Source organism: Bubalus bubalis, chromosome 5 (assembly GCF_019923935.1).
Source record: "Bubalus bubalis isolate 160015118507 breed Murrah chromosome 5, NDDB_SH_1, whole genome shotgun sequence".
Classification (NCBI taxonomy): Eukaryota; Metazoa; Chordata; class Mammalia; order Artiodactyla; family Bovidae; genus Bubalus; species Bubalus bubalis.
Window position 1 is genome coordinate 82,369,234 of NC_059161.1, and position 72,089 is coordinate 82,441,322.

At 39.4% G+C, this 72,089-nt stretch overlaps 1 protein-coding gene across 2 annotated transcripts; it reads left to right on the top strand.

The window, feature by feature from the left end:
- The first annotated feature begins 2,198 nt into the window (after nt 1-2,198).
- SLC36A4 (solute carrier family 36 member 4) lies at nt 2,199-40,608 on the top strand. 2 transcript variants are annotated; one of them, XM_025286173.3, is made up of 11 exons: nt 2,199-2,356; nt 8,142-8,265; nt 9,729-9,819; nt 11,089-11,177; nt 12,159-12,254; nt 14,618-14,702; nt 19,482-19,709; nt 22,250-22,348; nt 26,741-26,910; nt 33,876-34,045; nt 39,566-40,608. In XM_025286173.3, exons 1-11 carry the CDS (start codon nt 2,305-2,307, stop codon nt 39,871-39,873), a joined length of 1,512 nt encoding a protein of 503 aa, XP_025141958.2. In that variant the 5' UTR covers nt 2,199-2,304; the 3' UTR covers nt 39,874-40,608. The 2 variants fall into 2 exon arrangements, with proteins under 2 accessions (XP_025141958.2, XP_025141959.2); XM_025286174.3 differs by lacking the exons at nt 2,199-2,356; nt 8,142-8,265 and having other exon boundaries at nt 9,738-9,819; nt 11,089-11,148.
- The last annotated feature ends 31,481 nt before the right edge of the window (nt 40,609-72,089 follow it).

Consider the following 72,089-nt stretch of genomic DNA (forward strand, 5'->3'; position numbering starts at 1 on the left):
TTTCTTGGGGATGGTCTTGATCACTGCCTCCTGTACAATGTCAGGAACTTCCGTCCATAGTTCTTCAGGCACTCTGTCTATCAGATCTAGTCTCTTCAATCTATTTGTCACTTCCACTATATAGCCGTAAGGAATTTAATTTAGGTCATACCTGACTTTTCTTCAATTTAAATCTGAATTTGGCAATAAGGAGTTCACAATCTGAGCCACAGTCAGCGCCCAGTCATTTTTGCTGCCTGTATAGAGCTTCTCCATTTTTAGTTGCAAAGAATATAATCAATCTGATTTCAGTGTTGACCATCTGGTGATGTCCATGTGTATCATCTTCTCTTGTGTTGTTGGAAGAGGGTGTTTGCTATGACCAGTGCATTCTCTTGGCAAAACTGTTAGCCTTTGCCCTGCTTCATTCTGTATTCCAAGGCCAAGTTTAGTGCTTTTAGTACTTTTCTGTGTAAGGGAGGGCGGAGCCTGGTGGTTGGACATGACTGAAGCAACTTAGCAGCAGCAGCAGCTGTGTAAGGGAAGATGCAAGAGTCTGGGCTCACTAAAATCATTCCTTTGATATGCCTGTTACAAAGCCGAGTGGGGGGAGCAGTTTCCTTTGCTTTCTCATCCTGAGTGTCCTCCCCCAGGGCTCAGGGTAGGCAGTGGCTGATGGTTGCTAGATAGCAGGTATTGTTCTCCTTTCTGAGTGCCCTTAGAGCTCACTGACTCAGTGATCCTAAAAATTACACACTGCCGCCTCCCCACCCCCACCCCCAACCCCCAACCAAAACAACAACAACAAATCAATTTGCCTCAGAAGACCCTAGGGAAATAGAATGGACAAAAAGAAAAAAAAAACCACGCAAAAAACCATGCAAAAAAAAAAAAAAAAAAAACCACAAAAACAAAAACAAAGAGAATAACTTCAAAATTATTTTTATTTAATCCAAAAACCTTACTCATCCAGTGATGTAGTCGCGAGAGAGACCAGCTTTGCATACTGGAAGCCCTGGCTCTAGCTGCAGTTAGAAGTCCATATTTGCCATTTACTACATTACTATCCTTGGACAAGTGTTACTTAGCTCTGTGTGCTTAGTTCCTGCATGAAAATGGACAAACACATTAGAATTATTGCAGAGGCTTATCATCTGAATAAAAGAAGACAATCCATGTACAGTGCTTAAGAATATTTGACACTGCATCGTATTAGTCTTAACCTTACTTTCCTTTCAGCACTGTGGTAAGGGTAAGCATCTGTGAAGGGCACTGAGAAAAAGTCCTTAAAGTGAGACTGACTAAATGAAGTGCTTCTTGAAGGGACACTAAAGCTCTAAATAGACGCACAGAGAGATCAACAGCCAAGGAGTGGTCAGAACTTCAACACGGATGGGGCAAATGCCCTCTTACTTCGCATTCTTCAAGGGCCTTATAGAATGATTGTTTGCGTTCTTGCTCAGTCCTGTCCTGTCCAATTCTCTGCGACCCTATGGGCTTTAGCCTATCAGGCTCTTCTGTCCATGGGATTTTCGTGGCAAGAATATGGAGTTGGTTGCCATTTCCTCCTCCAGTGGATCTTCCCTATGCAGGAATCAAACCTGTCTTGGCAGGCGGATTGTTTACCATTGAGCCACAGAATTCAGAATGCTGTGTGTGTGTTAGTCGCTCAGTCGTGTCCGACTCTTTGCGATCCCGTCCATGGACTGTAGTCCGTCCGCCAGGCTCTTCTGTCCATGGAATTTTCCAGACAAGAATTCAGAATGCTAAAGCCTTGCAAATACATGGGCTCCTCAAATTTAAACTCGTGGTTATATTTAAGGGCACCCTCCCCGCCCCCGCATGGTGGCCCAGTTGGTAAAGAATCCGTCTGCAGTGCGGGAGACGTGGGTTCGATCCCTGGGTTGGGAAGATCCCCTGGAGAAGGGAAGGTCTTCCCACTCCAGTATTGTGGCCTGGATAGTTCCATGTCCTGTACAGTGCACTGGGTCGCAGAGTCGGACAGGACTGAGCGCCTCTTCCTTCCTCGCCCTCGCCCGTAAGGCCCGAGTCTCCGCTCGGTCTGAGCTGTCCCCAGTTGTCTCCGAAGCGCCTCCGTCCCGGTTCCCCGGCAGGTCCTCAGCTCAGGCTGCCGGACCCCGGGCTCCTGGCCCCGGGCGCTCGGGGCGGGCTCGGCCGGCCCACCCGCGTAGTGCGCATGCTCGGCGGCCGGGAGGCGGGAGGCGGGAGGCGGGCTTGCTCCGCCGGCGCCCTCGGTCTGCAGGCGGCCACGCAGCGGCGGGAGCGCGCGCCCCGGGGCGGCGTCGTCCTGGAGACCCCCGAGCGATGGAAGCGGCGGCGCCGGCGGCGGCCGAGGCGGCTGGGCGCGAGGAGCTCGGTGGGTGCGGCGCGGGCGCGGGGGCCCGGGGCTCGCCGTCGGCCTCGGCCCGGGGGTGCGGGCGCCCCGCCGCCCTTGCCCGCGGCTCGGGGTGCGCGGTGCTCGAGCAGGCGGGGTTGTCAGTGGGCTTCTTGCGGGGCGTGGGTCTGGCGTGGGTCTGGCGTGGTTCGAACGTGAGTGGAGCCAAGTCCCAGGACACTGGGGCGGACCGAGGCCGCGGAGGGGACTGACCTCGGGGTGCGCACCTGCGCAGGAGAGCGCGGTCAGGCGGGGAGCCAGGCCTGCAGAGGGTGTCAGAATGTGTGTGTGTGTGACAGAGTCAGTGTGTGACAGTGTGTGAGAGTGTGTGTCACAATGTGAGAGTGTGTGTGACAGTACGAGTGTGTGAGAGTGTGTGTGTCTGAGACTGTGTGAGTGTGACTGTGAGAGTGTGAGAGAGGGTGTGTGTGTGTGTGTGTGAGACTGTGTGTGTGCGTGTGTGTGAATGTGACAGTGTGATAGTGTGATTGTGTGTGTGTGACTGTGTGTGTGAGTGTGTGTGTGAGAGTGAGTGTGTATGTGAGATCGGGTGGCGTGCCCTGAGTGTACGTGTCAAAGGCAAACCACAGCCTGCGCTGTGACTCGCACTGTTTTTTTCCAGCCATGCTTTAAGGAAGTTGTCACAGTTGGGCTTTTCGGAGGAGGCACCCGGATCAGGAAAGCTGGTGAATCCTTAGCTTACTCTCCGCCCCCCGGGCGTGGCCATCGCTCTCTGATCAGACGATGCTGTTGACTCCCTTGGCACTTTTGTTTTCCTCCTTTCCTTTGGGGTCTTATCTTGGCGACGGGGAATACACAACATTGTTTATGGTTTCCCGCTGTCAAAAGGAAAACAAAAGTAGAGATCGGAGTGGTAATAATATTGTTCCTCCCAGTTAAAAGCATCGTATTAGGAATATTTGTAATTCGTTGTTAAATCATTAAATGATTAAAAAAGAAGTTGAGGGAATTCCCTGGAGGTTGAGTGGTTAGGGTTCCTCCCTTCCATTGCAGAGGGCATGGGTTCCAACCCTGGGTCCGGCAGCTAAAATCCTGCTTGCGTCTTTAAGGAAATACTTTATTATAGTAACAAGGAGACGTCCTGTAATACTGTGCACTTTGCAGTTGATTTCTTTCAAGTCCCAGTAATGGTAGAAATAAACATAGCGGTATTGAATGTTTGCTGAGTGTCAAGTAGTGTAAGTGCTTTTCCTACGTTTTGTCTCCTTTAATTCTCACAGTGATGAGTGAAGTAGGTGTAATTATTATCCCTGTTTTATAGATACAGTAATTTTAAGCTTATTAATGGTAGTACCCAGATAGGAACCCAGGTTTATCTGTTGTAAATTTGTTAATAACCCAGCCCAGTGAGGATGTCGGGAGATGTGTATTCTCATGCATTACTGGTAAAAGCAGGGTAACATATTTATCCTTAAAAATGCACATATTGTTTGACCCAGCATTTCTACTTCTAGAAATATTTCCCAAGGAAATAAGTCATGAAACATATCAACAGATGTTCATTACATAATTTATAAAAGAGAAGAGCTGGTGACTATTTAAATGTTCAGTTAAAGGAAATTGTTTAGATAAATTGTGATATAGCTATATGGTCATATGCTGAATAGCCATTTAAAGTTACATGGGAAGATATTTGCCAGATATATTTTTACTAACTGAAAAAGTTTTCTAAATTATTTTTTTAAGTTGTGTCTGCTCATTAATTCAACATGTATTTGTTGAGCTTCTCCCATGCACTAGGCACTGCTTTAGGCATTTGGGATACATCTGTGAGCAACACAGATGAGATCAAGATTCTTGCTCTCATGGAACTTATATTTCTAGTAAGAGGAAGCAGACAGTAAATAGTAAGACTAGTATCAGTTAATGTATATGTGTGTGCTCAGTTGCTCAGTCGTGTCGGACTCTTTGCGAATCCATGGACTTTAGCCCACTAGGCTTCTCTGTCCATGAAATTCTCCAGGCAAGAATCCTGGAGTGGGTTGCCAGTGTCCAGGGGGATCTTCCCAACACGGGGATCGAACCTGAGTCTCTTGCGTCTCCAGCATTGGCAGGCAGATTCTTTACCACTGCGCCACAATGATTACATTAGGCTAAAAGTGCTATGGAGAAAAAGAACAGAGTAAGGGAAATCGGGAATGAGAGGCAGGCTCGGCAGTTTATAGTATTTTATAAGGTGGTCTAAATGGACTTTATTGAAACAGTGAGATTTGAACAAAGACTTGAAAGACGTTAGGAGATTAGTCAAGTGGATATCTGAAGATAGACTATTACAGGCAGAAAGAACAGCTGGAGTAATGACAGAAATAGCAAGAAGGGCCAGGAAGCTGAAGCAGAATGGTCAAGGTGGTGATAAAGCCAGATTATGTAGTGGTGTGGACGTCCATATAAAGCCTTTGGCTTTTACTCTGAGAGAACAGGGAGCCAACGCAAGGTTCAAGGGGAGGAGAGACATGATGTGACTTTAATTCTAAAGGATCACTCTGGCTGCTGTGTGAAGAACAGACTTAAGGGGGCAAAAGTAGAAGCAGGTTATTTCAGCAAATCAGCAAACAGATGGACTTGTCCTTCACAGCAGTGTGGTAGCAGCGTGGAGAATGGAGAGAAATGGTCAGACTCTGGATATATAAAGCAGAACCAGAATGATTTCCTGACAGGTTAGATGTGGAGTGATGGTGCAACAGAGTAGACAAGGATAACTCCAGGGACCTGCATGTCTGGAAGAATGAAACTGCCATCATCTGACATGTGGTGGTGGTTTTATAGTATGTCTGCAAATTCTTTGATGTTTCTCTCTTCTAGAGGAGGAACTTAATTCCCTTCCCTTTGAATGTGGGCTGTATTTACTGACTTGTTTCTAGTGAATAGATATGTTGGAAATGGTGATGGAATCGTGGAAATGGTGGCAGTGACCCCAAAGCTGGGTCCTGAAAGGCCCTGTGCCGTGCTCTGTCTTTTGGATCGGTTCCTTGCAGGGAAGCCAGCTGCCGTGCTGTGAGGATACTCAAGCAGCCATAAGGAAGAGCCCATGTGTCATGGAACCAAGGCCTCCTGATGCAGACAGCAAGTTCCCATGGTTAAAGCTGGGTGGAGAAGCCTTAGTGGTGAAGATCAGGAGTTTAGTTTGAGGCTTGCTAAGTTTGAGATGTCTGTTAGACATGAAAGTGCAGATGTTGAGTAGGCAATGGGATTTATGTCTAGAGTTAGAGAGAAGCCCAGTCTGGAGATAAATATTTGGAAGTCATCAACATGTAGATAGCATTTAAAGCCGTAGGCCTGACTGAAAATAAACTGAAGTGAATTAACATGTTTGCATATACTCTAAAATGTTGCCCATGGTAGTTTCTAGGTAACAAGGTCATTTTAATTAAAATTGCTTATCTTTATATTTTCTAATTTTCTACAATGACCAAATATTATTTGATTTAAAAAAGAATTTAAAAAATTGGCTGTCTATGTGAAAAGCACTAGTAGAGTTGTTAAGATACAGGTTTCCTTGAGCTTAAGGTCCACACTTTATTTCAGAGCGAATAGGAACCTCTGGAAGGTTTCCTGCTGTACATATGCTCTCTGCCTCAGAAATGGATAAAATAGTTACTGTTTCTATCTTATATATGGTAGTATATAGATTTAGGTGGCAACATTATGTTATTTTTTAAAAATGAAGCTTTCTACTTTATTTTAGTTTATCCATTGTCAAAATATAAGTGGTTTCTTTTGCTATTATAAAAGTAAGGCAAGTTTATTACTTTCTTTTATTTTTTACATTTTCCAGAGAAAGAAAAAGGTACTCATGCTTTCGTTGTCTGTATCTATCCTTGTTAACTTATTCACATTTTGTATTATTTTCTTTAAAAAAATTTTTTTTAACTTTTAAAACATCATTGCACTCATGCTGTGATTATCTAGCTTTTTCTTCCTCAGGAGCTGGTATATTATCTCTGTTTTGTTCAGACTTTGAAAGCCATAATTTAATGTCAGTGTCATAGTTTACAAACTGGATGTCCTCTAGTGAATTGATCAATTTCCTGATAGTTACACATTTAGGTTGTTTCCAAATTTTCAGCAAAAATTTTGTTTTGATTAACATCTTTGTGCAGAAATCCTTTTCTTCATAAACTACATTTGCAGATGTGGGATTACTCAGTGAAAAGGATAAATATTTTAAAGATTTCAATTCATATTGCTGAATGAATGTGATTGTTCTTTATTCTGATGATAATTGGAAATTTCAGGTTGATTTTAGGTTAGGAAATTGAGATTGAAAAGAGCATAAAAACAAAGCTAAAGAATGTTCCAGTATCTTAAAGCATAGCTTTACTGTTATGAAGACCTGTTGTACTGAGTTCCAGTTAGCACTAGGATAGTGGTAGCTGCCTAAATCTTATCTCTCCACATATCCTCACCTGAAACCTGTTAATTCAACAAGATCACAAGAAAACACATTTATGAAATTATTCTTTTAGTATAGGAGACCAAGGATACCACAAACTTCAGATAATCTGTGCTGCTGCTGCTAAGTCGCTTCAGTCATGTCCGACTCTGTGTGACCCCAGAGACGGCAGCCCACCAGGCTCCCCTATCCCTGGGATTCTCCAGGCAAGAACACTGGAGTGGGTTGCCATTTCCTTCTCCAGTGCATGAAAGTGAAAAGTGAAAGTGAAGTCGCTCAGTCATGTCCGACTCCTAGCGACCCCATGGACTGCAGCCTACCAGGCTCCTCCATCCATGGGATTTGTCAGGCAAGAGTACTGGAGTGGGGTGTCATTGCCTTCTCCGAGATAATCTGTAGATAAAAAAATAAACAGAAAATTTTCAGCAGAGATCCTTTTGCTGCTACAAACATGGAGAGTGGAGGGGTCTCTGTGGAAAATAGGAGAGGGAGCAGGAGGCTGGGAAGAAGCGCAGTGAAAATCTCCTTCAGAAAGGGAAAGTGTAGAGTGTGGTATATATTTATAATGGAGTACTACTCAGCCATAAAAAAGAATGAAATCCTGCCATTTGAAATAACATGTATGGACTTGGAGGACATTATGCTAAGTGAAATAAGTCAGACAAATACTGTATGATATAACTTATACATGGAATCTAAAAAATATACCAAACTAGTGAATATAACATAAAGGCTGACTCATAGAGGACAAAATAGTAGATACCAGTTGGGAAAGGGAAGCAGGGAGGGGCAATATAGGGTCAGAAGATTAAGAGGTACAAATTATTAGATATAAAAGCTGCATGCAACATGGGGAATATAGCCAATATTTTATAGTAACTATAAATGGAGTACAACCTCTAAAAATTGTGAACCACTGTATGTATACCTGTAACTTATGTAATATTGTACAACAATATTAAAAAGCTTTTTAATTAAAAGATAAAAAGATGATTGCCATTTATGTACTCAGTATAATTTGATGCTAACAAGAGATAAAAGTTCATTGGATTTTTTCTTCACATTTTCCATAACATAAGTCTACCATCATTTACTGTAAACCTCATGGAGGCAAAGTAGAAGATGTGTTACAGTGAGCACTTACGCTTTTCACCTTGCACTGCTTAGTCCAAACAAAACATCCAGCAGTTAGGTCTAGTTGTTTCTTTCTAAATATGGTAAAACTCAGAAGTATTAATGTGCATTAACTTAGGGTGGGAATAGTAAAGATGAGTAAAATTGCATGGCCTTCATTTACACCAGCTTTAACTCAATTTTTAAAATGATGGTGAAGCACTTTTTTTTCTTTTTAAGATATGGATGTAATGAGGCCCTTAATAAATGAGCAGAATTTTGATGGGACATCGGATGAAGAACAGGAGCAGGAGCTTCTGCCTGTTCAGAAGCATCACCAGCTTGATGATCAAGAGGGTATTTCGTGAGTAATTAGGGTTTAAATGTCTTTTTCTCTTTTTATTCACTGTGTATTTTGTAATCATCTTCTACAGACTGGCACTGGATACTGCAGAAGTCACAAAGATGAGTAAGACATAGTCCCCACCCTCAAGACATTCATAGTCTATTTTGGAAAGAATAAAAACATCTAAATTACAGAGCAGTATATAGGAATCACTACATGATGAAAGTGAAAGTCACTCAGTTGTGTCTGGCTCTTCGCAACCACATGGACTGTATAGTCCATGGAATTCTCCAGGCCAGAATACTGGAATGGTTAGCCTTTCCCTTCTCCAGGGGATCTTCCCAACCCAGGAATGAAACCCAAGTCTCCCGCATAGCAGGTGGATTCTTTACCAGCTGAGCCACAAGGGAAGCCTAAGAATACTGGAGTGGGTAGCCTATCTCTTCTCCAGGGGATCTTCCAGACCCAGGAATCAAACCGGGGTCCCCTGCATTGCAGGCAAATTCTTTACCAGCTGAGCTACCAGGGAAGCCCCCTCATTACATGATAATACATATCAAACGCTATGAATCTTGAAACTAGGGGGATTCGATTGAGAGGAATAGAATTTTCAGAGAAGGGGCTTCTGCAATGTTTAGGAAGTAGGCCGTAAACAATTCTTTATGTTGAGTGAATGGTGTGAAACAGTCATGGTCTCAGGAAAGCAGTAAATATTTTAAAAATCTTTTTTGTTATTTTGTCATCATTAATAGATTTGAGTAAGTTATTATTCTAATGATAATTTGACAGTTAAGCAAAGTAACATTTTTATTGACCAAAGAAGAAGAATATAAACTAATAAAAATTTTAGATAAGCATTTTTTTTTTCAAAATTAAAAATTTGTGCCCTTCTTCCTAGTTTAATTTGTGTTTTCTTGGCCAAGAGACTCTCCAAATGCCTCTTGGAATGCTTTCTTAGATGAAATCCCTTGGGAGTTCATGATTGTAAAAGCTGATTAGTATTTATCTTACTTGATAATATACACAGTTTTAGAAATTGTATATTTTTTCTTTTAATTAACTTCCTCTGAGGTTGATAATCATAGATGAACTATGTTTAATGTCATGATTGCATAGTGCAGTAAATTGCTGTCTTACCAGCTTAGCTGTATATAATATTCAGCATTGTTCTGAATATCATAGCAGCAAAGAATCTTATGAGAAAATTGCCTTTCCTTTATTACTTTAATATGTACAAAAATACTTTCATTTAACTCATTTAATCTCCATAATAACCCTCTGTATTCTGCTTTTAAAGCGCAAAGGTAGGACTTGAGCCAGATATAACTTCTGGCTCCTTTAGCTTCTGGTCGCATGGAAATGTTAGTTTGATTCCTTGCCTAGATAAATTTTTAGTTCCCTTCTGATGCTAAAACCATGGTCATGTAATGTTAATAGCTTTTGTTCTAAAATGTTTAATTCTTACAACTTCTACTTTTCAGGTTTGTACAAACTCTTATTCATCTTCTTAAAGGAAACATTGGAACTGGTCTTTTAGGACTTCCACTAGCAATAAAAAATGCAGGCATAGTGGTAAGACTCATCTTTGTAATCTCTAGTTAAAATACAGTCACCAGTCTTAATTTACAGCAAAAATTAGAGCAAGTTAACATCTAGCCTACTCAAATATAACCTGGTCAAGTGACAACTAGGTAGTCGTTTAGCTATTGTTGTTAAAATTATATGAACTATGATAATATCTAACTAAAAATGAAAATTAATTACTCTTTTCATTTCTACCTAATTACTTGTTTACAATATTTAACAGATCCTAAATCAGTATCTGATTTTTCCAGATATAGTTAGATCTTATTAGCCTTTTGGATTTGGATTTCCAGATATAGTTAGATCTTATTAGCCTTTTGGATTTTCAGGAATTTTAAGTGATACATTCATAGCAACAGATATATTTATAGAGTATTAGTATTGGTGAAATTTTATAGTTTTTTAGATTCCAAATAAAATACATAGTTTTCAGGTTTTAAGAATAATAGTTAAAAAAAAGAATAACAATATCTTTTGAAAACAAATATTCAAAGAGTTTGTTAGAACCAATTATTGTAATTATAGAGAATCCTGATAGGGGAGTTGAATACTCCTATATCAGTTATGAACTAATGAAATTGTATTTAACATTTTTTAACTGATGAATTGTCTTAAGAGTTTTAACTATCATTTTGGACTCTGTCCATCCTAATTTAGAGAAACTGAAAAATTTCTGATTATAAAAATAACTTTGGCAATATTTTGTCTGTCAATAATCTACGCATCACTTTAATTTTTGTAAATGAATACTTGAAATTTTTATGTACCACTTTTTCAAATAATTATTTTCTAGGCACAGTTTCTCAGGTGTGATTCTCAACAAGCGATATACAGAAGAAGTAGATTGCCTACAATCTCAGATGATACAGTGCTTTTTAGTAACTTAGATAATGTTTTATGGTTGCATATACTTTTAATGGTGGGATACCAGTTGTCACAGACTTGCCATCTGATGTTAAATATCACGCTGTATTCTATTCTATTGTGTTGCATATCTATATTCTACATTCATAGGTTTGGATAGTCAAGTTGATAAGAGGTCATCATATGTGGTTGTCTTAAATATTACTAAATTCTTTCTGTATCAAGTCCATTAATTTCTATTATGCAAATGTTTCTTTAATCATTTTGTCTAACAAATATTTATTTGTTACTGAAAATTTGTCAGTGACAATTAATAGTCTGTTATTTCATTGTTTATAAGATAATTTAATTTTTATTAAACTTAAATATTTCAAACTTATGTTTTTCCCACAGCTTGGACCAATCAGCCTTGTGTTTATAGGAATTATTTCTGTTCACTGTATGCACATTTTGGTACGTTGCAGTCACTTTCTATGTCAGAGGTAAATGTGGATTTGTTAAGTCTATTTAATTTATTTTAAAGCTATATAGTTTTTAAAGGATAAAATAGTCTTACATTTCTACTGTGCTTTGCAACTAGACATTGTATTGCTTATAATCTGTTACATAGACAATTATGGAAAAAGGTAGCATTTTATATGATTGAAATCTGGTCAGCATGAATATACTTCTTTTAAAAGTAGTGAAATCAAATTTTTTTAATATAGTGTAAATGAAAAATATCAGGGAAGATATATGGGGAAAAGGAGGCAGCAGGGCTACTTTTAGTTAAAAAATAATGGTCATTTTGTTACTAATTTCATTTTGAGTATAAGACCTTTTATGCTCTTTGCTGATATGTGGGTTGGTAGATAGTAAAATAATATTTGTTTTATTTTTGTATCAAACTGTTTCTATTGGATAGTGAACCAACTTTTAAACAAACATTGTCTATTCTGGCAAACTAATATTCTAACTTTAACTCACTCTTGTTGTTGCTAAATGTGCGTAAAACTTTAGGCAGGTCATTTATGATCTTTAAATAACACTGTGTACTTGAAAAAATAGAAGAGAGAATGTGGCTATTAGATTATTAAATAGGGTAATTTATGTGACAATATATTATAAAGCCTTGTATGGGTTTTAAAAAATAATGCTGTTATAAGAATGGAATAATTTAGGCATGAACAGTGTAGTTGGTGTTTTTAGATAATTGAAATATTTAAATCAGTGAAACACAAATATTATATGAATTTAACAATTATATAAACTTTAACAGTGGATTAAAAACTAATATATTGGTTAAAAAGATATATAAAAACTTTAAATTTCATGAGATGTCTTTAGAAATATGCAAGTCTCCAAATTTCAAAAACTCCTCTGTCAGTATATAGTCCATTTATTGATGTTCTTTTCAAGAAATGGATTTATGGAACAGTTTAAAATTTTTCTTTTTCATATGCATGTATGTCATTAAATTTCAGGTTTAAAAAGTCAACATTAGGGTATAGTGACACTGTGAGTTTTGCTATGGAAGTAAGTCCTTGGAGTTGTCTGCAGAAGCAAACAGCATGGGGGCGGTAAGTACTTGCTATGTTATTAATATATAGTTATCAATATAAGTATGTTAATCTGATAAAGTACATTAATAGAAGTATAATAAAATTGGGGGGAGACATAAGTTTTAGAGTTAAATGGACTTGGGTTCAAATTTCAGCTCTGTCATTTTACAAATTTATGATCTGGGTCAAAGAATTTTTATTTTATTTGAGTTTTTCCACTATCAAGTGAGTTTACAATAATACTTCACAGAATTATAATGATAGTTGAAATAAAATGATATTTATAAAGCGCCTAGCTAGCCTATGACATAATCATGTTCGATAACTTTTAAGTAAAGGAAAAAAAGCAAGAAAAATGTTGCAATCTCTATTTCAAATAAAATTGTAGTGTTTAGCCCATACTCATAAGACATCTGAAGTATGTATTTTAATATAATGTTGTTTTTATCATTGTATACTTTAAATGTAACTTTATTGTTGGCAGACATGGCTAATCAAAATCAGGTGAACAGAAGACTGGAAAATAAGCATAGGCAGTTTACAGCATGCTAACCAAGCTACAAATAATGTGTGTGGTGGAAGTTAAAAGAAGGAAAAGGATGGTATTAGTAGAGTGGTTTATGGTTTGATTTTCAGGAAGTTAGATGTGTCTGTGAGCTGCTCAGAGTTTCCGGCCTGATAGACTGTGCGGGAGAAGGAAGGAAGCAGAGCCCAGTGCCCTGGGGAGTGCCTCCAGGACCCTGTCTTCCTCCTCCTCCTGCCAGTCTAAAGGCAGCTTTGTCTGCTTTTCCGGTCTAAAAGAATGGCTTTCAGACAGAAGTGACTGGGATGATTGCTGGTAAAGGGTACTAAAATTAAAGGTGAGTAAAGAGATCTTAAAGAAATACTTAAATGTAATTCATCAGAGAGAAGAAATTTGGATACATTTCAAGGTACCAAGATTATTTACACATGAGATCCCTGAAGAACCATGAAGAAAGAGAGTTATGGCAAGAATGAAAATAAGCAAGGGCCCTTCCAGCGTCACATGGGAGGAGGAGGGTTTGTTGACTTTTAGACTAGACTGCTTGATAGCTTGACATTAATGGTCAAACAGGAGACTATAATGAATTAATAAGTGCAAGCTCACTGTTCCCAGAACAATAGGCAGAGGTGCAGACTGTGTACTAATAATATGTAGGCAGACTTTTAACTTGATCATAATCATACCCAAATAATGCTAATTTGGCCAGTGATTTCCCTTCCCCACTTCCATACCCGCTGTGTTATGTGGCTGGAATTGTTTAGAGTATCTGAAAAACTGTGCACAGAGCTAAGCGCCTGGAGAGGTCTCTGGTAGAATGATAAGGGCCATGCCCCCAGTCCTTTCCCATTTCATATTATTAGTGATTTGGATGGTAGGGAATATGCTCATCCTATTTGCTGGGAAATACACTAGGTTGATCTGAAAAAGATCTTGAGAAACAGGAGAGATGGGCTTAATGTAATTGATGAGATGTTTTCAGGAAATCACTTTATAGATAGATACCCTTATGATCTGTTGAATTTCAGAAGTAAGTAATGGGAAAATTGGGAACTTTTAAGTATTGTAACATTTTTTGCTCAATAATATGTCAAGTGATATGCAGATCATAAATATGTGCTCTTTGTAGAAAATAAATATTTTAAGCAAATAGAAAAAAGTGGAAGCAGTGACAGATTTTATTTTCTTGCGCTCCAAAATCACTGCAGATGGTGACTGCAGCCATGAAATTGAAAGATACTTGTTCCTTGGAAGAAAAGCTATGACAAATCTAGACAGCATATTAAAATGCAGAGATATCACTGCTGACAAGGTCCATGTAGTCAAAGCTATGGTTTTTCTAGTAGTTGTGTCTGGATGTGAGAGTTGGATCATAAAGAAGGCTGAGCACCAAAGAATTGATGCTTTTGAATTGTGGTGTTGGAGAAGACTCTTGGACTTGGACTGCAGGGATATCAAACCAGTCAATCCTAAAGGAAATCAGTCCTGAATGTTCATTGGAAGGACTGATGCTGAAGCTCCAATACTTTGACCACCTGATGTGAAGAGCCGATTCTTTGGGAAAAAACCCTGATACTGGGAAAGATTGAAGGCAAAAGGAGAAGGGGGCGGGGCAGAGGATGAGATGGTTAGATAGCATCACTGACTCAGTGGACATGAATTTGAGCAAACTCAGGAAGATAGTGAAGGTCAGGGGAGCCTACTGTGCTGCAGTCCATGGGGTTGCAAAGCATTGGATGTGACTTAGCGATTGAACAACAACAACATTATGAAATGTTTTAAAATAGTTAAAAGGGAAAAAATATATTGGCATTTCTTCAGCTCTTACTAATACTTATTTGTGGGTATCCCTTTTTAGGAATGTGGTTGACTTTTTTCTGGTGATAACACAGCTGGGATTCTGTAGTGTGTATATTGTCTTCTTAGCTGAAAATGTGAAACAAGTAAGTGTTTTTCTCCAGTTTTTAAAATCATTTTCTTCTGATGCCACAGTTATGGCATCATATTTAGATATGACATCAAACAAAGATGGTTTGCAGTCTTGGTAGAGACTGTCAGTTTAAACAAACATGCAAAGCACTGAAATAAAAAAAAGCTCTCCTTTTAGCACAATGCCACAGTACATTTCTTTATGTGCTTTAACTGATAGTTGGCCTGTATTATTCTTACTTTACCATCCGTTTTTATTTAGATATTTTAATCAATAACTTTTTATTAATTATCCACATGTGCATGGTACAATAGTAGGCATTACTCAGTAATCTAGAGTACTTCTGTAGGTATTTTAATGCAAAATCATGTGAATATGTGTACTAAAGAATCTATATACCTAGTATATATTTGGGCTTCCCTTGTGGCTCAGCTGGTAAAGAATCCGCCTGCAATGCAGGAGACCTGGGTTTGATCCCTGGGTTGGGAAGATCCCCTGGAGAAGGGAAAGGCTACCCACTCCAGTATTCTGGCCTGGAGAATTCCATGGACTGTATAGTCCATGGGGTCGCAAAGAGTCAGACATGACTGAGCAACTTTCACTTTCAAGTATTTATTTGACTCAATTTTCTAAGTATAAGATAACTTCATTTTATATTTAGACCAAGATTTGGCAACCACTTTTTGTAAAGGGCTAGATAGTAAGTATTTTCAGTTTTGCAGGCCATATGATCTCTGTCTCAACTCAGCTGTAGACAATAATCCATTATATATGGCTGTATGCCTATAAAATTTTATTTGCAAAAATAAATGGTAGGTTTTGGTCTGGGGACCATAGTTTGATAAAGCCCTCCTCTTAGATTTTTAATGGTGGAAAGGGTCACTGAGTCATTCTTTTATAAATAAGAGAGTTGATGCTTTTATCAGCATGATTCATCATTGATGATGCTTTTGATTTTACAAGTATTTAATTCTTCAAGTCATATAGTTTTAGGATTACTGACCCAGTTAAGAGGCTATTTAATGTCAAGATAAGATATCCCATTTTGGCAGTCATTTACATAGACTGTAATGGAAATGGTGCCTTTCTAGGATTGTGCAACATGGTAGTAGTGAATGTTTTCTATCATCCCCTAAGAGAGCTGCCAACAAGCTTGACTTAAAGTTATAGAGAATGCTCATAATGCTTTATGATCCTATATTTATAAACTGTGATACATATCCTTTAATTTTTGCAACTGCACTGTGATATAAGTATTATGCTCATTTTATGAATGAGGATACAGAGTCTCAAAGAGCATGAGCAATGTGCCCCAGGTCATGTGAATTAGGCAGAAACCTAAATGCCTCCTACAGCTGCCACACTACTGTTCTTCCTAGGGCAGGGCATTGTCTGACTTTAGTTGTGAGTATGTGTATCACACAGACTACTATATAAGTACATAAAATAAATATATGTAAGCTCAGGATTGGTGACTTTCTTCTATGAAATGTTATCAGTTGCCTCCAAAGTTGAATGGAAGAATTTTACTCATTTGCACATATCATAAGACCAGATAGAAAAAGTGACTCTCTGGAAGGTAAGGAGAAGCTTGCAGTTGATAGAAAGATGAAAGTTCTTTTGCAGCCCAAAGAGCAATATGGAAAAAGACATTGAGGCAGACGTGAGAAAAGTTGAAAGAAATGCTAAGCACCTCACCTTAGAGAGCAGACAGATGATCACTGAAACAGCATCATCAGAGATTGCCCCTCCCTGCAGAAGCGTCCTCACATTTGAGAGCAGTCTCCAATAAAAGGCACACAGGTTGATTAAACTGTACTAATTGCTACTACTTTTACAGTTAAAACCTGTAAGGTTGTTACCACCTTGATCTGCCTAAAACTGAAGGTTCAGTATTACATCGAACCAAAGAATTAAGAGTTTAGTTCCCATATGGAGTCGTGCGTCTCTTGCTCTGTAGCTGCTGCATGGCTGTTCTTGGTCCCGTTAAGCCACTGTGGACAGTTGGCAGGGGTGAGGTACTGTGGCGCTTCCAGCGATGCTCGTCCATCGTGGTTATAGTAGCTTCTTGCTGCTCTTACGTAAAAATGCTCAAGAAAAGGTCAGATAGACAAAATAGTGTATGGGTATGAAGAATAGGGAAAGGCTATTACATTCAGAGAAAAAAAATGTGATACCAAAGACCATGGACATCTGAATTCAGGTGCATGCTCTCAGTTTTAACTTACACTTTGGGTAAGACCCCTCATTCCTGGTCAAGCCTCGATTTCCTTATTTGTAAAATAGGAACAATAGCAAAGTCTCCCCATATTCCTCATAGCCTTATTGTGAGGCTCAGCTGATGAAAGGTTTGTGAAAGGCTTTATACAATGCATTATGCATTTTATATGCAGTATGCAAATGTAACATATTATAGCTTTAATTCTGCATTTTAGCTTTGCTGAAGAACATCATCTGCCTTTGGAATTTTAACCATTAAATCACTGAATTGAAAAGTTAATAAATTGTAGAATTTAGTAAATTTGAGCTCTACTGGAAGCAACTGAATTTAGTAATTTTATCTTATAATATTTATTTCAGTGTTTTGCATTTTGGTAAACATGTGAGAGCGTAGGAAGTCCTATTAGATAGCCAATCTCTGTCTCTAGAGGGCACCGAAGGACTCAAATGTTTACCTGAATCTTGCTCTGGGTATGTATCGATATTTTTATTTTACTTTATTTTTCAATCTTGAGAATTTCTTATAACCGTCTTTCTGCCAAAGAATACTAAACTATTATGAGAGGTTTGTGATAGAATTAATGTGAAATTCCCAAGCACCTAACGACTCAAACAACCCTTTTTAAAATTGGTTATATGACTACTTTTCTTTTGGCAGGAATCCTTGATAGAGCTTAACTCTATCATTACCTCATCTTGATTATGGGAGGTACTTCTTTGAATACCTGTACTTCAAAAGTATTTGGCTGTAAAGAATTTGATGACAGAGAAAATTGGGTCAACAAATAAAATATCTTCTTAAAAGCCAAGTGATGTAAATAATCAATTTTGCTTCTATTTCAAATTATAGAAGATAAAATAGAAAGTTTTAATGGCCAATTATAAGATAAATGAGAGCTGTGCATTTCTTAAATGGTACATGGCATAACCTGAGAGTCTGCTAGTCCAGTATGAGTTATAAGTTGCCAACATAACTTAAAACTAGTAGGTATAGTCCCTGCAATTTAAGATGATAATGTACATTTGTAGTGACAAAAACGTTACTTATTGTGGGTGAGGGTAAAATTAGCCCCCTGAATTATTAATCACGTCAGAATTTTGCTCTGTACTTCTGACTTGTTGGCCTCCTAGTCCCGTATTTCGGGGGAGAGAGATGTCACGGAGGGGACCAGGGCTCCTTGGGCAGGCCCCTCGTTAAGGCTTGCAGCGTTTTGATCAGGTGAATGTGTACCTGTCCCACGCCAGATTCTTGGGTCTCAGAGCTGGGTTTGAATCCTAGAACCACCACTTACTGGCTTGATATCATATACATTTTTCTTTTTTACTTTCTGTAAACCTTAGTTTCCTCAACCATAAAATGGAAATTAATATTACCACCCACCTCTAGAGAGTTGTTTTGAGGATTAAATGAGATGTTGCATATCAAGTATTGAGTTCAGTACTTGACACAGTGTATATAAATCATAATTTTCTTTATAGTTCTCCTTCATGAGTATAAGTTGGTGGAAGTTTTTCCCTCCCCTCTTCCTTAGTCTCCTGGTAATCCTGTATAGGTTCATGAAGGGTTCCTGGAGAGTAAAGTTCAGTACCTGACACATACAAAATACTCAGAAATACTTACTGTTACTACTATAAGTTTTGGTTCTTAATTTATATATCCAGAGACGTGATAATGTCATTATGTTCAAAGGAGGGTACAGTGTTTGGGGCAAATAGATTTTCACTGATATTTTTATTTTAGTATGATCTGCCTCTTCTGTGAGTTTTTAAGATTATTTTTAAAGTCCTCTATAATTTAATTTCTATTTTTGTAAGTTGGACTATTTGATTAATTGAATCAGGGACAATTTTTAATATATGGAGCCTATAAATTATGAAATCTCTTTTGGAAGCTAAATATTGGTTTATAGAAATAGCTGAATAAATTTTGAGGTAAAGTTGGTTTATCTTATAGAAGCTTTTTGCTCTGACAAAAATTTATTGTCTAGCACACAGAAGATAACTGATTTTTAATAAACATTTATTGACAGTGACACTAATTCATCAGCAGTTGCTTTATAGAATACCTTTAAAATTGGGCTCTGATTTCTGAGTTTCATTTTGATTACATTTCTAAAAGGCACTTGGAGATTGCTTTCTGCTTTGAACAAACTATGTTAATAGACTACCCAATGGCCATTCTAGACAAGCATACTTCTACTTTTGATGATCTCAGAAGCAGATTGAGCCTTTGCAGACATCACGAGCATCAGTCACAAAGCTTCAAAATGCATTAGCAAGTCTGTGCTCAGGAGTTTCTAGTGAACTTTGTTTTCACAGTATGATAAAGTTATTTTGCAAAGAAGACTATTCTAATTATCCTTAAATTTTATATATATATATATATATATATATATATATATGTATTTCTAGGTTGCTAGATTGTCTTGAAACTGTGTGTTTTATTTATTGCAAAGGAATTTATCATAGAGTGTATATAGATCATAGTTTTCTTTATATTTCTCCTTCATGCTTATAAGTAATGGAAGTTTTTGTCTTCCCTCTTCCTTATTCTCCTGGTAATCCTGTATAGGTTCATGAAGGGTTCCTGGAGAGTAAAGTGTTTGTTTTGAATAGTACCAATTCATCAAGTCCATGTGAGAGAAGAAGTATTGACCTAAGGATATACATGCTTTGCTTTCTTCCATTTTTAATTCTTTTGGTCTTCATTCGTGAGCTCAAGAATCTGTTTGTGCTTTCATTCCTTGCCAACATATCCATGGCTGTCAGTCTTGTGATAATTTATCAGTACGTTGTTAGGGTAAGTATAACATGTTTTTAACTGTGTCCTATGTTTTTTAACAAGTAAACTTTTTTTTTTTTTTTTTTTTTTTACTTTAGAGGTAAAAGTGATGATAAGTAAAGATCCTACTTCCTATGTGTCACCTAGGAGATAATCAGGTTTTCTTTTGGGGGATACTGCTTAGCTGAAGAAGTATATGGCATAGAGGATGAAAGCATAGGCTTTGTAGTCAGATCTGGTTTTGAATCTTGGTCAGTATGCTTCTGAGCTGTATGGCATTGCCTCAGAAGGTAGTAATGCCTGCCCTACTAGAGTTGTGAGATGCAGGACCCTGCCTTAGTACACTGCCTAACATGAAATAAAGAACTCATCAGTGTTTTGTTTATTCCTTTAAGACTTAAACCAGTCTTAGGAGATGGAAGTCTAGCTGTGATGTTATGATTTTCTTTCACGCCTGAAGCTTTACTTGCTGCCACCGCTTCAGCTCACTGCCGCTACCCTGGCTGTAATCTCTTTCTGCAGTAACCGCAACTGAGTTCATCGTCAGTAGTCTGGAGATACTTACTTAACTCAGTTTCCTTAAAATAGTCTGTTGAGGGGATCCAGGGGATCTGCAGATCCCTTAAAATTATTTATAAGATTTAGTGTTTCTGTATGTATATGTGCATTTTCCACTGGGCAGCTGTATAGCTTTCATCTCTCACTGGGGCCAGTGACTCAAAAAAGGTAGAGAATCCTTGTTTTATTCTTTTCTGATGAAATTAGACATTTTATACATTGCTGCTAAAGTAGTTGTTCTAAAATCTCCATTAGCAGTCCATGATGAATTCTCTTATGATGAGTCTCTGTTTCTTTTTTGCCCTGTCTGAATTCCAAAGCCTGTGGACTTGTTGTTATAGCACATGTGAGTGGAAGAGGAGAAGCAGGAGGACCTCATAAGATTTTCTAAAATTCCTGACCCCTTAGTTGAACATCTAGGAGTTAGTGGAGCAGAAACTTATGTTCCTTAGGTAGAGGGAAACTTGTGAGCCTTGAAGGACAGTTTAGTATTATCCAGCAGTCCAAACATTTTAATTTTCCATTTTGATCCTAACATGTTTTTAGTCATGTATCACCATCATGTCACACAGTTCTACTTGTGCTTCAGGTTTTCTCAGTTCAGTAGCTCAGTCGTGTCCGACTCTTTGCGACCCCATGGACCGCAGCACGCCAGGCTTCCCTGTCCATCACCACTTCCCGGAGCTTGCTCAAACTCATGTCCATCTAGTTGGTGATGCCATCCAACCATCTCATCCTGTGTCATCCCCTTCTCCTCCTGCCCTCAATCTTTCCCTGCTTCAGGGTCTTTTCCAGTAAGTCAGTTCTTCGGATGAGGTGGCCAAAGTATTGGAGTTTCAGCTTCAACATCTGTCCTTCCAATGAATATATATTTGGGACTGATTTCCTTTAGGATTGACTGGTTGGATCTCCTTGCAGTCCAAGGGACTCTCAGGAGTCTTCTCCAACACCACAGTGTTGGAAAAGCATCAGTTCTTCTGTGCTCATATTTCTTTATGGTCCAACTCTCACATCTGCACATGACTACCGGAAAAACCATAGCTTTGACTAGGTGGGGGACCTTTGTCAGCAAAGTAATGTCTCTGCTTTGTAATATGCTGTCTAGGTTGGTCATAACTTTGCTTCCAAGGAGCAAGTCTTTTAATCTCATGGCTGCAGTCACCATCTGCAGTGATTTTGGAGCCCAGAAAATACAGGTTTTCTAGGCCTCTCATTTCCCCAGTTATCCCTGTGCTGTCGCACTTCAGTGTCTTTGTTCATGCTTTTCATCAGCCTCGAATTCCGCTTCCTGTCTGGTAAGGCAGAGAACACAGGGTGGTGAGGAGACTTGGGGTAGCTGGAGGAAGTAGCCACTTTGGACCCAGACATCTTGAACAAGATGTGCAGATTGTAAGTTTCCAGATAGTGAGGGTTGGAACAAGGCTGTATGAGTCAGCACCCACATCGAAGCCAGAGTCAAGGCTTCTGCACAAATAATAAGGGTGATGGCAGTCGTCAGGTCAAAGAGTAAAACACCGAGACCTGGAGCTCGGGAGCCACGCAGGGTTATGAGGTAGAAAGCCAGAGTTGGGCAGTCTTAGAAACCAAAAGAGCAGTGAAAGTAGAGTGGGAATGAGTTTCCCTGGACACTGGCAGCAGTGGTTGATAACTGATTGTATGGCCTCAGCTCAGCTGTTGAATATGCTTGCGTGTTTCCTGCTGGGGCAGGAGCCATGCCCAGTGAGAACAGCCTGGGCCTTACAGGTGGAAGCAGGTAATCAGGAGCGTTTAGCTCAGCTGGAACGTGTCGGCTCGAGGGAGACAATTGCTTCTGGCAGTAAAATCCTAAACAGCTTGGCTACCTTTAACATAGGATACTTAAACTTTTTATTGAAAGAATTATTCACATTTATAATCCACATTTGCTAGCGTGAAGCTCATAAGTATATGATTTCACTCTTCTCCTCTAAATTGTTTCAAACAAGTAAGTAACTTATGTTATTTTTTCTTTCTTTCTCCAGAATATGCCAGATCTCCACAACCTTCCAATAGTGGCTGGTTGGAAAAAATACCCCCTCTTTTTTGGTACTGCTGTATTTGCTTTTGAAGGCATAGGAGTGGTAAGGATTTAGTCTTTATTATTATTTTTTAAAATCTTAAGTCAACACAGAGACTTACTTACATTTAAAAATAAATGGTTTTCTTTCCTGTTTCTGGGGTTTTTTTTTGGTTGTTGTTGTTATTTCTATTTTTTATTCCTAGAAAATGATTTGCATTTTGGTATGATAATCTTGAATTACAGTTTAGCTCCTCTACTAACCAGGAGTTCATCCATGTTTTATCTTGGATAATTTTCTTAATAAGTAAAATGAGAGCGTTAGAATAGATTATTTTTAATATTTTGTTGTGAAAATTTTCAAACCTATATAGTGTGATGAACTCCTCTGTAAGCATCACCAAGCTTCAAAAACCATTAACTCATGGTTAATTTTATCTGATCTATATTCACTTTACTCTGTCAAGTCTGGGTTATATTTAGACAGATCCCAAACATCATATCTTATAGATTAGATTATTAGAAATGAATTGAAATTGTTATAAAGTTTACTATTACATAAGAAGAGTCAAACTTGTTAGATTTATGCATATCATATTTGTTTTGTGAAATGATGTTATCATGAAGCTAATACCAAGAGATACAAACATCGTGAGGATTCTGAGATCCTAAATATTTCCATTCAAGATGCTTCCAGTTCAGGGACACCTTTGTGGCCTAGTGGTTAAGACACCGAACTTCCAGTTCAGGGGGTGCAGATTCGGTTCCTGGTTGGGGAGATAAGATGCCAAATGCCATGCGGTGTGGCCAAAAAATTAAAAAAGATGCTTCCCACTCATTGAAAGCTTGGAATGTATAGATTTGGGCAAAATAGGATATTGCTATTTGTGTGCGCAGTCAGTCGGTCATGTCCAACTCTGTGACCCCATGGACTGTAAGCTGCCGGGCTCCTCTGTCCATGGAAGTTTTCAGGCAAGAATACTGGACTGGGTTGCCATTTCCTACTTAAGGCAATCTTCTCAACCCAGAGATCAAACCTGCATCTCTTGTGTTTGGCAGGTGGATTCTTTGACACTGCCACCTGGGAAGCCCCCATACTACATTTGATCTTGGTCAAAAGACCATGTCTTTTTGTCTTTTCATACTGTTCATGGGGTTCCCAGGGCAAGAACACTGAAGTGGTTTGCCATCCCCTTCTCCCTGGACCACTGGGTCCTTCTCCAGTGGCCCAGACCCTGATGCTGGGAAAGGTTGAGGGCAGGAGGAGAGGGGAGCAACAGAGGACGAGATGGTTGGATGGCATCACTGACTCAATGGATGTGAGTTTGAGCAAACTCAGGGAGATAGTGAAGGACAGAGAAGCCTGGTATGCTACGTTCTGTGGGGTCGCAGAGTCAGACATGACTTAGCAACTAAACAGTGAAAGGCTGTAGCTTATGTTTCATAGACTGATGTTTGGTGTGAGAGCAGAACCACTGATAAACATCTGTTTGTATGAACCACAGACAAAATAGAACTGAGACAATTTTATGTGATTTTAGTTGGGTTTCTACTCTCTCTGAATTCTCCTTTACAGAATTCGTACTAATTCTTGGAAGCTCCATTTATCCCTGTTAGAGACATAATTGTGGATTTTCATTTCTGCTTTAACTAGTAAGCTGTAGTTAAGCTATTGGACATTTCCAGTTAAGTGTTGTTCCTCTGACATCTCAGATTCAACAACTCTGAAGTCTGACACATACTTTTTATTTTTTATATAAAATCAGTTTTACTTTCTCATTTCTCTATTTCTTTTAGTTTCCTTTTGGTTGCTCAAACTTGAAACACTGGAGTATTTCTTTTCACTGTGTCCCTGGTTTCCCCATTCCAGCCAGTCGTTAAGACGTATTGAGTTTTCTTTTTGTATTTCTCCAAATCAGCTCCATAAATGAGGTTATGTGTGAAACAGGGGGCGCTGCTTCGTGCAGATGGAGCCTTCGTAGTGTCCGTTTCCTTCCCTTCCTGCTTTCCTGGCTGCATGGGCGCCACCCCTGACTTGAGCTTCTCCTTTCAGTCTGGGTTTCCTCTGAGCACAGGACTCGTGCACTCTTCTGTTTTCTGTTAATCACTCACAGTTTTCATATGGACTGACCTAACTCACCTGAAGAGCGGAGATAACATCAGTTATTATCTCATGAGGTTATTGTGAGGACTATGTGAGATCCTACATGCAAAGCTTTTAGAAAAATACCTGGCACATTGTAAGCACTCAGTAAATACTTATTATAACTTAGTGTCTTTTACTGTGTGGTCAAATTTGTATGCCCAAAACCTCCAAAGATTTGCTTACAAATTAAACTTTTAAATTAGCCCTTTTTTTTTTTTTAAGGTTTTTTTTCCCCCCATATTATTCATCTCATTGGGGCTTCCCTGGTGGCTCAGACGGTAAGGAATCCACCTGCAATGTGGGAGATCTGGGTTCGATTCCTGGGTTGGGAAGATCCCCTGGAGAAGAGAAAGGCTATCCACTCCAGTATTCTGGCCTGGAGTATTCAATGGACAGAGGAGTCCACGGGGTCGCAAAGAGTCAAACACGACTGAGTGACTTTCACACTTCACACACTCATCTCATTAAATTGACAGACGACAGATACAGTTGGATAGAGAACCAGTTGTAGACGTGTGTACTTGGGTCAGTATGCGTGCATGTACCTACTAACTCTGTCTGCTGAGAGAGCAGAAAGCAGTGGTACCCAGGAGCACTGAGCCCGCTTAGTGCCCAGATCTTGAGTTCTAAATCTGATTTTCCAGCAAAGGAAACAAAGTTCTTTGGAGAAATGGCTGCTTACAGGATGGAAGCAAGGAAATTCAAGGTGTATCTGGAGCATATTGTGGTGCCAGAGAGTATGTTTGTGTGTGTGTGTTAGCTGCACAGCTGTGTCTGACTCAAACCCCATGGACTGTAGCCTGCCAGATTCATGTCCATGGAGTTTTCCAGGCAAGAATATTGGAGTGGGTTGCCATTTCCTTCTCCAGGGGACCTTTCTGACCCAGGGATTGAACTCTCATCTCTTACATGTCCTGCATTGGCAGGCAGGTTCTTTACCCACTAGTGCCAGCTGGGAAGCCCTGCCAGAAAGTATGGAAGTGCTCAAAAAACAAAAGAAGAGATGCACATCAAAAGGACAAAGGACCTCACCTGATAGAATTCATGATGAGCGAAGCTGGAATGATAGTAGTAACAAAATGCTGCTAAGTCGCTTCAGTCGTGTCCGACTCTGTGCGACCCCATAGACAGCAGCCCAACCAGGCTTCCCCATCCCTGGGATTCTCCAGGCAAGAACACTGGAGTGGGCTGCCATTTCCTTCTCCAATGCGTGAAAGTGAAAAGTGAAAGTGAAGTCGCTCAGTCATGTCCGACTGTTAGCGACCCCATGCACTGTAGCCCACCAGGCTCCTCCATCCATGGGATTTTCCAGGCAAGAGTACTGGAGTGGGGTGCCATTGCCTTCAGCAGTAGTAAACTATAAAACAAATATATATGAATCCCTATGAATGCAAATATGTGATTAAATAAATAAGCACATAGGGCAGATTTCCAAGTAGCTTATGTAGATACTATCCTCGAGGAGTTGTAACCTAATCCCCCCAGTCCCTGGAGTGTGGGCTGCCTGTAGTGATTTACTTCCAATGAATAGAGTATGAGGAGGAGGAAGGAAAGAACTTTATAAGCAGAACTTTACTGGCAAACACTGCCTTAACCAGGGGATCAAAATGAACTTCACCAGCGATAAATCATGTTGACAGCATGTGTGATAGGAAGGGCTTTGCACTTCCATGGTGTACTTTTATGAAACCTATAATCCCAATCTAGCCATGAGGAAGACATCAGACAATTAATAGAGGGGCAGTGTGCCAAATACATACCATGCTCCTCAAAACTGTCAAGGTAATCAACAGTAAGGAAGGATCAACAAACCGCCCCAGACCCGAGGAGACAGAGGACGTGTGATGGCAAAATGCAAGGCGCTGTCCTGGCCAGGACCCTGGGGCAGAAAAAGGACATTTGTGGGAAAACTGGGGAAATCCAAATACATTTTGGAGTTTAACTGTAATGTCCCAATATTGGTTCTTAGTTGTAACACATGTACTTCAGTTGTGTAAAATGTTAATAAAAGGAGAAATTGGTCAGGAGTATATGGGAGTCTTCTGTTTATCTCTGTATCTTTTCTGTGAATCTGAAATTATTCTGAAGTAGAAAGTTTATTTGTTAAAAAAAGCTGACAGTTTTATGTATTAAGAGCTGATTTCAAATCTTTTTATTTTAGGAATTTAAAAAATCTGTAGTCTGAAAAAATATGTAATATTTAGAAAAATACATCAACAATTACGTGTTGTATATACTATAGAAAGATTAATTTGGGCACCTGTCAGGCAGATGCTATACTGTTTTCATTTACTTGCATTCTCTCCTTAGGTCCTTCCACTGGAAAATCAAATGAAAGAATCGAAACGCTTCCCCCAGGCATTGAGTATCGGCATGGGGATTGTCACAGCGCTGTATGTGTCATTAGCTACTTTAGGATATATGTGTTTCCACGATGATATCAAAGGCAGCATAACTTTAAATCTTCCCCAGGATGTGTGGTAGGTAGACAAGAGTTTATTAACCTAATTTGTATATTTTATAAATATAATTTACTAGTGTTTTATGATAAAGGTGTATTTTTAGTTTTATGATTTAAAGATTTAAAATCCTTACTGTGGTCTCTTTATTTGTGTAATCTAAATTTTTCATAATCTTCAGAGGAGATGATCTGATTTTACAGATGTTTGTGGCATATTTGTAAAAGATTAAAAATTACAGGTTGTTCCAAATTTGGATAACAGGTGAAACATGAACTCTTTTAATATGGACTCACTTTAATAAAAAATTTAATACTTATCCTTGCTGCCAAAAATCTAACATTCTGGGTTTCTGATAAAATCATCTAACCTGTCACTTGTGGCCCTCAAGGTTTTCATGGTCAGCTTTCATACCGTGTGTGCCTCAGTCCTTTCTGAGCACAGGACACGTTACGCAGGTGACCCTCGAACAACAGGGGTTTGAACTGCATGGGTCCACTTATATGGATTTTTTTCAATTAACATGTTAGAAAAATTTTTGAGATTCATGACACTTTGAAAAAACTCAGAAACTGCATAGCTTAGAAATATAAAAAAGGTATGTCATGAATCTATAAAATATATGTAGCTGTACCTGTAACATACAAGATATGAGTTAATTGACTGTCAGTAAGGCTTCTAGTCAGTAGTAGGCCATTAGTAGCTAAGTGTGGGGGGAATCAGAAGTTATATGCAGGGTCAGACCCCAACCCCTGCATTGATCAAGGGTCAGCTGTAAATAGTGTGGTGCATCTTAATATTCTCTTTAATATTAGAACCATATTCTGCTAAATGAAGCAATATATAGAGTCTTTATCTTCTTCCAGAGATTGATCTTTGGAGATTTAATAAAGATACTGGTGGTGATTATGATGTAGACTTGCTTCCTTATTTATGAAATGGAAAGTAACGCCTTAGTTTTGATAAATGCAAAGAATAAATGTTGACCTAATATCATGCTGCTCCTTTAGCTGTTTGGATGGAAGTCTGTGAAACCTTAAATTTAAATATTTTGACTGGCTTCCTGATGAGAGTTTGATTGCTATTCAGTAGTCATTTGAATCCTGGGTCCTCATTGGAGTCCAGGATGTTGTTAGAACAAGTGTGTGTAGGGAACCATTTATGATAGGGGGAAAGTACCTAGAGTATTTTCCAGGTTGCACAAGTCTCACATATGCAGTGTGTTTATCTTTTGTTTTTAAATTACAGTTTTACTTTAGCTGTGATATATTTAGGAAGGCATTCTGAGATGGAACCGTTTCAGTGTTATACATTTGCTTCAAGCTGGAGACATGACTACAAACAAGACGTGATTGTTTGGCATTTTTCATTAACCTGTTTTATAGTTGATAATATAATTTTTTTTCCTTCAAAAGTGCTCCTTTTTTTCTTTTTTGTAATAGTTTAGTATGGAGTGTAGAGAAATAGCTTAATATAAGAGGATCAAGGCTAAGAATTATGGTAGTTTAGTTTCTCTTTCAAAGATAGTACAGTGTCTAGAAAACAGAATGATAAATTTCTCCACTTGAAGTAATGTTTAGACTAAATCCTAAAAGCAAATTTATAAGTAAATTTGACAAGTACTATAAGATGTAGGCGGGGAAACAATCTCAGAATTCTCCCCTACCCTTATTCATGAACATATCTAAAGAAAGTCTTAAGGCGGAAGATACTGAGGTGGGAGTGCCTGTGTGTCAGGTTGAGACGCTCCTCTCCCCAGGGAGCTAGGAACCTGGCGAAGCAGCAGTGGACACGGAGGTGGAGGGCATGCTTTTGGTTTTCACAGCTAAACCTCAAGGGAGTGGTACTGTCCCTGCAGTAGCTCTAATGAATCCTTCCCTTTTTCTGCATCCGCTTCCCACCTTTGCCTTTTTCCCTAATTGCTATGGCTCCCCAGTTAGAAAGGAACTCATTATAAGCCTTAATTAAAAACAGACTATCAAATAAAACAACTCTCCACTTTCAGGTTGTGACTATTTTTTTAGTCGACATGATCATAGTTTCTATTCAGGAAAGCCTGGTTAGACACCTGCTTTTTATTTAGAAGAGGGGAGTCTTGTATCCTTGGAAACAAAAATCTGTACAAAACAGGAAAGCAAGTCAAGGTACTCCCCTTTAGAGAACTGATGTTGAGTAACACCTTCTTGTGGAGACATGCCTTTTCTGGCTTACAGTCTATTTCTTTATGGTCTGCAACTGTGCATGCATGCTCAGTTGCTTCAGTCATGTCTGACTCTTAGCAACCCCATGGGCTGTAGCCCACCAGGCTTCTCTGTCTGTGGAAAGAATACTGGAGTGTCTTGTCATACCCTTCTCTAGGGGATCTTTCCAACCTAGTGATCAAACCCAAACCACCTGCCCCGCCCCCCCGTCTCTTACCTCTCCTGCATCGAGAAGTGAGTTCTCTGCCACTAGGACAGTTGAAACACTAGCCATGGTTGAGGGATACTGGAGAGAAGGCGGTTGTCTTTTATAATGATAATCTTCCAAAATAATAAGTTTGGACTAGGATAATCATAGGGTTATCTCAGAGATTCCTATCTTGAATTGCTATGTATGAGTCCCTTCTTCCCTCCCCTTCCTGTGCTTCAGGCAATAGGCTGAGCAGTTTAGGGAATGTGTAATGCACTCTTTATTGGCTGGGTACTGATCTTGGAGAGGCAGCAGTGAGCAGTGATGTGAAGCGAGATCTTAGTTCCCTGCCTAGAAATTGAACCTGGGTAGCCTGGATGAAGCACCCTACTCCAGTACTCTTGCCTGGAGGATCCCACGGACGGAGGAGCCTGGTAGACTGCAGTCCATGGGGTCGCTAAGAGTCGGACACGACTGAGCGACTTCACTTTCACTTTTCACTTTCATGCATTGGAGAAGGAAGTGGCAACCCACTCCAGTGTTCTTGCCTGGAGAATCCCAGGGACAGGAAAGCCTGGTGGGCTGCCATCTATGGTGTCGCACAGAGTCGGACACGACTGAAGCGACTTAGCAGCAGCAGCAGCAGCCTGGATGAAACTAGCCACTAGATCAGCAAGGGTTAGAGGCTAGAAGCTCTTGCCCCCATTGAAGTGCATTTCTCATGGAGGCAAAAACTGTGAAAAGAGATACAAAGTTTATTATTAGACACATAACACAATCACAAGTGCGAGGGCCCAATGGAGAAACTTTGTGTAGCTGAGATAGATGTGAGGCAGAGATGCACACCTGGAGGGAAGGGGTGGGGTGTCCCCCTTAGCAACAGGGAGCACTGCAAAGAGGCAGTTAAGGCATTCATATAGGGCAGTTCTTCTGGGTCTTTGTTTACTTTGGGCCAATTATCTGGTTTCTTTTGCCACGCCTGACTTACCCCAGGACCCTTCCCCATAGGCATGTGCAACACCATGGACTGTAGCCTGCCAATCCTGGGCTGGAATCCATTTTCCAGTGGATGCCAGGCAGCCTTGGCATTACATACTAAGGGGGGGTGCCCTCTCCTTTGACCCTGAGGAGCTTTTGTGCACATGTTCAGTGTCTCCCTTGCCCCAAGGATGGGAAATATATGACCTCTTGATCCTTTACGCAAACAGGGTTTAGCCCCTCTCTGTTTCTGCCGTGACTGTTACCTTAAGGTGTCCACAGAAGACATAGCCTGGCTATTTTCCCTGTTTCTGTTGTTATTTCTATTTCAAAGTGCAAAGAGGAGGCTGGTTGCAAATACATAATCTGGAGTCCCCCCTATCTCCTGTCCCAGGAAATGCAAACAGGAGGCTAGCTGTAGAGTGTCCAGCCTGAAGCCCATGTTTTTTTTTTGGTCCCAAGAAATGTAAGCAGGAGCCCACCTAATTCCTGCCTCAGATATGAAAGCCAATGACTGTCACAGGAGCTTAGGTAACCCAGCTACCAGCCATGAGAAGCTGTAAAGGGCTTTTGATGCCACGTTGACTTAAAGTCTCAAAGTTCATGTGGGGTATTCCTACAAGAAAAGGTTGAATTAGAGAGCAGCCCCAGAATAAAGCAAGTATGGATTAGAGAGACTCCACGTCATTAATTACTTATTACCTTCAATCTTAGTGAAGCATCATCTTTTAAAACTAGTTATGAGTCATATTGTTTAATGTAGTGCATTTAGCTTTTGAAGTAAAGGGTATATTTTAAAGATTATAATAAAATAAATTGGGCTTCCCCGAGGGCTCAGGGGTTAAAGGACCTCCTGCAATGCAGAAGACACAGGAGACACGGGTTCGAACCTTGGGTCGGGAAGATCCTTTGGAGGAGAAAACGGCAACCGACTCAAGTGTTCTTGGAGCCTGGCAGGCTACAGTCCATGGAGCCCCACAGAGTCAGACATGACTGAACGACTAAACAATCAAGTCAATTCACAGTTCTGAGCTAGAAATCAGCACCTTGAGGCAGAAACCCTGCATCTCTGGGTTTGTAATGCATCTCCATAAAATAGCACATTACTCAGCACTTAGTAAATGTTCATTAAATAGTATTCTAGGTATAAAAGCATTTCCCTTGTAACTGCTAGTCTTAATTGAATGATGTTTCGGCAGTGTTTTTCTAGGATTTCCACTTGAGTAACCCAAATAGCAGACATTCTTCTCCTAAGAGATATCAAGGGTATATTAAGTTTTCAGATAAACAGACCTTGAGAAGCAGTAAAGTGACTTCTTCCGTCTCACACATGGAATCCTTTTGAAGCACACATTGGATTGGAAAATTCAAACAGGAGAGAAGCATGTAAGAACAGGGAAGACGTGGGGTAGATATTTTAATCTATTTAGATAAGTGAACTGGGACTTCACATTCCCCACAAAACAGAAAAACATCTTAAGTCTGAGTTCCTGTTTGTAGCATACACGAACTAGGAGGTTGAATATTCTGGGAAATATAGCTGACAAATAGTGGCAGATAATCAAGCTGTCTTAATTGATCCTACCAGGAAATCTGGGAGTTGACCTCTGAGGAATTTGTTACCTAAGATGAAAATGTTTAGGCAAGAATGGAATCACCAAGAGGCACAGTAAATAAAGATGTAGAGAAATATAAGGAAACAGGATAAAGAAGATTTGTATATTCTGAACTATTTCTTCCATTCTCGCCCTCAGAAATTCTTAATGATACTCTTCCAATATTAAAGTTGCCTAAATCTAGGAATCCTGGCTGAAATGACCTCTGCCTTTCCTTTCCTCTGTCTGTCTGCTTTTTTCATCACAGTAAATAGTATTAAATTTCTGAAACTATTAGTATATATGGCCAAGATTAGTACATATGGACAATTACCACAGATACATGCTTAAAACCAAAATGAGAACAAAGGTTGATAAACATGTAGGAAAGTTGAGTATAGAAAAACAGAGTGCTTGAAATTATAGATACGAAACATAGAAATTAGGGGGTTCTTAAAACAAAAATAAAAACAGAATAGTTGATTTTAAAAGACTGTAATGCTTCTCTTTAACACTGATTTCTGTATTACTCTCTGATGGATCCTTAACAAATATACCAGCTTCTAAAAAGATACTGACCATTTTATTTCCCATTTTTACTCTGGGTAATAGCCAATGATAGTAATTACATATAATTAATATTACTGAGTGGTGTTAATAATAACCAGATTCTTAACCTATATAATTTGTTTTATACCAATAGAAGTTATTCTACCTATATGTGTAATGATATATTTTTAGATATATTGTTAATTATATTTTTAAAACATGTAAGTTAAAAGATAATTAGAAAAAACGACTGTACTAATAAACTGATAAGAATATTCAATTCTCCAAAATTATGTATCAAAGCATATGAAGCAGGAGTCTTTTGGTTATTTTGTACATTTCAGTAGCTTGACCATTTATGTTTAAACTTTAAAACATCAAGGTGAGAAATATAACTTGAGGTCTTTTTAATAGTAAGTTTGTACTGTTCGTAGCCTTAAGGCCTTCCTTCTTTCCTTAATTTTGCTGTTTGTAGTGTTTTCAAATCTTTCCACTCAGCTTTCTTCTTCCTCATTCACTACTAGGATGGATACATTATAGAAGGAGACTTAATCGAATTCCTTCTTGTTTGGCAGCTGTTTAGGAAAACTGTTTGTAATCTTGACATATTCGTGATATCATGCAGTGTTTGTCTTTTTCTACCTGGCTTATTCACTTAGCATAGTGCCCACTGGGTTCATGCATGTTGTCTTGTTTTTGCCCATGCACGTTGTCTTAATATGAATCTAACTTTCTTTTTATTTTGGTTATATCCATTTTATTTCTTTTATTTTTATTATGACTTAGATAAACAGAGAATAGACTGGTGTTTGCCAGGAGCTGGTAGATGGGGGAAAAGAGAAGAGTTTGGTAAAACAATACAAGCTTTTGGTTAAAAGATGAATAAGGTCTGAGTATCTAATGTATAATGTGGTGACTATGGTTGATATTGGAGAAGGCAATGGCACCCCAGTCCAGTACTCTTGCCTGGAAAATCCCATGGATGGAGGTTCATCCCTGGTAGGCTGCAGTCCATGGGATCGCTAAGAGTGGGGCCTGACTGAGCAACTTCACTTTCACTTTTCACTTTCATGCATTGGAGAAGGAAATGGCAACCCACTCCAGTGTTCTTGCCTGGAGAATCCCAGGGACAGGAAAGCCTGGTGGGCTGCCATCTATGGGGTCGCACAGAGTCGGACACGACTGAAGCAACTTAGCAGTGAACCACTGAAGCAGCAGTGGTTGATATTACTGTATTGTATGATTGAAATGTGCTGAGAGTAGAATCGGTGTTCCCACCAAAACATAAAAAAATAGGCAAATACATGAGGTGATGGATGTGTTTGTTAATTAATTCTGTTTGTGGGAATTCTTTCACAATGTGTATTAAATCATCATGTTGTAGATTTTAAATGTCTTATAATTTCATTGGTTAGTTAAATGTCGGTAAAGCTGGAAATAAAAGAATGACTAAATTTTGAAAATTTTTAACAGGTTATATCAATCAGTGAAAATTCTGTATTCCTTCGGCATCTTTGTGACATATTCAATTCAGTTCTATGTTCCAGCAGAGATAATTATCCCTGTGATCACATCCAGATTTCATGCTAAATGGAAGCAAATCTATGAATTTGCAATAAGGTCCTTCTTGGTTACTATTACTTGTAAGTATCACTGCATCCTTATATCATAATGATTTTTATTGTTGAATTTCTTCTAATGAAGCTACTTAAAGTGTATTTTTTATATTTTTGAAATAATTTTGTTCACCTAACTAGATACATTTTGGTTTAAAATTCTGTTATTCTACTAATATAGAAGAAAATCATAAATCAGATCCTATCACATGTAAAACAAATAACTGAATTATTATTTTCAAAATAATATCACTCATGATTGAAATATATATTTAAATCAGATGTAAAGCGACTCTATATGGTTGATAACATTTTGCTTTGGCTTTCTAGTTTTCCTGAGGTTTTTTATATCTGCTAACTTTTGTGTATTTAACAGTTCAGCTCTCCATGACTCCCTATACAAATGGGTTTTGTTCTGTTTTGGTCTTTAACAGTTTTAGTGGCTTATTTTACTTACTATTTGAAGGAGTGTGTATAATCTCTTATTATAGTTTCATATTATAAAATGCCCCACAAGGTAGAATTAATCATGGAGACTCGTGGAGAGGGGCCTTTAGATTGGTGTAGCACTCTCAGTGACGTGACGGTTCAAAACTCAGGCCTCCCACTTCCTTGCTGGGTCTTTAGTTAAGTTACAAACCATCTTTGAGCCCTTTTTTCCTCAACTATGAAATGAAGATGAGACATTTAAAAATATGAACACAGTGGTTAGAAGTTGCCGTTAATACTATCTTTATTGTCACCACTTTTATTATAATTGCAAAGAGAAAGATGATTGCCACACCAACCTATCTGATGGGATTGCCTAGGATGATACCAAGGACGAGATGACTGGTGACTGGGGGATAAGCAGCTTTGGAAATTCTCGAGAAGATTTGAGTAACTGTCTTGGCCCATTCGAGGTTAGAGAATGGTAGAACTAGAAATTCTGGGTAACTCCGTAAATTGCATTGAGCACCTTGGGGTGCGGCTTATGCCTAGATTTAAAGAATTGGGTGTATTATATTTTGTTCAAGGAAACAGCAAAGCTGGGCAAAGTAGATAAAATAGATAAGACATACTTTTCGAAGCAGTTATTTAAATGAAATATGTCAACTAATAAGGGAAATCACATTGAGAAATGAAGTCAGTAAACCCATACTCCATTGTCTAATGAAACACCCAGGTGGAAAAATTATTTTAAAATGTTTTAGAATATTCTTTACACATTACTTTTATTGACATTTTGACAGCTGTACTAAATAAAAAGATGTATTTCAGGCAAAGTCCTTTTATCAGGAGATGTAAGGCAGTTCTATTCTGAATGCATGTCTCCTTTTAAGGTTAGCTACTGAATTTTAATAATTTTACCCACTTCTGCACATTGGCTGCTGTTATGTTGAGCTCCCTGTCTGCTGTGGTCCAGACCAGATTGCACCTCTGCCTCCAGGAGTTTATTCCCACAAGCCAGGGCTTTTCCTCAAGGGCTGAGTACATAGCACCAAGAGTTGCAGCCTGTTCTTTGTTGCTGCTTTCTTTTAGTTAAAAATAGAGAAGCCTGTTTAACCATATGTGAGGGCTATATTTACAGCATGCTTTGGACACAGAGAACACAGACCATGTCATATGCCCTTCTACTTCATTGAGACACATGGTTGGACACTGACCTTCATTTAAATCTTTGGCAGGTCCTTCCAAGTTAAAGTCAACCGATGTTCATGACAGACCTGTTTTGTATCCGTTATCCAAAGCACTTGAGAATGTCCTGGGGAGGACTCTTTACTGACGGGTGTGTGGAGAGCTGGCGGGACCTTCTCCTGTCTGTAGAGCAGGCTGTGCAGCACCAGCAGGGGGAGTGGAGATCCAGCTGGGTTTGCGCCTTTCAGGTCCCACAGTCCTTTCCAGGTGCTCGGTCCACATCTGCAGGGCAGATCTGCAAACTATGGGGCTCATCAGCTTGGGTTATATGTTATGTCTAGGTCTCCATTTAGTATTGAATCGCCCTTTCACAGCATCGTCTTCATGGAATCAAAAGCTTGAAAGGATGGGTCAGGCTCTTCCTGCATGTTCCCTGTAGACCCTTACCTGCTAGGTAGGCATTACACAGGTAAGAGAGAAGAGTGACTAGCAACTGGCCAGAGGCCACCGTGGACTGCAATAAATGCCTTTTATTTTAAAGGCAAACCTGTAGAAAAAACTGCGAAATTTTGATTTCAAACCAGTATTTTGATCCCCTATTTGAATTGAACCTACAGAATATGTTAAATACTACTTATTTCTGTTATTGTCCAATTCATTGATCCTTTTACTGTTTTTAATTTGAAAAGCCCTTGGATTTGAGAGTATGCTTTCTTCTTTTAGTAAACTATGACTACATAAAGCATAAATCTTTGGTAGTTTGTAGAATACTAAGAAGACGTACCAGAACCATTTAAGCTCGTTGTCACAATAGCTGAAAATAAATACCATGCTGTGCCCTAGTATTCTGTCTTAGAGTCAGTAGGTGTATGGAGAGGATCATTCACTGTTTGTGCGATTTAAATTTGTGTGCTGCAACTAGAGAAAGCCTGCGTGCAGCACTGAAGACCCAGTGCAACCAAAACTAAAAATAAATAAGTTTTAAAACAGATTTATGAGCTAGAGTGTTGTTGATGCTATAGTAGCAAGCGTTTGTTTTTTCTCTGATATGTCTGCTTTTACCATTAAGATGCAAGAAAATGGACCTTTTTTGCCATTGCTTTTTTTTCCATGTCAGAGACAACTTTGTACCTTAAGGATACATTCTTTTCCTCTATAATACAATTTTTGGAAATACTGAATAAGATTAATTAGTACTTACTAGATATATTCATAATAACTATCTGTAAATGACAAAGGGCAGCATATTTATAGTAATCCTGTAGTGAATATTTGTAATTTGTGATGAATAAATTATCCTTATCCAAGTTATCCTTTGACTACTATTTTGTGATTTTTGAGTTCTTCTATGTCAGATTTGCCTAAAGTATATATATTTCACTTTCTTCTCTACTAACATTATCAAATAACATTTCAAGCCATTTTTACTAGCAAATATATATTGGTTATATAACATTTAAAGAATGACTTTGTCTAATTGATAAATTTCATGATTTAAAAGCATTTGGTAAATGAAATTTTAGTCTGAATAAATAAATTCTAAAATACTATAGTGTTTCTCCAGATGCTTTTCCAAAATATTTTACTCATAACAACTTGGCCTATTGGAAAACATTAATAACAAAAAATAGACTCCAAAATGAAAGGCTCTTTAGATGACAAGGTGGTAGTTGTGTTGGTCTGGTTGTCCTTTTAAATACTACCATCTACTATAAGTATTTTTTCACAAAATGGATAAAAGCCAATGGGTTTTGAAATGTTCTGTTGTGATTGAGAGTCATGCTTTATACTTCCTTTGAGAGAAATGTTAAAATGGTATAGCACACATCCATTAAACAAGGATTCACTTTAAAGTATTTCTAGTTTAGAGTTCCAACTTCACATTATTTTACTTAGGAAGATTTATTGTCCTTTGGTCTTGTAGAAGTGCAGCTATGTTTATGATTTCAAAATAACTTTTTTAGGATTTTAGCTTTCATAATAATGTATATAAAAAGTGTGTGGTTCTAAGAAATGTGGTGGTTCCAAATTAATGCCACATCCTCCTGGAAAAATATCGAGGGCCACAAAGAAAATACGGGGAGGGAGAAACCATAAACTAACAGTTAAGAAGTAAAGAAACCAGTAGACCAGAATCCCGAAACTTAATTACAAAGAGCATGAGTTAAATTACACACACACACACACACACCCCACAGAAAGTTCAGTAAGAGACAAACGTGCAGGAAAAAGAAAAGCAAAGGAAAGTAACCTTAGAAATAGAAGGATGACAAAGCATAGTGAGAAAACTGATAGCTTTTGAAGACAAGGAGAGGAACACCAACACATACGTGATCGGAGTCCTCACAGCTGAACTGTGGTTGCACAGTCATCTCTGGTGGGCGGTGTTGATCAAGTGGTCACAGCTTGCGTGCCAGCGAACTTAGCTACTATTTCTGGTGGCAACTCCAACCCTTCACAAATCATTCAATGATTTAGGGACAATTCAGAGAAAGAATATGTCTCGATTTTTGCAAACCTTCTGTTGATACCTTTTGGTAAGATAAGATAAAAAAAGTGCTGGATCAGAACTTGCAGAAAACTTGTCAATAGCTTGGCATAAAATCCTGCTGACAATAATGGTGCATAATTTTTTTTATCTTTTCATTTTTAAACAGCTTAGAAAAGCTGTCCAAGAAAGTAGAATTACCATAAACCCTTTACTCTGTTTCCTCTAACGTTAGCAGCTTACAATACCACGATACAACTGTTAAAGCCAGGAAATTAACATCGATAAAATGCTGCTAACTCATCTGTAGACGTCATTTTCTTTCACCGGTTTTCCCTTTTTCTGATCCAGGAACCAGTTCAAGGTCCCACTTGAATTTAGTTGTCAAGTCTACTAGTCTCCCCCAGTCTTGACAGTTATCTTTTTTTGTCTTCATTTAACCCTGACATCTTTGAAGTGTCAGTAATTCTGTAGAATTTCCTTCAGTGTAGACTTGTGTGATGCTTTCTTATGATTAGGTTGAAGTTAAGCATCTGTAACAAGAATTCCACAGGTGATGCTTTGCACTTCTCAGTACATCATATTATGGTTTATGACTGCTGATGTTAACTTTGATCACTTGGTTAAGGTGGTATCTGTCAGGTGTCTCCACAGTAAAGGTACTCTTTTTTTCCCCTTATAATTAATGAGTTTTTAATAGGGGTATTTCCTGTTGTTATACAGTTAGTGTTTAAAAAAAAAAAGTGTAAAGTGTTAGTCGCTCAGTTGTGTCCAACTCTTTGCAACTCCATGGACTGTAGCCTGCCAGGCTCCTCCATCCATTGGATTTTCCAGGCAAGAATACTGCAGTGAGTTGCCATTTCCTTCTCCAGGGGATTTTCTGACCCAGCTATCCAACCCAGGTCTCCTGCATTGCAGGCAAATTCTTTGTTGTCTGAGCCTTTTGCCCATTAATTTTAGGATCCTTCATTGACTTTTCCTGCAACAGTTATTATTGTAGTGCTTACTTAATAATGATTTTCTGTTTCCATGGTTTCTTCTATTTTGGCTAATTGGAATTCTAATGTAAGAAATAGTTATCTCTTCTCTTTGATTTAACCATTTGTTTATACCATACCAGCCCAGATTTTGTGTTTTATAGAATGAGCTTAATGGCAGAATATGCATTCTTTACCCAAAACCTCATAGCAAAAATTAAAAGTTGTTTATGTAAGAAGCCCCATTGATAAGTCAAAGTCTGAGAAACATCACTCAGTGTTTTGGTTTCTTTCTTTATTTTCATTTTTAGCTCAGAATAAAACGTGACAGATGCTTCCGCAAGCAATAGTCTCATAGTGCCTACTTGCATCAGTTAATTTTAATGTGTTGAAAGTATCTGCAGTTAGTGTTTATGTAGGTATTAGATATTTACATAAGGAAAATTTGTATTTTCAATTTTCTAGGTGCCGGCGCAATCCTCATTCCTCGTTTAGACATTGTGATCGCGTTCGTCGGAGCTGTGAGCAGCAGCACGCTGGCCCTGATCCTGCCGCCCCTGGTTGAAATTCTCACGTTCTCTAAGGAGCACTACAGTATATGGATGGTCCTGAAGAACGTGTCCATCGTGTTCACTGGGGTTGTTGGTTTCTTATTAGGGACATATGTAACTGTTGAAGAAATTATTTATCCTACTCCCAGAGCTATCACTAGCACTCCACACGGCCCCTCTTTAAATTTGAATTCAACATGCTTTACATCGGGTTTGAAATAGTAGGAGCAGAGATATGAGTCTCCGGTTTCAAAATGATTTAAGAACCACTGGGACACGTTGGCAGTACTGATAAGCTACAACATATTTCTTGGTTTTAAGTATTAGCAGCAATTTCAAAAATTTTAGTTTTGAAAATTGAAAAGATTAAAATGTTAAATAATTAAAGAAATACTCTATTACTTGTCTTTCAGTCAGAGATGATTCAACCAGGATTCTGTCTTTTACCTCCATGCTATTCTTTTGTCACCTGGTTGAGGAGAGAACAGGGTTTCAGCATTAAAAGAATTAAAGAAGAAGGTATAGGTAGCTGAAATCTGACCACCCTAATGAATTTCAAATATCCTTCATGTTAGTATAGAAATATCTCAGTTGTGTTTTTATTAGAGAGCCAGATACTTACGTTTACCCTTTGGAAGTTTAGAAAACCCTCATTAGCCATGATGTAAGCATCAGAAAATCCCCCAATCAAGAGGGCCTGTGCAAGAGTCTGACTTAGTGTTTCAACCAGATTTGAAAGAGACTTTAAAAGTTGTGGAATACAAATCCCCCCCCTTTTTTTTTTCACCTGTGGAAATAGATACCCAGGATGGTTAAAGTTAACTTGATTGAGACCACTCAGCTTGAGATCAAGAGAACATGATCTTTGGATTCCTGGTCCAGGATTTTTTTTTTTTCCCAGGATTTTTTATCTTTCATGTCACATCCTAGAAAAAGAATAAATTATGTTCAGTTCAACTTTAGTGTTAAGTCGGTTTAATATGATGTTTGCCAAGTGCATGTGACCTGAGAAGACAGTCAGGGAGCTCTGAAAAGCCTGCAGCGCAGCCGTGGGGCAGAAGCAGTGCTTTAATGAACCAGTAGAAACACCTTGCTGGTTCAGCTTCTGGCAGGTGGACGGTGCCCGGCTGTCCTTACTTTCTTCCTTTCTAGGTTTGTGGGTGGAGAAGGCAGTGGCACCCCACTCCAGTACCCTTGCCTGGAGAATCCCAGGGACGGGGAGCCTGGTGGGCTGCTGTCCATGGGGTCGCTAAGAGTCCGACACGACTGAGTTACTTCACTTTCACTTTTCACTTTCATTCATTGGAGAAGGCAATGGCACCCCACTCCAGTACCCTTGCCTGGAGAATCCCAGGGACGGGGAGCCTGGCAGGCTGCCGTCTGTGGGGTCGCACAGAGTCGGACACGACTGAAGCGACTCAGCAGCAGCGGGTTTGTAGGTGCCATCTTTCCTAGTGACAAAAGAGTAGGTACCTGGCATGATACAGGGCCTGTGCCCTCTTTCTGGCCTTGTGGCCTTCCTCATCAGAGCCTTCTGTTGCTCCGCATGGGCAAATAAGAGAAAGATTCAAGCCAAGGGAAAACTGAGACAATAATAAACTGTTAAATACCGAGAGCTCCAGGCTTCTTCCAGAGAAATGCATTCTATTCTATTCCTCCATATTTTTCAAGCCCAGTTATTAACCAAAACAAAGAATCTCAGTAGACATGAAAGATGAAAATGGTTAAATTTAAAATTGAGAATCTTAATTTTTTTTTAAATCATAATTTAAAACTCATTGAATTTTTTAGTCAGGTTGGTGAAAGATATCACCAAGATCACTGCAGTGTATATAGTCTCTATTTTTGTATGTAAATGTCCATTCAAGTATTTTTTTCTTACATCATAGAGTTGAGCATAATCCTAAAGGTATATCAGAAACTTTGTTTTGGTACAAATTCATCAGCATTAAACTTTTAAAAAAACATTTGTGTCAAGAATCACCAATAATTATTTATGACACTTTTATGTCAAATCTGTTGTGATGAACCTTTAGTCATGTTGGGAAAATGTGGAACAAATTTTAGGACAAGTAATTGCCATTGAAGCTAATGTTATATAATCTTGACTATAAGAGTAAATTAGTTATTTTTTTTAAGATATGTAACTTGGTATAAAGTGACTTGAAAACTATTATTTAATACAAAGCACTATTAGAGTTTTTGTCAGCTGTCTCTCATAATATTTCTAGTCTGTGTGAAATTTTATTTTTATAGTTTTGCCTTTGTTTATTTTCTTTATGAAATTTATCAACTTTAGTGAAATATCAAATGGTTAATCATAGCAATATATAAATTTTAATTTATATATTGTGAACAAATGTTGAGTATATTTTCAGAGTCAAGTTGAAATGCAGAAAGGAAGAGGTGGAGAATAGTTTTAGTTCCTAACAAGAAACATTATGTAGATGCAAATGCACTCTATGTAAGGATTTTGATGATTTATTTTATTTTCAAAAAAATCAAGCAATATTTTTCCTTTGAAAATTGTTTTTAATGAGTCATAACATTTTCTGAATGTTACTAGAGAAGATACTTTGATCAAACCAGCTATTGATTTTATTTGGGGACCTGAAAAAATGAGAGTGATTGCACCTGTCCAGTTTTTTATCCAGTATCTTTGGTCCATTGCATTCTGGCTAAAATGACTTCAGCATTTCATCTGCCACCACAGTAAAACACCTTTGGAAAGCCAACCAGGTGTCTTATGAACTTTACTACTGGAATGGGGAAGGTAAAGGAAAACATTATTCACCCCTGAAAACCTCAGAGATAAGCCAGTCACCTCTGTTCCTTTCCAGCCAAAAGGGTTTCTCCAGTTTCAGACTCTGCTTATCAAAACACTGGCTCTCAGACCTTTCTATTTTATCAAAGGATCTGCTTTTCCCTGAATGGCATGGTTTCTCCACAAGTGAAGAAATAAGACCTAGTTTTTCTTAAAGACCAGTTTGTATAGTCTTACCAAATGAAAAACATACTATGTTAGCAAATGCCACATTATGTTTTAATCCTGCCCTCTGGATTCTCCTCTGTTGAAATGATTTCTGCCTCTTGTCTGTATGATGCACTTAACATTTTTGTAAGTGTTTTATGCAATATGCATAAAATGATGCATGTTGTAAATGTCCTGACGGCCTAATTTCATTCAGTATTTTTGTAGTAGTTGTAGAAAAGCTAACTGTAAAATGCTATACAGATATTAATTGGGATATTAATTGAAGTTCTATATCAGTGACATGTCCAGCTGTGGGCATGCTTTACTCTAGCTTACCTGTGACATCTCCTCTGGGGCTGACATGCCAGAGAGGTCAGAACAGCAGCTGAGAAGTGCATTTGTTTACTGATAATATGTATCCCCTCATTTCTTCATGTGCAAGGGAGAAGATACATAACAGAGCTAATAGAAGTAATAAATAAAATTATTTAACTGATACCAGTGGCTCAGTGAATATTTTCTGTTGAGAAAATAACTTGGTAAAAACAAAGGCAATGCTATAAAATGAGTTTTTCTAAATGAGTATTTTTATCTTTTTGCCTGAGTTAGCTCCCCTTCATAAAACAATTTGAGAGACTTTGATCTAAAAGGTATAACAACATACTTCCTAACATTAAACGGATGACTGAAATAACTAACAATTTGGCAGTATGGTTAACCATAGTCTTATTCATGCCACGGGTGCTCACTAGGCTAAACACCATTCTCAAAGTTGTTGGTTCTGACCTAGGAGATAAGAAAACATGCTTTAGAAATGTTATTTATTGCCCTATGATAAAATGAAATGACAAATCACTCTCATTCTTAAAATTATATGTCAAGGTTACCTAGCCCTGATGTATCCACATATATACATTCCAGTACTCTGTGTTATATACTAATATAATTTCCCATTTAAATTGGATCCAGACAGATGTGTGTTGAAAGATCACCCTGAAAATGATTCCTTTAGAGTTTTCTTGATAACAAATAGGAAAACACACGCTTGTACCATGAATAAATTAAGCTGTGGAGTTTTGTTTCTTGAAATGATGTTGTTTGTTTGAGTGAAAACTATATATCAGTGCACTTGAGTCAATTATATTTCTTTTAACTTATTTTTCTTTATAATATGAAAAAAAAGTCTTTAAAAGTACTGTAACTTCTGAATTTTCAATAAAATATTATTTTGCTTGCAAATGCCTTTTTAAATAAATTTGTCTTTTAGAAGGTTAAGTGACACAAATGTCATAAGCTGCAAAGGGCACTGGTATATTCTACTGTAACATTTTAACCAGTCTTGAGGTTGGTTCCTTGGCATGTGACCTTCTACATTGGAAGCTGCTGTTATGCACCACTGAGATATAAGAACGGAAGTTGACTGAAAATGAAAGGTCATACTCAAAACATGACCTGAACTTCCTGCAGAGTAAATGCTGGGAGGGCATTCTGCCTGTGCCACAGCCATGCCATCATTTACCGTTCTCTTAGGGTCAAGACCTACCAGTCACACTAATACGTTTTGCTTGCAGTATGCCAACCCCGAATCAAAGACCATAAAGGTATTTATACCTTGACAGCAATAATTCTGCTCTTGTGAACTTAAGAAAAGGGCATTCCATAGTTCGTCAGAGGAGAAAGACTCTATACCTAAAGGTGCATCGGCAGCCTCATGTGTAATAGTGAACAGCTGAAAGCAACCTAAATATTCAACACTAAGGAAATCATAAATTGTGATATTTTAGCCTACAGTACAATTTTAGCCTCCAGAGCCTACAGTACAATAGTGGTATTTTAGCCTAGAGATTACATTATTCTACTAATGTTGTACTGAAGATTAGTAATTTGGTAAAGAATAAATACAAAGAGTTAATTTTTTAACTGCAGCTCTATAAAAATACGCTTTTGGACCAAGACAGGAAGATAAGCAGGAAGTAAACCATGGTGCTGAGAGAAACAGATGGGTTTTACGTTTTACTGCTTAGTTAAAAGACGGCGTTGAGCTGTAGGAATTGCTTGTATAGTCATACAGATGGCTAACAAACACATGAAAGGATGCTCAACATCACTCATTATCAGAGAAATGCAAATCAAAACCACTATGAGGTACCATTTCACACCAGTCAGAATGGCTGCGATCCAAAAGTCTACAAGTAATAAATGCTGGAGAGGGTGTGGAGAAAAGGGAACCCTCTTACATTGTTGGTGGGAATGCAAACTAGTACAGCCACTATGGAGAACAGTGTGGAGATTCCTTAAAAAACTGGAAATAGACCTGCCTTATGATCCAGCAATCCCACTGCTGGGCATACACACTGAGGAAACCAGAAGGGAAAGAGACACGTGTACCCCAATGTTCATCGCAGCACTGTTTATAATAGCCAGGACATGGAAGCAACCTAGATGTCCATCAGCAGATGAATGGATAAGAAAGCTGTGGTACATATACACAATGGAGTATTATTCAGCCATTAAAAAGAATACATTTGAATCAGTTCTAATGAGGTGGATGAAACTGGAGCCTATTATACAGAGTGAAGTAAGCCAGAAAGAAAAACACCAATACAGTATACTAACGCATATATATGGAATTTAGAAAGATGGTAACAATAACCCTGTGTACGAGACAGCAAAAGAGACACTGATGTATAGAACAGTCTTATGGACTCTGTGGGAGAGGGAGAGGGTGGGAAGATTTGGGAGAATGGCATTGAAACATGTAAAATATCATGTATGAAACGAGTTGCCAGTCCAGGTTCGATGCACGATACTGGATGCTTGGGGCTGGTGCACTGGGACGACCCAGAGGGATGGAATGGGGAGGGAGGAGGGAGGAGGGTTCAGGATGGGGAACACATGTATACCTGTGGCAGATTCATTTTGATATTTGGCAAAACTAATACAGTTATGTAAAGTTTAAAAATAAAATAAAATTTAAAAAAAAGAAAAAAAAAAAAAAAAAGAAGGCGGTGAGAGAAATAGGGTTTTGAGAGAGGAATAGGGAGTTTATAAAGGTTTAGTAGTAGTACATGCTTTTGTTAAAAAAAAAAAATACGGAACATAAAGACCAAAAAAAAACAAAACAAAAATTACAGGGTGTGGATAGGAGTGGGTACATAAGAGAGATGTAAATTCAGAGAGATGTAAATTCAATGAAAAGCCCTATGGAATACTTGTTGGAGAAAAAAAAAGTGACCGTTTTGTAAAATTAACTTTGGGTTTTTTGGTTAAATATAAAAAGTTTAGTGTTTATTCTTAACAGACAAGCACATTCTCTTTGTAAAATTTTGAATTTTACAAACAGATTAATGGAGCTCACATTTCAAAGGGTCCACGGACCCAAGGGGAAAAAATTCTTGGAAGAGGTACATCCGTTTCTGAAGAATGGGTTTGGTTCAAAGTTTCCCCATGGAGGTGGACTCGTTTGCAATGGTATGGAGGTCTTTGGTCGTCACCGTTTCCTGAAGCTGTGAAGTACAGGATGACACGGTAGGAGACAATACAGTGCTTCTCAAATGAGACCTAATGTATTAATCTTGCCAAGGAATTTGGGAGTAACTTCCCCATCCTACGTCCTGGATCTAGATCTGGCCTACAGGACGAGGACTGGACGCTGACCCTCCAACCAGCACTGTGTGGAGAGGAAAGCTGTGCTGGGTGTGGGTCAAGGCTGAGAGGTCTTGAGTAGAACAAGAAAGTGCTGGAAAAAATGGGTAGTGCAGAAGCAAGCAGCTTCAGATCACAGGCCTACGGGGCCTTACATACTTTTGTAGCTTCAGCAGCTCATCACACTATTAGGGCACAGAGTTGGTGCTCAAAACACTGAGCTTGTGACTCCCCTGCTGTAAATCTTTTCTCCTTCCCCAACCTCAGCTGTGTGAAGACCAAGGCCTCCCTATCTCAGCCTCCAGGTTCCAGCAGCACCAGCTGCACCAGCAACACACCACACACCAGCTGGTTTTCATCGGCATGACCATCATGTCTTCATGCTGAAATACTTTCTACTTTCTCCTCCACTGTTTTCTGGCCAAGCCCTGGTTATTCTTAAGATTCAACTTAGGCGTGTCTTCTATCAGGAAGCTTTCCCGTTTACCCTCTCCTCCACCCAGAACTGTGCACTCTTTCCTTCACACTAGAAAACGATCTTAGGTTTACTATCCCACTTTGCACACTAGGGTAATTCAGTTTCTGGGTCTGTCTCTCCATTAAGTTGGGAGTTCTATAAGCATACCATATATGCGTGTGTGTGTGTCTCTCTCTGTGTGTGTATGTAGGCAATTTTGTCAACTATGTTCAATACTAGAAGCCTATCAATCAGGCACTTTGGAGATGGTAAAAAATATTTGTTGAATAAATGGTAAGGAAAGTCATTCATTTAAAGGAATAAAAAGGAAAACCCCATATTAGAGTTCTGATATTTAATAAAATCTTTGCATGCAGGGGCCAAATCATATTTTTGCACTGACTCTTCCAGCCTTGTGGGTATTTATTGAACAACTGTGGCCAACTCTTTTTCACTTTGTATGTGAGCTCAGCAGTTGTCTTACAGAACATCCTCTGAATGAATCAAGCCTTAAACACATATTCAGGAACTTCTGGTAATGGGTGTAAGGTCCTTAAGGAAAAGACTGAAAACCCTCCTTCGCAAACCTTTATGTCTTCATGCTTTATATAAGCAGATTGTTCTGTAGAAAAAAAATCAGAGGTTATACTTTCTATTTATCATATAAAAATATATATATGACCTAGAATGCAAATGTCCATTTCTGCCTAAAAAGAAGTATGTGTCTAAAGTATAATATCTAGTCCTGATATCTGAGGGTATTTTCCTGAACTTTTGATGCTCAAGAGATCCCTGCTGGTAAGAGTCACAGATTTAGATGTTTGGAATCTTCTCGCAGAGGTGAATACTCTCTGGCTGTTCTGAGAAGCTCTGTCTGTACTCGGTTCTCAGTCACACCTGACTCTGCAATCCCATGAATTGTAGCCTGCTGGGCTCCTCTGTTCATAGAATTTTTCAGGCAAGAATACTGGAGAGGATTGCCACTTCCTACTCTAGAGGAACTTCCCAACCCAGGGATCGAACCTGCATGTCTTGCATCTCCTGCACTGGCAGGTGGATTCTTTACCACTAGCGCCCCCTGGGAAGTCCTTTCTGAGAAGCTACCTCTTGTCAAAGTGCGTCGCTCTATACGACGGAGATGGACCTCAGTGCAGGGCAAGAACGAGAACCTATCCGTTTGGGAAAAGTGACTGCCAAGATGATTATTGTGTAAGAATAGCTAGAAGTGAAAATGAAATTAAGAAGAATAGAAATGATAGCTGGACATTGGATTTAGTTTAACTGAAAATTCATTTGCTCCAGTACATTGTGTTTAACGAGGCTTTGCCCAAGTGTATTATTAGCACATAAAGCAGAGTGCTCTGTGGCAATGAGTGACCATAGTCATACCTTTCAGTATAAAACATATGAATTTTGCCACTGGAAAAATACAAGAGACATCAAATTATGCTCCTCTTGGAAAAAAATGGATCTGGGTTATCTTTTTCCTATATGCCGGTAACTCTGGCCACCCAATGTTAATAACCCGTCAAAATCTATATCAAAAAACACTGCCAGAAAACAGTATGGAGGTTTCTCCACAAAAACTAAAAACTGAACTACGATTATGACCCAGAAATTCCACTCCTGGATCTATATCTGAAAAAATGAAAACACTAATTCAGAAAGACGGATGTACCACGTTGTTCGTAGCATCATTATTTATAGCGCTGCTATGAACCTAAGTGTCCATCAACAGATGAATGGAAAAAGACGTGGTGTATATATATACAATGGAATATTGTTCAGCTTTAAAAAAGAAGGAAATCATGCCACTTGCAGCAACTGGAGACCAAACTAGTGGTTCCCAGTGGGGAGAGGGGAGGGGTCAGGGGCAATATAGGGACAGGGGAGTGAGAGGTGCAAACTATTAGGTATGAAATACACTACAAGGATATAGTGTACAACATGGGGGAATGTAGCCAATATTTTGTAATCAACTGTAGATGGAGTATTAGCTCTAAAAATTGTGAATTACTATATTGTATATCTTTAACGTATACAATATTGTTCATCAACTATGCTTCAATAAAAATTACAAATTTAAAAATTTACAAAAAGACCACTGCTGGAAATGGCATAGTATCAGTGGTGGAAGACGCTCATCAAACGGTGTGCCTCAGTGTTTCTCTTTTCAGCCACTGCAGGGGAGGATGCATATGGAGGAAGTACTTGATGACTTAGTGATACTGTAACACAGAAAATCCAAACCACAGGAGAAGGGATGTTCTGATTTAAAGTTTCTTTTGGAGCCATCATGAAGACTGGCGATGTGCTGTGCTCAGTTCTGACAAGGGCCCAGATTCTCACGACAACAGAACACCGTCCCTGAATGCAGACCCATGCACTTCTTGGTTTTCAGGGGTTAATGAACAATCTGTGGTGACAGAGCCTCCTGATCGCAATTTTGTGTTTAAGGAAATAGTGAAAATTATAACTACCATCAAATTGCACCTATTGAATATCCACCTTTCGAGCACATTCTGCCAAGAAATGGGGGTTGAATGTAAAACACTGCTTTTCATCGCTGAGGAATGCTGGCTGGCAGAGAGAAATGTGCTCCTAGGAGCTGTAAAATCAGGGATGGGACATTTCTTCATGATATTAATAATCTCAATAAACACGATTTCTATCATTTCAAATGCAAAGTGCATCTCAGCAATATCTTCAATTATCTTAACAATCCTGAACTCACCGCAGGAGAAATGAACTTTTGCCAGTTTTCCATGGTGAGGATAAGGTGTCAGAATTAAAACAAGACAAGACAAAACAAGCTAGGGTAAAAATGCTCCAGTTACTAGGAAATTGATTCATTCCCAATATTTGATGATTTTATTTCTCATTAGAGAAAACAAGACAGTGAAATCTTGGGTATGCTTAAAAGCCACATCAAGATGCAGCAATAAAATGGAAACAATTGCTTGACAGAATGAAATGTGACCAGGGTAGACTGAGAATTCGTTTGTCACTATCCTCAAGTAAACTCAAACTGCCACATTTCGATATAATTGTGGTCCTAGAGTTTTCAAGGTACTACTTACTAAATCTCTCCATTAATTTCAGGTCTATGTTTGACTTGAATGGGCTTCCCCAGCAGCTCAGCAGTTAAGAATCTGCCTGCCAATTCAGGAGCCACAGGTTCTATCCCTGGGTAGGGAAGATCCCCTAGAGAAGTGGTAATCCACTCCAGTATTCTTGCCTGGGAAATCCCATAGAGAGAGGAGCCTGGCGGTCTATAGTCCATGGGGTCGCAAAAGAGTCAGACACAGCTGAGCGCCTAAACAACAAACAATATTTGACCTGAGTATCCCGATTAATCAGATGGAGCCATCAAGCACTCACATTCCCAATCATCGATAACTGTCATTTTAGCCTCTAATTTAGTAGCAGTAAGAGACAGGAAAGAAGCATAATGCTTGTAGAACCTAATGCTTGAATTATTGAGACAAAAGTGAAAAAGGTTAGCAATGAGATCATGTCTCTTCCACAGACACGAAACAATTATTTTTGCCATTAATATTATGTTCCATTTTTATAACTTAAGTACTTATCGTGTCTCTTTCTATTCACTTAAAATTAATGGTCCGTGAGAACAATGAGCAAACCATAGGGTGGTTTGGGAATAAGAAACATCTGAGAACTGCTGGTGAGAGATAGCTGATGGAAGAAATGGCTGAGGGAATTCTGTAGGCTACTCAAAAGCTGACGGTAACGAAAGTACGCCCCCAAGTGACTTATCCTGGTTGTGACCGTGGAAAATTGGGGATAAGTGCTGAAAACTGGTGGAGGAGGAAACGGCAACCCACTCCGGTATTCTTGCCTGGAAAATCCCATGGATGGAGGAGCCTGGCAGGCTGTGGTCCATGGGGTCACAAAGAGTCAGACACAACTGAAGCAACTTAGTACAGTATAGCACAGCTGAAACTGGAGCAAATCCTGAGATTTGCATTTGATGAAGACAGTTAATATGGGAATAATGGACTCTTTTGAAATTCTTAAAATACAAGTGATGGAAATGATCACATTAGTGTAAACTGATTGCATCATTAGTCACCATTTTTCAATAAAAATTGATATATACTGGTAGAATGACAGTAGATCAGAAACACTTTAAATCTGCCAAGTGATGCAAACAATTTTTCCTCCTGTCAAGAAGATTCATTTGCCAAAATTTCAGCCCAACTAGCCCCTTGTACAGTATTCTGTGCGGTATAGGATAGGCCCTTGCATCTTGTGCGGTATTCTGGGCATCTTCTCTCAGTGATTACCACAGTAAAGCTCATTGAGCTTTGGGAACAAAGAAAAGTAAAAGAACAAATATTTCTGGTATCCATACATTGTATTAGTCTTAGGTCTAGAAACATTGTCACAGCAAGAAGAAAGAGGAGAGAAATTGCCTAGATCCTAAATCTCATTATCATCCTTCAATTTAGCCCCATTTTCAAATTTTATGAACTCAATGAAATCGCATCATAATAGATGCAGGGGGTAGGAAAAAATTGCTATAAAGATATCAGGACAAGTAATATAGCTGCTGTAACAAATCACCCCTATATTCTTAGCGATCTTGTAGAGACAGTAGTTGAGCAGTCCTAAAGAGAGATTTTAGTTCTCTACACAGGAATTGAATGTGGAATGGCATCCCACTCCAGTACTCTTGCCTGGAAAATCCCATGGATGGAGGAACCTGGTGGGCTACAGTCCATGGGGTCGCTAAGAGTCGGACACGACTGAGCGACTTCACTTTCACTTTTCACTCTCCTGCATTGGAGAAGGAAATGGCAACCCACTCCAGTGTCCTTGCCTGGAAAATCCCAGGGACTGGGGAGCCTGGTGGGCTGCCATCTATGGGGTCGCACAGAGTCGGACACAACTGAAGCGACTTAGCAGCAGCAGCAGCAACCTGGATGGAAACCAGGAATCGTAGCCACTAAACCGCCAAGGGCTAGAGGCTAGAAGCAAAGTGGCCCTGAATATTCATGAAAGAATGTTTCAAGGAGGCAAAGTCTGTGAAAACAACTACAAAGTTTAGAGACTTGAGAGACACACAGCAAAACATGTGGGCTAGTACACAGAGAAACAGATTGTTTATTTAAAATTGAAACAAGGCAGAAAGACACACCCATGGAGAGTGCAGGCATCCTGAGGTGACTTAAGTCACCACATAGGACAGTTCTTTGAGGTCTGTGTTTATTTTTGGCCTTGCTTCTTTCCTCCCACCTGACTGGTCCTAGGACTCTCCCCAAGATGTGCTCACCACTTTTTGCTGACAGCTTCCAGCCCTGAGGGCTGTGGGGGTATGTCCACGTATGTTATGGGCTTGCACCCCCCTCTCTTTTGACCCGCAAGGAAACTTCCACGTGCAGATTGGGAAGTTTTCCTTGACCTCTGGAATGGGCACGTTATCGCTTCACCTCAGCCGAGCTCAGCTTTCGCCACGAACTTTGTCCTTAGAGTGTCTGGATGAGAACAAATTGCAGTTTTACTCAACTTGACAAACACCAGCTGTCCAGCCCAGGGGCCCATCCGTCTCCTACCTCATTAGTCCTGTATCACAGCAAAAATTCTCCGTCTTGACCAGGTCACAGTATGCTCTACACTGAGGCTGCCTCTTCCATGCAGGGCGGGACACAGTGATAGCCAACTGTCTGCGTCGTGTGTCACTGCTGCGTTCACCTCCAAGGCTGCCGTGGGAGAGAACGAGCCGGCTCACTGCTGCATCCACCTGCAAGGCTGCCGTGGGAGAGAACGAGCCGGCTCACTGCTGCATTCACCTGCAAGGCTGCCGTGGCGGAGAACGAGCCGGCTCACTGCTGCATCCACCTGCAAGGCTGCCGTGGCGGAGAACGAGCCGGCTCACTGCTGCATCCACCTGCAAGGCTGCCGTGGCGGAGAACGAGCCGGCTCACTGCTGCATTCACCTGCAAGGCTGCCGTGGCGGAGAACGAGCCGGCACGCGAGACCTTTTGTGGAGTTCTGTGTCCAGACCTGGAAGAGCATTACAGAACTTCTGCCCGCCTCCCAGTGCCTGGACCCTCACCCCACAGCCTGGGTTACCAGTTCCAGGAGGGGCTGGGAAGGTGTTGTCCTGTGCACCTAGGAAGAGGGAACGGGATTGGCAATCACGCAGGAAGTCTCAGGTGGAGATGTTAATAAAAAATACTACATAATTAGGCTATTAAGATCCAAAAAGCATATACATTTTAAACATAAAGCACAATACTTCAAAGAAAGTTTGAGCTGAAGGGTTTTGATGGAATTAGACTATGGACCCCTGAGAAAACACATTCACACACTTATATCTCACACACACAAGAGCTATCTCAGTAAAGATGTTTGAGAAGCTGGTAGCAATGTGCTCAGACTGAGCTAACCACACTTCCTCATCTTCATCTTGGTGATCTGCATCAGAGAGCTGATCTCTGCACACAAATACACAATCTGCACACTTAGCACAAAGCTCCCTCTCACATCTTCCCTCCAGTTCAGTTCAGTTCAGTCACTCAGTAGTGTCTCTTTGCAACCCCATGAACCACAGCACGCCAGGCCTCCCTGTCCATCACCAACTCCCAGAGTCCACCCAAATTCATGTCTATTGAGTCGGTGATGCCATCCAACCATCTCATCCTCTGGCATCCCCTTCTCGTCCTGCCCTCAATCTTTCCCAGCATCAGGTTCTGTTCCAATGAGTCAGTTCTTCGCATCAGGTGGCCAAAGTATTGGAGTATTCCCTCCAGCCACTCTCTCAATGGAGATAACCATTAAGGGATGGAAAGATGGAAACAACTGACGTAATGATCTAATTACCACTGTGATCTGAACAAAGAGACCTCAACATGGGAATCTGAAAGAAGATGATTGAGGATTAATTGCTGCTGTAAAAACGGTGGAAGGAATCTAGTTTGTTCAGATTTTAAGATTAAATAAAGGAGAAACTTCACAGTGGAGAGGGATATGGGATGGCGTTTCATGTGTGTCCACTTCAGAAATCTGCATGTGATTTTCTCTTCAAAATAATTGCTCTCTCTCTCAAAGTTGCTCAGTTGTGTCCAACTCTTTGTGACCCCATGGATTATAGCCATCCTAGCTCCTCTGTCCATGGGGTTCTCCTGGCAAGAATACTGGAGTTTGTAGCCATTCCCTTCTCCAGGAGATGTTCTCGACCCAAGGACTGAACCCAAGTCTCTCACATTGCAGGCAGATTCTTTACTGTCTGAGCCACTAGGAAATCCCCAAATAATGGTAGAACTAAACATGTGTTGTACAAGGAATGCAGTCATGAATGAAATTTAAAAGTCCCTTTCGCGGATGAACCTGTTTGAAGGACAGGAAGTGAGATGCAGACGCAGAGACCAGCAAGTGGGCCCGGGGAGAAGGGGAGGCGGGATGGACCGGGAGAGCAGCACTGCCGTCTGTACACACCGTGTGTGACACGGACGGCTAATGGGGAGCTGATACACAGCACAGGGAGCTCAGCTCGGTGCTCGGTGATGACCTAGCGGAGTGGTGTGGGGGTTCAAGGGGGAGGGGATATACGTATACATACAGCTGGTTCACTTTGTTGTATGGCACAAACTAACACAGCATTGTAAAGCAATTATATGGCAATAAAAATGATATTCACAAAGCTATTAGCAGTATATCTAGAAAAAATAAACAAAAAACCAAGTTATCCAAAAGAAATCTATGTTCACTTTCTCCTGAACTTATATGCATATTGGCAGAGCATCTGAGCAGCCATGATAAAAATTGCATTTTCCAGCAAAAAGCAAAGCAAAACAGTCCCTCTGAACACAGCAAAGTGTCAATAAACATTTGATGAATTGAGAAACAGGTAAAAAATGGTATTGAAGTACTGACAGCTCCTAAATATAGCACCCTGTCATTTTTTCATTAAAAAGATAAAGTCAGTAATTAGACTTACTGTTTTGAGAATTAATTTTCCAGAATTTCAATAATATTAAACATGTAATCATTACATGACTCTAAGTAAATATTTATAAGTTTCATGTTGTTAAGTAAAAAGCGTAATTTGATGTAGTTGGAATGCATACATCTGGAGATAACAGTTAGCAATGAAATGAATCAAACTTCTACAGTAGAGTGCAAAACCCACCCAGTCACAGATTAACTCTGTGATTTGCAAATATTTTCTTCCAGAGTGTATCTTGCCTTTTTATCCTTTTCACAGGACATTTTGCAAAATAAAGATTTTAACTTTGATAAAGTCCCATTGATATACTTTTGATTTTATAGATCACACTTTGGTTTCAAGTCTAAGGATTCTTTGTCTTGATCCAGATCATAAGGATTTTCTTTTTTGTTTAAAACAAATTTTACATTTTTACCTTTTACATTTAAGTTCATGATCCACTTTGAGAGAATTTTTAAGGTATGACACTTGGGTCACGATTAATTTTCCTCTGTAGATGTCCAATTGCTCCAGCATTATATGATGAAAAGACTATCTTTCCTCCACTGAATTTGCACCTTTGTTTGGGGATATTTGTGGGTCTGTTTCTGAGTGCTTTATTCTATTCTACTAATCCATGAGTTTATTCCTCCATTTAATATCACTCTGTTCTGATTATTGTAACTGTAGAATAAGTGTTGACATTTGGTAGACTGATTTCTACTACTTTATTCTTCATTTTCAAAATTGTTTTAGCTATTATAGTTCCTTCACTTTTACATATACATTTTAGAATCATCTTGTCTGTATCCACTAAAAATCTTTTAGTAGGTTTTTTAGCTGAGTTATTTGCTTACAACTTTAAAAACAACAAATGTGAGAAGTCACTGTGTGACCATTTTATGTTTGCCTCAGTTAAGTTCTGGAGGGTTCCAGTTTTCAGCCTGTGGTTTTCAAGCTCAGTAGCTGTTATTATTTACTGTAAACATCATCTGTGTGGGGGCACAGAATGACTCTATCAGAAAGAGATGAAAGTTCTCATATTCCCTTCCACCAGCTTGTCACCCACAAGAATTTGCCTGCCTTGGTATCTTGAGTATAGCGCTATTTAACCCCTTGGTTTGGCATCTTGCTCCTTACTTCTAACCTGCTGCTCTGTGGCACTATTAGACTCCACTAATGGAAGTCCAACACAGAGAATAAAATAATCTAAGAATTATTCCAACCACTTTTGACAGCCACTTTGCCAATGATAGCTGAGAACTTCCACCCAAAGATTTAGCTGCCATCTAAGGAGAAAAGGAAAGATATAAGCATCTAAATGCAGAGTTCCAAAGAATAGCAAGGAGAGATAAGAAAGCTTTCTTCAGTGATCAATGCAAAGAAACAGAGGAAAACAACAGAATGGGAAAGACTAGAGATCTCTTCAAGAAAATTAGAGATACCTCAGTGTCTCTTTTGCTGTCTCGTACACAGGGTTATTGTTACCATCTTTCTAAATTCCATATATATGCGTTAGTATACTGTATTGGTGTTTTTCTTTCTGGCTTACTTCACTCTGTATAATAGGCTCCAGTTTCATCCACCTCATTAGAACTGATTCAAATGTATTCTTTTTAATGGCTGAATAATACTCCATTGTGTATATGTACCACAGCTTTCTTATCCATTCATCTGCTGATGGACATCTAGGTTGCTTCCATGTCCTGGCTATTATAAACAGTGCTGCGATGAACATTGGGGTACTCGTGTCTCTTTCCCTTCTGGTTTTCTCAGTGTGTATGCCCAGCAGTGGGATTGCTGGATCATAAGGCATTGAAACATGTAAAATATCATGTATGAAATGAGATGCCAGTCCAGGTTCGATGCACGATACTGGATGCTTGGGGCTGGTGCACTGGGACGACCCAGAGGGATGGAATGGGGAGGGAGGAGGGAGGAGGGTTCAGGATGGGGAACACATGTATACCTGTGGTGGATTCATTTTGATATTTGGCAAATCTAATACAGTTATGTAAAGTTTAAAAATAAAATAAAATTAAAAAAAAAAAAAAAGAAAATTAGAGATACCAAGGGAACATTTCATGCAAAGATGGGCTCGATAAAGGACAGAAATGGTGTGGACCTAACAGAAGCAGAAGATACTAAGAAGTGGTGGCAAGAATACACAGAAGAACTGTACAAAAAAAGATCTTCACGACCCAGATAATCATGATGGTGTGATCACTCACATTCACCTATAGCCAGACATCCTGAATGTGAAGTCAAGTGGGCCTTAGAAAGCATCACTACGAACAAAGCTAGTGGAGGTGATGGAATTCCAGTTGAGCTACTTCAAATCCTGAAAGATGATGCTGTGAAAAGTGCTGCACTCAATATGCCAGCAAATTTGGAAAACTCAGCAGTGGCCACAGGACTGGAAAAGGTCAGTTTTCATTCCAGTCCCAAAGAAAGGCAATGCCAAAGAATGCTCAAACTACTGCACAATTGCACTCATCTCACACACTAGTAAAGTAATGCTCAAAATTCTCCAAGCCAGGCTTCAGCAATACGTGAACCGTGAACTTCCAGATGTTCAAGCTGGTTTTAGAAAAGGCAGAGGAACCAGAGATCAAATTGCCAACATGTGCTGGATCATGGAAAAAGCAAGAGAGTTCCAGAAAAACATCTATTTCTGCTTTATTGACTATGCCAAAGCCTTTGACTGTGTGGATCACAATAAACTGTGGAAAACTCTGAAACAGATGGGAATACCAGACCACCTGACCTGCCTCTTGAGAAACTTATATGCAGGTCAGTAAGCAACAGTTAGAACTGGACATGGAACAACAGACTGGTTCCAAATAGGATAAGGAGTATGTCAAGGCTGTATATTGTCACCCTGTTTATTTAACTTATATGCAGAGTACATCATGAGAAACGCTGGACTGGAAGAAGCACAAGCTGGAATCAAGATTGCCAGGAGAAATATCAATAACCTCAGATATGCAGATGACACCACCCTTATAGAAGAAAGTGAAGAGGAACTAAAAAGCCTCTTGATGAAAGTGAAAAAGGAGAGTGAAAAAGTTGGCTTAAAGCTCAACATTCAGAAAACTAAGATCATGGCATCTGGTCCCATCACTTCATGGCAAATAGATGGGGAACAGTGTCAGACTTTATTTTTTTGGGCTCCAAAATTACTGCAGATGGTGATTGCACCATGAAATTAAAAGACACTTACTCCTTGGAAGGAAAGTTATGACCAACCTAGATAGCATATTCAAAAGCAGAGGCATTACTTTGCCAACAAAGGTCTGTCTAATCAAGGCTATGGTTTTTCCTGTGGTCATGTATGGATGTGAGAGTTGGACTGTGAAGAAAGCTGAGCACCGAAGAATGGATGCTTTTGAACTGTGGTGTTGGAGAAGACTCTTGAGAGTCCCTTGGACTGCAAGGAGATCCAACCAGTCCATCCTAAAGGATATCAATCCTGGGTGTTCATTGGAAGGACAAATGCTGAAGCTTAAACTCCAATACTTTGGCCACCTGATGCAAAGAATTGTCTCACTGGAAAAGACCCTGATGCTGGGAGTGATTGAGGGCAGGAGGAGAAGGGGACGACAGAGGATGAGATGGCTGGATGGCATCAGCGACTTGATGGACGTGAGTTTGGGTAAATTCTGGGAGTTGGTGATGGACAGGGAGGCCTGGTGTCCTGAGATTCATGGGGTCGCAAAGAGTTGGACACAACTGAGTGACTGAACTGAACTGAACTGAAAGATTTTTCACAATAGGGCTCAGCAAGACTTTGGGGCACGTGACTTCATAAATGGCACTTAGACCAGTTTTGTAAGGGCTTTGAGGATCTCTGAATTTAGGTATTGGAGTTGGGCAAGACCTGGAACCAATCCCTCATGGATAAGAGGGGACAACTGGATATATTATACTTTATCACTTCTTTGTGGAGGGCAATGACACTGAACAGTTAGGGATCAAATTAATTATCATCCTATGACATTATTCAGCTTTAATGGGAATAGCTCTTGGCATTTCTCAAAAGTCAGACAATGAAGCAGTAACTTCTTTAGGTGATTATGTGAATGCTTCCAGGTTGTTCCACTCTTCTTAAAAATGTCAAGAGACACAAGAAAGGATACAAGCCAAAATTGGATCAGGTCAGATATAAAGAAGATGTTCCCAAGAGTGTAATAAGCATGGAAATGTTTTACTGAAAGATGGAGTGCATTATCTTGAGACATCTGTACAAAGGTTTAGATGTCAGCCTGTAGCAAGAGAAATTGATTAAATTACTCTGGAAGTCTTCAAGAGTTTTCATTATTAGGAAATTCTGAATCAAAAATCAGATCCCTGAAAACATGTCTAAAATATCTTTGGTTTTAATAAAGCAAGACCAAACAATTCCAAATCTGAATTTGAGGGTTACTTAGAAAATTAAGATTTTGGTATAAATTTAGTAAATTAATTTAGATTAATATTGACAATGGAATTATATTGCTGATTAAGACCTCCAAAGAATAGTTGGCTTTGCAATAATAATTGCAATGTTAATTCAATATAGCTGAAGTATGTTGCAGATGACACCACCCTTATGGGAGAAAGTGAAGAGGAACTCAAAACCCTCTTGATGAAAGTGAAAGAGGAGAGTGAAAAAGTTGGCTCAACATTCAGAAAACGAAGATCATGGCATCTGGTCCCATCACTTCATGGGAAATAGATGGGGAAACAGTGGAAACAGCGTCAGACTTTATTTTTGGGGGCTCCAAAATCACTGCAGATGGTGACTGCAGCCATGAAATTAAGACACTTACTCCTTGGAAGGAGAGTTATGACCAACCTAGATAGCATATTCAAAAGCAGAGGCATTACTTTGCCAACAAAGGTCTGTCTAGTCAAGGCTATGGTTTTTCCAGTGGTCATGTATGGATGTGAAAATTGGACTGTGAAGACAGCTGAGTGCTGAAGATCAATGCTTTTGAACTGTGGTGTTGGAAAAGACTCTTGAGAATCCCTTGGACTGCAAGGAAATCCAACCAGTCCATTCTGAAGGAGATCAGCCCTGGGTGTTCATTGGAAGGACTGATGCTGAAGCTGAAACTCCAATACTTTGGCCACCTCACACAAAGAGTTGACTCATTGGAAAAGACCCTGATGCTGGGAGGGATTGGGGTCAGGAGAAGAAAGGGATGACAGAGGATGAGATGGCTGGATGGCATCACTGACTTGATGGACATGAGTTTGGGTGAACCTGGGAGTTGGTGATGGACAGGGAGGCCTGGCATGCTGCGATTCATGGGGTTGCAAAGAGTCAGACACAACTGAGAGACTGAACTGAACTGAAGTATGTTGGACACACACATACTCACACCATACATACATACATTGCAGATGAATGTGTCTTATTCATATGTCATAAAATTATTCTGAAAATTTATTTAAATAACTTTCATTTTAAGAATTAAATGAAAACTTCTAAAGAATAAATTTATTATTTAAGTTACATGTTTAAAAATATAAAAGCAAACCATCTGACATCCAAATGTAAACACAAAGAAACTTCAAAAGTTGTACAATAAACAACACGTTATAATTGCCAAAATCCCCACACTATGGATTTAACTGAATTCAATTTCACAGACATTGAGGGAGCATCTCCCAAGTGTTGATCTTATGTTAAGCACAAGAACTTCATTTCATGATGGTGGACCAAGCATACATTGGGCTGTCCTCTGCCATTAGACCCCTTTGAAATAACAGTCAAGAGATACAAAGGGAATAAAGGAATTGTAGTAAAGAGAACTGCAGAAGACTTATCAACAGATGAAAGATTCTTGAGCTCCCAGACCTTGCTTCAGATGTGTCAAGTCCCTCATCCATTAAACCACTGATGTCTCTGTTGCTGACTCTGGGTTCTTTTCTTTGATCATGAAGCTGAGCAAGTCCCACAAGGATCCCTTGTGGAATCCAGCCCAACATGCTCTCATGTTCAGGGGAAGCTGAACAAGGCAGGTGATGTGGTGCTAGTTGGCACTTTTGTTAAAATACTTTATTTTATTGAAATATAATTGATTAGCAATGTTGTGTTAGTTTCAGGTATACAGCAAAGTGATTCAGTTATACATGTACATATATTCATTCTATTTTAGACTTTTTTCTCATATAGGTTATTGTAGAATATTGAAGGAATTTCCCTGTGCTATTCAGTAAGCCCTTTCTGAGAATTTATATTATATATACAAATGTACAAGTGTTTATCCCAAGCTCCTGTTTTATCCCTCCCTCCATATTTTCCCTTTAGTAAGCATAAGCTTGTTTTTGATATTTATAAGTCTGCTTCTGCTTTGTAAGTCCATTAATATATTTTTAATATTAGATTCCACATACGGGTGATATTATGATATTTGTCTTTCTCTGTGACTTACTTCATTTAGTATAATGATCTCTAGGTCCGTCTACGTTGCTGCAAATGGCGTTATTTTATTATTTATATGGGCTAATCTTCCACTATATATATATATATATAGATATAGATATATAGATATAGATATAGATATAGATATTGGAGAAGGCAATGGCACCCCACTCCAGTACTCTTGCCTGGAAAATCCCATGGACGGAGGAGCCTAGTAGGCTGCAGTCTATGGGGTCGCGAAGAGTCGGACACGACTGAGCGACTTCACTTTCACTTTTCTCTTTTCATGCACTGGAGAAGGAAATGGCAACCCACTCCAGTATTCTTGCCTGGAGAATCCCAGGGACGACGGAGCCTGGTGGGCTGCCGTCTATGGGGTCACACAGAGTCGGACACGACTGAAGCGACTTAGCATAGCATATATATATATATATATATATATATATATATATATATATATCTCACATCTTCTTTATCTTTTCATCTGTCAATGGACATCTAGGTTTCTTCCATGTCTTGGCTATTGTAAATACTGCTACAATGAACACTGAGGTGCATATATCCTTTTGGATGATTGTATTCTCCAGATATATGCCCAAGAGTGGGACTGCTGGATCATATGGTAGTTCTTAGTTTTTTAAGGACCCTCCCTACTGCCCATACATTCCCACCAACAGTGTAACAGGGTTCCCATTTCTCCACACCCTCTCTAGCATTTATCTTTCATAGATTTTTTGACACTGGCCATTACTGAAATCAGATTGATTATATTCTTTGCAGCCAAAGATGGAGAAGCTCTATACAGTCAGCAAGAACAAGACCGGGAGCTGACTGTGGCTCAGATCATGAACTCCTTATTGCCAAATTCAGACTTAAATTGAAGAAAGTAGGGAAACCACTAGACCATTCAGGTATGACCTAAATCAAATCCCTTTCAATTATACACATTAAGTGACATATAGATTCAAGAGATTAGATCTGATAGAGTGCCTGAAGAACTAAAGACACATGTCCCTGACATTGTACAGGAGGCAGTGATCAAGCCCATTCCCAAGAAAAAAATGCGAAAAGGCAAAATGGTTGTATGAGGAAGCCTTACAAATAGCTGTGAAAAGAAGAGAAGCAAAAGGCAAAGGAGAAAAGGAAAGATATGCCAATTTGAATGCAGAGTTCCAAAGAATAGCAAGGAGAGATAAGAAAGCCTTCCTCAGTGATCAATGCAAAGAAATAGAGGATAACAATAGAATGTGAAAGAAAATTAGAGATACCAAGGGAACTTTTCATGAAAAGATGGACACAATAAAGACAGAAGTGGTATGGACCTAACAGAAGCAAAAGATATTAAGAAGAGGTGGCAAGAATGCACAGAAGAACTATACAAAAAAGATCTTCAAGACCCAGATAATCATGATGGTGTGATCACTCACCTAGAGCCAGATATCCTGGAATGTGAAGTCAAGTGGGCCTTAGGAAGCATCATGAACAAAGCTAGGGCAGGTGATAGAATTCCAGTTGAGCTATTTCAAATCCTAAAAGATGATGCTGTGAAAGTGTTGCACTCAACATGCCAGCAAATTTGGAAAACTCAGCAGTGGCACAGGACTGGAAAAGGTCAGCTTTCCAATCCCAAAGAAAGGCAATGCCAAACAATGCTCAGACTACCGCACAATTGCACTCATTTCACTTGAAATAGCAAAGTAATGCCCCAAATTCTCCAAGCCAGGCTCCAACAGTGAACCCTGAATTTCCAGATGTGTAAGCTGGATTTAGAAAAGGCAGAGGAACCAGAGATCAAAGTGCCAACATCTGTTGGACCATCAAAAAAGCAAGAGAGTTTCCGAAAAACATCTATATCTGCTTTATTGACTATGCCAAAGCCTTTGACTGTGTGGATCACAAGAAACTGGAAAATTCTTCAAGATATGGGAATACCAGACCACCTGACCTGCCTCCTGAGAAATCTGTACGCAGGTCAAGAAGCAACAGTTAGAACTGGATATGGAACAACAGATATTCCAAATCGGGAAAGGAGTACATCAAGTTTGTATATTGTCACCCTGCTTATTTAACTTATATGCAGAGTACATCATGAGAATCGCTGGGCTGGATGAAGCACAAGCTAGAATCAAGATTGCCAGGAGAAATATCAATCACCTCAGATATGCAGATGACACCACCCTTATGGCAGAAAGTGAAGAAGAACCAAAGAGCCTCTTGATGAAAGTGAAAGAGGAGAGTGAAAAAATTGACCTAAAACTCAACATTCAGAAAACTAAGATCATGGCATCTGGTTCCATTATTTCATGGTAAATAGATGGGGAAACAGTGGAAACAGTTACAAACTTTTTTGGGGGGACTCCAAAATTACTGCAGATGGTGACTGCAGCCATGAAATTAAAAGACACTTGCTCCTTGGAAGAAAAGCTATGACCAACCTAGACAGCATATTCAGAAGCAGAGACATTGCTTTGCCAACAAAGGTCGTGTAATCAAAGCTATGGTTTTCCCAGTAGTCATGTACAGATGTGAGAGTTGGACTATAAAGAAAGCTGATCACCAAGAATTGATGCTTTTGAACTGTGATGTTGGAGAAGACTCTTGAGAGTCCCTTGGACAGTAAGGAGATCAATCCAGTCCATCCTAAAGGAGATGAGTCCTGAATGTTCATTGGAAGGACTGATCCTGAAGCTGAAACTCCATACTTTGGCCACCTGGTGCAAAGAACTGACTCCTTGGAAAAGACCCTCATGCTGGGAAAGATTGAAGGCGGGAGGAGAAGGGGATGACAGAGGATAAGATGGTTTGATGGCATCACCGACTCAATGGACATGAGTTGGTGATGGACACGACTGAGCGACTGAACTGAAGTGAACTGATACTGACCGGTGTGTGGTGATACATTGTTGCAGTTTTGATTTGTGTTTCTCTAATTATTACTGATGTTGAGCATCTTTTCATGTGTCCTTGGCCATTTCTATTTCTTCCTTGGAAAACTATTTAGATCTTCTGCATATTTTTTATTGTTTTGTTTTTTTTTTTTTTGGTTTCTTGGCATAGATCTGCATGAGCTGTTTGTATATTTTGGAGATTAATTCCTGTCAGCTGTGCCATTTGCAAATATTTTCTCCCATTCTGTGGGTTGTTTGTTTTGTTTTGTTTTGTTGATGGTTTCCTTTGCTGTGCAGAAACTTTTAAGTTTAATTAGGTCCTGTTTGCTTCTTTTTCTTTATATTTCTCTAGGAGGTGGATCAAAAAAGCTCTTGCTGCGATTTATGTAGTTGGCACTCTTGATCCATTGTGCCTTGCTGCACATCATGGAAGCCCAGAGGTGAACATAACTTATACGCTCACTAAACAGTAATGAGGCAGTGTTAGTAAATGCTCCAGTTTTATCAGGAGGCATCAGTGTGGTCAAAAGGGAGCTGAACTCCCACTTTCACGTCAACCTGTACACTATACCTTCACTGAGTGACTGCCTGCAGAAGAGAGAAATAGGATCCAGGATCTCACAACAATACAATACAAATAGATAGAATACAACCAAAAACTCACTTATAACAAGGATCATCTCAACATGAACAAGAAAACACAATCCATGGATGCTGTGCTGACACAGACGCTGCATTAACCGACAAGGATTGTAAAGCAGCCACCGCAGAGTGGGCAGCTAATGCCGCTCCTGAAACAAAAGGTAAAATAGAAGGTCTAAACAAATAAATGAAATATATGAGGAGAATAAAATGGAAGTCTCAGAATGGAAAAAAATATATAATAACGGACATTTTAAGCAGTCCTCCATAAATAAACGTGAGCCCTCACTGGACAGACTCAACAACAAAATGAATGTGACAGAGGGAAGAGTCAGTGAGCACACACACAGGGCAGAAAAATGGCTCGTCTGAAAAACAGAGAGAAGATGGGCAGAAAATAAATGAACAGAATCCCAAGGACCTTTGAATCTGTAGCAATAGATCTAACATTTGTATAATCAGAGACCCAGTAGGAAAGGAGGAAGAGTGGGACTCAGAATATTTGAAGGAGGTAATAATAATTCAGACTTTTTTTAGCAAGACAGTCCTCTTTTATATTTTATTTTTAAATTTCATTTTATATTGGGGTATAGTTGATTTATAATATTGTGTTAGTTTCAGGTGTACATCAAAGTAATTCAGTTATACACATATATATATCTATTCTTTTTCAGATTCTTTTCCTATATGTTACTAAAGTTTCTTGAGTAGAGTTAAAGCAGTAAAAATTTTCAGAGGCCCCTCCTTATCAGAGTTGTTGTTGAGCTGCTAAGTAATGTCTGACTATTTGAGACCCCATGGACTGCAGCACACCAGACTTCCCTGTCCTTCACCATCTCCGAGTGTCCTCAAATTCATGTCCATAGTTGGTGATATCATCTAACCATATAATTCTATGTCACCCTCTTCTCCTCCTGCCCTCAATGTTTCCCAGCATCAGGGTCTTTTCCAGTGAGTCGGCTCTTTGCATCAAGTGGCCAAAGTATTGGAGCTTCAGCTTCAGCATCAGTCCTTCCAATGAACATTCAGAGTTTGATTTCCTTTAGGATGGACAGGTTGGATCTCCTTGCAGTCCAAGAAACTCTCAAGAGTCTTCTCCAATACAATTCAAAAGCATCAGTTCTTTGGTCCTCAGCCTTCTTTATGGTCCAACTCTCCCATCCATACATGACTACCAGAAAAATCATAGCTTTCACTATACAGACCTTTGTCAGCAAAACGATGTCTATGCTTTTTAATTCATTGTCTAGAATTGTTATTGTTTTTCTTCCAAGGAGCAAATGTCTTTTAATTTTATGGCTTCAGTTACCATCTGTAGTGGTTTTGGAGCCCAAGAAAATAAAATGTTACTGTTTTTGCTTTTTCCCCTTCTATTTGCATGGAGTGATAGGACTGGATGCCATGATTTTAGTTTTCTGAATGCTGAGTTCTCAGCCAGCTTCTTTACTCTCCTCTTTCATCCTCATCAGGTTCTGTAGTTCCTCTTCATTTTCTGCCATCAGAGTGGGATCATCTGCATATCTGAGATTATTGATAATTCTCCCAGTAATCTTGATTTCTTTGGGACTGGAATGAAAACTGACCTTTTCCAGTCCTGTGGCCACTGCTGAGTTTTCCAAATTTGCTGGCATATTGAGTGCAGCACTTTCACAGCATCATCTTTCAGGATTTGAAATAGCTCCACTGGAATTCCATCACCTCCACTAGCTTTGTTCGTAGTGATGCTTTCTAAGGCCCACTTGACTTCACATTCCAGGATGTCTGGCTCTAGGTCAGTGATCACACCATCGTGATTATCTGGGTTGTGAAGATCTTTTTTGTACAGTTCTTCTGTGTATTCTTGCCACCTCTTCTTAATATCTTCTGCTTCTGTTAGGTCCCTACCATTTCTGTCCTTTATCAAGCCCATCTTTGCATGAAATGTTCCCTTGGTATCGCTAGTTTTCTTGAAGAGATCTCTAATCTTTCCCATTCTGTTGTTTTCCTCTATTTCTTTGCATTGATCGCTAAAGAAGGCTTTCTTATTTCTTCTTGCTATTCTTTGGAACTCTGCATTTAGATGCTTATATCTTTCCTTTGCTCCTTTGCTTTTCGCTTCTCTTCTTTTCACAGCTATTTGTAAGGCCTCCCCAGACAGCCATTTTGCTTTTTTGCATTTCTTTTCCATGGGGATGGTCTCGATCCCTGTCTCATGTACAATGTCATGAACCTCAGTCCATAGTTCATCGGGCACTCTATCTATCAGATCGAGGCCCTTAAATCTAATTCTCACTTCCACTGTATAATCATAAGGGATTTGATTTAGGTCATACCTGAATGGGTCTAGTAGTTTTCCCTACTTTCTTCAATTTAAGTCTGAATTTGGCAATAAGGAGTTCATGATCTGAGCCACAGTCAGCTCCTGGTCTTGTTTTTGCTGACTGTATAGAGCTTCTCCATCTTTGGCTGCAAAGAATATAATCAATCTGATTTTGGTGTTGACCATCTGGTGATGTCCATGTGTAGAGTCTTCTCTTGTGTTGTTGGAAGAGGGTGTTTTCTATGACCAGTGCATTTTCTTGGCAAAACTCTATTAGTCTTTGCCCTGCTTCATTCTGTATTACAAGGCCAAATTTGCCTGTTACTCCAGGCGTTTCTTGACTTCCTACTTTTGCATTCCAGTCCCCTATAATGAAAAGGACATCTTTTTTGGGTGTTAGTTCTAAAAGGTCTTGTAGGTCTTCATAGAACTGTTCAACTTCAGCTTCTTCGATGTTACTGGTTGGGGCATAGATTGGATTACTGTGATATTGAATGGTTTGCCTTGGAAACGAACAGAGATCATTCTGTTGTTTTTGAGATTGCATCTAAGTACTGCATTTCGAACTCTTTTGTTGACCACGATGGCTACTCCATTTCTTCTGAGGGATTCCTGCCTGCGAAAGTTCACATTTCTATTCCACAACTTACTAAGTTAACAATTCAATACAGTTGCTAATTAACTAAAATTTTGTGAAAATTAAATGTGATGTCAAAGGATAATTTTCAAAAACTGATGAGAGATATAAAATGAACAGAGATTTTTATTACATTTATTGTACACCATATATTACAATGCAGGAAAGAAGTGTTGAAAGAAATTTTCAAAAACTATTCTATGTGTTAGGTAGTTAGAATAGGAAAAAGGAGTCCAGAATGGTGGTGGACAAAGACAAAGAATGGAAAAGCCCACAAAAATAGAAGAAAGGAAGCTCCAAGGACTGGAGTGAGAACCTCAGGTAAAACAAACAGCCCTCCTGGCTAGACCAATTTACCTAGGGCAGGCTCAGGGGGAGGAGAAAAAACATATAAAAAGAGGAGCCAAAATTGGGCTGGGGGCTTCTCTTCTCTTAGTGTCTTTTGGGTTGGCCCACCCTCATGCCTTGAGGATGTATTTTCCTTTGCTTTCTAAATGAAACTGAACTGTGACACAGAGCTGTAACACTGGTCCTTCCGTCTGTCCCTTCAAAATTTTGTTGTGATGAGACAGAACCGAGAAAATTACAAACTCCTCCGACATATGCATAGAGCAATACTTGATTTTATTTCAACAGTGCACATCTAATTTACATTCCCATAGATAAGAATTGTTTTCATTGCTGTCAGTTTGTGACAAATTAACTTCTATCTCCAGAGCTATAAAATAGCCTAGTTAAAGTCCTTCAGGATGGAATTACTCATGATGGAATTAAACAATTCCTGGGCCTTCAACCTTTTATTGCAAGAATATCCAGTTACCTCTTGCCCATTTCAAAGTCTTAAATTTTTCTCTATAATGATAAAATCTATAGTTTAGCCTTAGCACAGTTAAGGAAGGCAGAATAAAGAACATATTTGCTGATGTTACAGAGGAAGAGATTACATCTATGTCTTGTGCTTAGTGTTTTTAACAAATAAAAAATAATAAAGCAAACAAAAATATCAATAACTGTGAGGAAGACATTTTAAATATTAATACTAATTTCACTTTAGTTATTCAAAATACAAATTCAAAAAATGCAATAACTAGTAACTAAATGCAAAATAGAAACTGTGTGCTTTGCTTATACACAAAGGGCATAAGCTCCATCAAATGAAAATAGAGATTTATTTTTAAAGACTTGAAATTATTCCAATCAATTCGTTTTCTCTTGAATGAAAGAACATGTATTCCCATGTTAGTAAGTCAAGCAACAGAAGTCTAGGAAGATCAAATGGAAACATGGGTTGTTCTTCTTTAATGTAAACAGCCTAAAAGTAACATCCAAAGGAGTCTGAAAGCAATTTCCTTGAATTGTTGACATTTGGTTGAATTATTTGATTTAAGATTAATTTATTCTTATGTCTACAGGTTTGATGCATTTTAATTTTCAAACAATAGTTTGTTTAGCAAGCTTTAATTATATATCCTTAAAAAAAATTGTTGTTCAGTCATGTCCAACTCTTTGAAACTCCATGAACTAAGCCAGCCAAGTTCCTCTGTCCACAGAATTCTCCAAGCAAGAATACTGGAGTGGGTAGCCATTCCCTTCTCCAGGGGATCTTCTCAACTCTGGGATAGAACCTGTGTCTCTTGTGTCTCCTGAAAGGCAGGAAGATTCTTTACTGTCTGAGCCACCAGGGCAGTCCCTTACTAAGTGCCTAAAACCACACTAAGTAGTTTTATCTTCTACCATTCAACACTATGAAAAATGCTATAATTAAATCAAATTGTAATCAGACCTTCCTTAGATTTCAACCATAAGTGAAAAGTTAAGATCAAAGCAAAACTCCTGAACTAAACTGATAGGAAAGCTAAGTGGATAAGAGCACTGGAAAATGGTCACTTCTTGGACTTGGATTTCCAAAGGCATCAAGAGCTAAGCAGTATACTCTCCTGTGGCACATTTATGCCCCAGTATAGATTCACAAGCCTCATAGAATTCTCTGTAGAGTTCACACAAATATGATGCTCATTCACTTTTCTATAACTGTGCCAAAACAGAATTCTAAACCTTGTCACATTAATTTCCACTACCTGAATCTCACCCCTAGCCCCTCCTTCCCTACTAGACTGAGTCTTTTTGAGGGCAAAATATGTGAATTGTACTTATGTAGGCACCATATACATGATCTTAGCACCTAGAGTGGCTAGCATAGAGTAGGCACATGAAAGGTTTGTTGACAGGTTAAAAGAATGAAGAAATAATAACTTGAAAAAAAAAAACAGAAACAATTAGAGATTTTTCTGAGTTATCAAAAAACCTGTGGGATCTGATGCCATCTCTTGACAGTGTCAGACCTGGATTGAATTATGGGACAGCCTGTTGGCATCTAGGAGTTGTTGAGTGTGTGGGAACCCACCCCCAAACACACATATGTTTTGGAGCTGGGTACTAGAATTATATTAGCAGGGCTTCCCAGGTGGCTCAGTGGTAAAAAATTTGCTTGCCAATGCAGGAGACATGGGTTTGGTCTTTGGGTTGGGAAGATCCCTTGGAGAAGGAAATGGCAACCCACTCCAGTATTCTTGCCTGGGAAATCCCATGGACAGAGGAGCCTGGTGGGCCACAGTCCATGGGGTCACAAGAGTCAGACACAGCTTAGCAACCACACAGCAGCAGGAGCCTCAGACAGTCTGACCACAGGGAGATAAAACCTAATTAGGCTGGCAAAAAACCTGCCTTCCTAGATGATCTTCTTTGCCATAAATTGATATACTATGCCCTGCGTTTACATACCAGTCTTTATAATACAGCTTTGTTAGTGTAATGGAGCAAAACTTGTCATCTAAAAATATCTTTGGCATGTGGATTATTTCCTGTTAAAAACAATCAAGGCCCAAAAGACTCAAGATGAAACTTTATCCTTCTCCCTAAATGTCTAAAAGAATTTAGAGAGAGGGCATGTTTCAGCACCTGAAAAGAATATGGGCCAGTTGTGGTGGGGGAAACTTTGCCTCTCCCCCCTTTTTAAATCAGTCATTGAAGGTTTTCATTTTCCCTGTAACAGCAAGAGGTTTTTGCAAGTCTTTTAGCCACCAGTTAAATGATCAGGTGAAAAACTTTAGATAGGAGTCTGTCATCAAAAGTAAATTCAGTTGGAACTTCCCTAGTCATCCAGTGGTTAAGACCCCACACCTCTATGCAAGGGGCACAGTTTGGCTCCTTGGTCTAGGAAGATTCCATATGCTGTGAGGCAACTAAGCCCATGCACCAAAACTACTGAGCCTGTGCTCCAGAGCTGTGCTCCCCAGCAAGAGAAGCCACCACAACGAGAAGCCATACTCGACCATAACGAAGAGTAGCCCCTCCTCACTGCAGCTAGAGAAAGCCCACATGCAGCAATGAAGACCCAGAGTGGCCAGAAATAAAATAAATTTAAAAAAAAAAAAATTGAAAAAAAATACAGTTCTATGAAGTGGCTCAAAATCTGAATCAAACTGAAAACAGGAAGGCCGGGGATTGAAATATTATTTTAAGAGCCTCTCTCACCCCCAAATGTGAGTCACTCCATGGGCTGAGGGAAAGGAGGGCAGGAGGCCAAGCTACCATTTGAGTGAAGCCATGGCTGGATCGGATCAGATGTGGTTCTGACGGTGCCCCACTGTCTCTGTCTGGCCCAGCAAACATTTATCTGCCAAACGTTTACTTTTGCACCTCCATGTTAACTGCCTTCCTCCTCTTTGGGGTCCCAAACCACAATCCCCACCATTCTCTTTGGCCTTTAGCTGAAGATATTATTTAAGGTGAGAGCTTCAGCGATTTTGCTAAGTTTTCCTGGGTCTTTTCCAGGCATACATGTTATTAAACTTTTGGGCAATTTTCTCCTGTTAACCTGTCTCATGTCAACTTAATTCTTAGGCCAGTCAGAAGAACTTAGAAGGGTAGAGGTTAATGTCTTCTTCCCTGATACTAGCACGTATCAGCATCTCAAGTTTAATCAGCTCTCGGGCCCCATCCACAGTGAGCCTCTGAATGCCAGACCCTCATGAAGGTGGGTGCCCCTGGAGACACCTGGCAGGCCTGGCACTTGGGGCCTCTCCTGGAAGCAGTCTGAATTCCTAATGCTTCTCCTTTATGGTCTTTGTCTAGGAGGAAATGGCCATCATGAAAGCACAAGAGAGTATTCACGGAGTGGTAGACGTAATGGGAGCCAGGGACAGGTTTTTGGGCACATCACAGGGGCAATCAAAAAAACAAAAAGGAGCTCAAACAGACAGAGCTGAAAGCTCCATTTGGACAGTGGAGAATTTCTAGAAGAAAGTGGCCAACAGTCTAACATTATAGGTGGTCAAGTGCGATGAAGGTTGAGCAGAGGCTACTGGCTTTAGCACCTGATTGTTCCTCATTAGGAAGCACAGTGCTCTGACGTGGGGAGGATGAACGTGAGGGAAGAGTAAAGCAGTGTCACTGCATCCAGGGGCATCCTTCACGGAAGCTGGCTGGGAAGGGAAATAAGATAGATGAGGTGGAAACTAGAGGAGGGTGGAG

Bases quoted from the DNA above. Each gene is read 5' to 3' on its own strand.
- SLC36A4 (XM_025286173.3), top strand. From the start codon at position 2,305: ATGGAAGCGGCGGCGCCGGCGGCGGCCGAGGCGGCTGGGCGCGAGGAG. The intron at 11,178-12,158 runs GTAAATGTGGAT...ATTAAATTTCAG, and splicing joins AGTCACTTTCTATGTCAGAG to GTTTAAAAAGTCAACATTAG. The intron at 12,255-14,617 runs GTAAGTACTTGC...ATCCCTTTTTAG, and splicing joins AAGCAAACAGCATGGGGGCG to GAATGTGGTTGACTTTTTTC.